Genomic DNA, 59,967 nt, shown 5'->3' on the forward strand with positions numbered 1-59,967 from the left:
ACAAGCCTGGCACATTTAAAGAACACCAAGAAGGCCAGGGTGGCTGTAGCTAAGGCAGCAAGTGGGAGTGAGCAAGGGGAGGTCCCGGGGTAGGCGTAGGTCCTGTTACACACAGCGAGCAAGTCTGCATCAGGGACTTGATTTTTGTTTTTAGTGTGCTTGGCTGCCACGGGAAGGTTCTCTTAGACTTCCTGTGACAGGGAACTGAAAGGGAAGAGTAGCATCCCAAGGACTATATCTAGCATGTTGTCTCTTTATGCTTATGGCAATGAGGTAAGTGTTGAGTCATTCACAACAAATCTTTGGGTTTTCTTCCGCAATGTCCAGCTGCCATGCACTGTCTCTGGGCTGGATGGAGCAAAATATTTTACCACTGAGATTCCTCTTGGTGCTTGCTACGGATGCAACTGGATAAGCAGCCTCCCTCCCTGAATGCTGTCCCATAAGCATCTTCCTTCTGGATGGGCCACATGGAGCACATGAGGTTAGGTATCGTTTTTCCTTTGCTTTAGATCAAGTCCAGTCTTTGGCTGTGAGTTGTTTATGAAGAAATGGAGGCTCAAAGATGCCGACTTGTGCAAACCTTGTCAGAAATGAATGGTGGTGTCTGTACTGGGGAGGGAGCAATGCACCAGAACAGGCATGTTCCTCATGTAGATGTAGGATTTAGAGTAATTCAGTGGACACCTAGATTGTGTGTGTGTGTGTGTGTGTGTGTGTGCGCGCGCGCGCACGTGTGTGTGTTGTAAGACTGAGATGGGTAGAAAGAACGCCATGGCAGGAAGTTTTCACATGGCCAAGTTTTAACAACAAACAAAGAGCAGTTTGTGGCCAAGCAGTCAGTCTAGAGGGAAAAACAAACAGATCAGGGGGCTGAGAAAGGCAGGGATGGGTTTCCCAAGCTGCTCATGGGGTGGGGGAAGAAACACAAAACGCTGGGATTTTTATTCTGGTTACCAACAGGTACTATGAGTAGCCAACTCCTCCTTCTTCTTGGTAAAGAGAACCCCAGTTCTGGTGGGATAGTCATCCTCCCTAAGGAAGGGATCTCCACTTCAGGGGTAAACCCTGATTCACCTAAGCCTGGTGTGGTCATCCGTTTTCAGAGATTAACTTGAGTTTGGGCAGGTGATGAAATGCCAGCCAATGAGAGTTGAAGGCAATTTCTGCTGGGGTTTGTGGGAAAGGTCTCCTCTCCCTTAAAAAGGGATGCAAGAAGAAACTGTTCCTCTTACGCTTCAGTAATTTACAGTATTGGCCTGCAGGACATGGATGTGTGGCAGCCACTTTGACACCATGAGGTGAGTTGGCAGGCACTTGGAGGGTAGGCAGGTGGAAAATTTTTTAAAAATCTAAGTTCTCAGTGAACCATTGAGTCCCTAAATTGACCAATCACAGAGCCTCCTTCCTCTGTCCCTCTTGCCATGTGAGATAAGTTTTCCTTGTTGTTTGAGCCATTTCAGGCAGGGCCCCCAGGTACTTCTATCCTAATCAATGTTGTCTTCCTCACTGGAAAACAATTTGAAAGTAAGGACCATGGCTTCCTCTCTTCTGGATCTCCAGCACCCAATGCAAAGCCTGGCTTATTGTGGGTGCTCAGCAGAGGGATGGATAGATAGACAGACAGATGGATAGAGCTCACCATCTCCCACAGCATCTTTGTTCTAGCATTTGCTCTTCTAGTTTGCATTTTATCCTTGATCAAGTTCAGAGGGCCCTGAAGCAGCATAAAGTCTCAAACTTGGGAGACCTGCATGAAGCCTCCACGTGAACACAGGCCTGAGCTGTGCCTGGCCCTGCCAGGAAAACCATGATCTTCCCAGCAAAGATCTCAGAAAGAGCCCCTTGCCCAGAACTGCCTCTCCCCTGGAGATAAGGCACTCATGTCTCCTTGGGGGTCCCCTCCCAGTGTGCAGAGCAGGAAATGCCCACCCCTACCACAAAGGAACCAGCTCTGGAATCTTGGAGCTGGTCTCTATGTGTCCCAAAGCCTCTGTTGCTACATTGGATAAAGGGGAACCACAGTGGTCCTAGTTAGATGACCTTCTTAGATAGCCTGCATCCCAGCATCCAAAGGTCCCCTGTGAAGATGATGCTTGGAATAACCCACCCCCAGCCGGAGTGGGCAGCAGCAGGAAGACACAGTTTTTTCTTTCTACTGAGTCATGAGCTGATCCCTTTTGGACATGTTACACGTGTGTGAGAGAGCAGGCTCTGGTGCAGGGTGACGTCTGTGACCATGGGAGAGAAGGAAATCCATGGTCCTATCTAAGGATTGACCCATGACCTTGACCCCTTGGGCAATGAACACTGACAGCTAAGCCATCACTCCCAACAGCCCATTTTGCATCCGGACAGTGGGGCCTTGCAGCCTGGGACAGCCCAGTGGAATGTCAAGCAGACGGCCAAGTCGACAACTGGTTGCTTCATCCCACAGCCCCGGGACTGTGCGTATGTGTGTGTGTGGCGAGTGGGGCATTGTGTGCCTGTGAGTGTGTGCCCAGCCCTGCAGACCAGGGTCCTCCAAGGGGCCTGCCCCAGTGTGAAGGAAAGACCCCGCCCAGCAATGACGAAGTGGCTAGGACATCTTTCCACAGCATCTGGGAGGAATGGGCAGGGCCGGATGTGGGCCACTGACCTTCTCCCTTCCTCCTGGAGAGGAAGCTCCTCCTGCAGCCACCTTTGTGCTGACCACTGGGCGGTTACCAGTGTGTCCCCTGCCTGACGGTCTCTTCCTGAGCCGTGAGAAGCAGCTTGTCTAGCCCAGCCCAGCCCCCACTCGCGAGAAAGGCAGCGCAGGGAAGGAGCTGCAGGCCCTGGCTTCTGACCAGTGCTCATGGGTGGGGTGGGAGGCAAGGACCAGTGGCCAAGCCAAGGCGTTCACCCGGCCTCTTCTGGAGCTCTACTCACTCCCCATCCTATAAAAAAATAGATACAGGGTCAGAAGGGACTTCCCTGAACAGGACAGTTTCTGCAAAAGGCCTGCACGGGGGCCAACAGATGGATGGTGAGCATCTCTGGGCAGGGAAGCTGGTCAATAAATTTCATTTGACAAAACATTGCTGCAGCTTGTATCATGTGCCCTTTATAATTCTTACCTTATTTAAACCCCACAACAACCCTAGGAGGAAGGTGCCATCATTATGCCCATTTTACAAATGAGGAGCCTGAGGCACAGAGAAGTTAAGCAACTGGCCTGAGATTGCCCAGCTAGTAAGTGGCAGAGACCGGATTTGAACTCAGGCTGCAGAGTTATGCTCTAAACTGATATGCAACCCTACCTCCCAAAGGTATAAAAATAAGAGCACTGCCTGAACACCATGTGTGTACTAGGCGCTATCACGGGGTCCTGCCTGGAGCCCACCACTCAGGAGCCCAGCATATAACTATGCCACAGTTACACTGAAGTTAGCGGCAATTAGTGTGATTGGAGCTATATTGTGAAGGTATCAAGGGAAGTAGGAGGGTGGGAGACAGAAGGATGAATTCCACCTGATGGCAGCACCCACTATGTATTGTGCCAGGTACTTTCAAATACGTGATTTCATTGAATCCTTGCAAAAACTTCATAAGGAAAATGAAGGTCAGAGGAGTCAAGTGACATATTCAAAGATGCATAGCTAGCCACTGGCCCAAGCCACATCTCTCTGATAGCGAGGCCAGATGTCTTTCCACTATACTAGGAGTATACTAGGAGCACACCAATTAAGGAAATGGAGCTCAGAGAATTCAAGTAGCCTGCCAAGGTCAAAGGGCAGCAAGGGGCTGAGTCAGGATTCAAACACAGGCCTTTCTGATGCCTCAATGAGCAACTGCCAAGGCTTGGGGCTCTTCTTGGCCCTGCTGTAGTCAGGACTGCAGTCCCCCAGTCGGGGCTCCCTTGGGAAGGAAGGAGAGATGGGAAGTCCATGCTCTTATCCTACCTGGCGGGGAGGGCCTGGCCATGGACGTGAGCACTCAGCACATCTGAGGCCGGCTGACCCCTGGTGCTTCAGGAGGGCGAACCAGGTGCAGGTGTTAGACCGGGTGGGGAGGACAAGCGGTCCTCTGCTCTTATCTGAGGGACCCTTCCCACTCTCCAGCCCCAGCTCTTGGCATAAACAAGCCTTTGGAGACCCCCCCAGTGCAAGCCAACTCTCCTGATTTTAGAAAAAGAAAAGATAGTCAAGATTGCCTCTCAATTTGTGTGCTATTTTCTTAAAAGCAGGGGCAGACAAAAAGGCCCCACCAATTTCTATTTCGCCCTGGGCGCCTTAACCACAGCTCCAGCTGCTGGGTGGCGGGGTGGCGTATAGGAGATTTGTCCTTGCACAGTGAGTAAGCAGGACGGGGCGGGGCCGGGGGGGCGGCCCAGCCTGGGTTGCCGACCCCCTAATCCCCCACCAATGGAATGTGCTTGATTCCGGGAGGCTAAGGTTTGGGGGGTTGGGGGGTGCTGCAGAAGGCCCCTTTAAAAAGCCAAATGTTCAGGCAGGCCTGTGGCCCTACTGTTTGACGGTTCTTGATGGATGAGCCCACGACCCTCCTGTCGAGCCTCCTCGTCCCCCCTCCTCACGTGCCCCCCTCACTCTGTGAGGTCTGGCTTGTGCAAGGAAGCCTGTCAGTGTTGGGACACGTTGGCCGCATGGCCTGCAGCAGGACGGAGGCCTCTGAGGGACGCCTGCTGTCTGGCCCTCGTCTCAGAGGGCTCCTCTAGCCCCAGGCCTCAGGGTTTTGGGTGCTTCCCTTTCAAAGCTGCAAAATTATCGCCATTAATGCAGCTTGTCTCCTGGAACGCGCTGAAAGTAGGGCGAGGAGGCCTTGACTACTGAAGATCCGGGCTTGATCTGGCTCTTTGGGGCTGGCGTGGTGGCTGTTGGGTGGGGCTTTTGCCCATGCGAGGCGTGGGCTATTAGGACCACCCTGGGACGGCGGTGAGCTCAGCTGTGGACCTCTGTGGCGATGTGGCTCCTGCCCGGGTCCCACTGAAGGGACCGTATTGGAGCCTGACAGGGCTGGGAGCAGGGCGAGCAGCAAGCAAAGCACCCGGGCTCAGTCCCTGCGCCACCCTGAGAGTGAGTTCCTCCTTAAATTTTGTGCCCTGGGTACTTGGCTTGCCGCCTCCCGCCCTGAAGCCCCCTTCGCCTCCAACAGGAAGCCTGCCTTGACTGCCTTCATACCCTAACTCTGAGACTCTTTGGATCTAAGCGGACCTCAGAGGAGCGCACATGGAGGGGCTCTTCAGTCTGGAGAACTGGGGACACAATCTGTGCATCAGCATGTGCCAGGCCTGGGATGCCAGGCTGGGAAGGGGTGAGTTGGGTAGAGGAAGAACTACCCCAAGTCAGCTCTCTGCGCTCAGGAGCCTGCAGTCTCCTAAGGAAGCCAAAGGGTATCCCCTAGATCAGCACTGTCCGACAGAGACATAGCACAGGCTACAAATGTGGGCTACGTATTTAATTTTAAATAGTCTAGAAGTCGCAATAAAGAAGGAAAAAGAAACAGGTCAAGTTCGTTTTAATAATATATTTTAGGGACTTCCCTGGCAGTCCAGTGGTTGAGACTCCACGTTTCCACTGCAGGGGATGCGGGTTTGATCCCTGGTCAGGGAACTAAGATCCCGCATGCTGCGTGGTGTGGCGCAGCCAAAAAAAAAAAAAAAAAAAAAGGAATAATATATTTTATTTAACCCAAGACATCCAAAAATGTATCGTTTCAACATGAATCAATGTAAAAAAGTATTGAGGTATTTGATGTTATTTTGTACTAAGCTGTTGAAAGCCGGTGGATATCTTACACTTACAACACAAGCCGATTTGCACTGGCCACACTTCAAGTGCCCAATAGCCACGTGTGGCTAACAGCTAGCGAGTGTATTGGACAGGGCAGCCCTGGACCAGGTGGCTTAGGCTATGGTGACAGCACCTTCATTTCAAGGGAAGAAAAAACCAGACAGGCCGCACCAAGGTATGGCAGGTTTAGGGGCTTTGGAGAGGGGCTTAGAGATTCCTTCTTGGAAACTTTTCAGTCTGGGTGGGCCTACTCCACCTCCTGGCAGATTAAAGGCTATTTCAATGGGGGAGGCTGGTTCCCAGGCCTGTACTTACGGAATCCTTGCCTGCGGACCTTGACCTGTGTGTGTCACCCAAGAGATAGTGTGAGGTAGGGAGCTGAGCCCTGCACTGGAGTCAGGACATGCAGGTTCCAACCCCAGCTGGGCTTTGAACTCTGTGCGATATGGACAGGTCACACCCCTCTTGGGGCCCCAGTTTCTCTCTAGGAAGATGAGCAGCTGAATGGTCATCAGTTCATTGGTTATCAAGGGCATGGAAGGAAAATTCCTCAATACTCCTGCTTCCCACCAGAATCCCTGAGGACTTATTGAATGGTGGAGATGAAAGGGGATGACACAGAGGCTCCTGTATGCTCAGGGCAAGCCCTATGGGCTGTAGAATAGAGGGCTTCTAGGTTGGTACTCTTGGCCAGGTCCCACAAAGTTGCCACCAGCCAAAAACAATCCCCGCCTCCATATTGGCCTGCCATGGCTCAAATCAACTCATGGATGTACAATGATCCCTCCAGTAAGCCAGATCCTCAAAGCAGCACTGCTCAAGGGGCTCACGTGGCAGGTTAGCCACTCTCCTGACTTGTAGATGGATGGAGTCCTGAGGACATCCCTTTAAGCTCACTGCCTCTCTAGCCTAGATTTTGAGCAGATTCTTTGAAAGACACAGACAGGTCTTTGTCCTCAAGAAGCTGATGATCTAATGTGGAGACTGGTTATGCATGGAAAGCCAACATGCCTAGGAAGTGAATGCTAAGGAACAGAGAATGATAAAGACAAGAGGGTGGAGAGGGTGCGACAGGACGGGTGGTAAGGAAGCCAGCTGGAGGAGGGGTTGGGATCCGAGCCAACTTGGAAGAGGGGACAAATCTCTACAAGGAGCCAGCCCAGGCCCACAGGTGTGAGAACACACAGTGTGTTTAGACACCTCAAGTAGGATCCGTGACTCAAGCCCATGGTGGGGCAGGGGAGCAGAGGCTCCAGCTTTGGGAGTGGGAAGTGAGCCAATTCTGGAAAGGTGAGTTTCAGGTCAAGGAAGCAGTAGCAGGGAGACACTGATGGTTCTGGAGCAGGAGACATGCATAAGGTGGTATGTTATGCATGTGAATCTGAAGGCAATATTCCTGGAGAGGCAGGTGGGTGAGGAGGTGAAAACTAGAGGCAACAAATTCACTCAGGAGGTCCCATGACAATCACTGTGAAATTAACACTCAAATCACTTGCAAAGCCCTTCTCATTTAATCCTCCTTCAACCTGGTGAAATACTGAGAGTGGATATTAGTGTCCCCATCTGACAGAAAAAGAAACTGAGGCTCAGAGGAATTGATTGATTTGGCCAAAGGGACCAAGTTGGAAAATCAAACTCAGGCTCCCTGTATCAAACTCTGAACTCTTTCTATCCCATGCTCAGGGGTCCAGGAAAATGGGGGCCCAAAAGGAGGAGACAGAGATGACCAAGGAAGGCTCCCTGGAGGGGTGAAGTATATTCAGAGGAAAGCTGAACTCACTTGATCTAAGCATCCCTTGAAGTCTTCACACTTAAACACGGATGTGGTGCATCTGGTCCAACTGGCACTGCAGTGCCCAGACTGGGAGTCAGCAAGGCCTGAGTTCAGGTCTCAGCTGGTCACTCACCCAGTGTTTACTGTGGACACTTAACCTCTCTGGACCTCAGTTTTCTCATCTATAGATTAAGACACCTGCCACACAGGGGGTTGTAAGGAATGAATGAGATCATTAGAGCCCAGAGAGACGGAGCTCTCAGTCAGTCCCTCAAGTCTAAATTAAGCCAACCCATTGCTCCATGTGTTGACACCCAAGCCTCCTTCTCCCCTACAATTAAGAGGAGAGCACCATTCTCCCCTACAACCGCCCCAGCCTCCTGCTACCTCTGCCTTCCTCAGACGACCTCTCTTTCCACAGATGCCTCCACATATGCCCTGCTCCAGGTGGCCCCTGGGGGAGGCTCCGAAGGCATTTCTCCAATCTGGCAGAGGGCTTCCTAGAAACTGTGCCGGGTCCCACAAATGCCTAATGACCATGGAAATCACTTAGCAGGGGGAAAGGCAGACCTCTGCCCTGGCTCCGCTCACAGGTGATGGGGTTAATCGGGAATTCTCTTTCCCTCCCTCAGGGCTGCTGGTGGGGGTCCAGCTCCCCGATGACCTGGGGACACATTAGTCAGTGCTAAGTGGGGCTTTCCAGCCCCTTTTATCCTGTTTACAATACACTGGCTCTCCTCGGACCAAACCCTGCTCCCCCGACCTTGCTCCTGGCTGTTCTGGCTACATGAGACGATTTGCTGATGGACTCTCTGTGGAGGGCGGCTTCCCTGGAGACCTCTCCCCACCTCCCCCAGCACCCGGGGCAACATCTCCTCCACCTGGTGGGTCCTGGAAGGGGCCCCCGATGCTTGTTGTGCTCAGCTCATTGCAGCCTCTGAATTCAGAACTGTCATCCTTTCTGTCTGCTCAGCTTTAATCGAAGGGGTTAGGGAGAAAACCCAGAGGCGGTGAGATTATGTTTCTCTGGCTTTGGGGGCGGGGGTGACTAGGGTTTTGTTGCTGTCCAAAGCAGAAGCCATCAGAGGTGTTTTATTTATCTGTGCAAGGCCCTCGGAGTCAAAAAGGCAGGATGACGGAGCAGCTACCTGGAGGGCGGTGTGTGACTGCAGCCTGGACCTAGTTCCCCTCTCCCACGGTCAGTTTAGGCAGGCAAGTTAATCTCTGAAGCTCAGGATGCTTGTCTAGAAAACCAGGATGGTGATGCCTGTCCTGCCTCTGACCGGGTGGTTATGAGCACAGGACGAGAAACTGTTGTGAAGTCGCTTAAAGAGGAGACATTTTGTTTAGCACTCTGCACTGATTCCAAGTGACAAGGCTTTCAACAAGAACGGCACTTCTGGGCTTCCCTGGTGGCTCAGTGGTTAAGAATCCACCTGCCAATGCAGGGGACACGGGTTCGAGCCCTGGTCCGGGAAGATCCCACATGCCGTGGAGCAACTAAGCCCGTGCGCCACAACTACTGAGCCTGCGCTCTATAGCCCGCAAGCCACAACTACTGAGCCCGCAAGCCACGACTACTGAAGCCCGCGCGCCTAGAGCCTGTGCTCTGCAACAAGAGAAGCCACCGCAATAAGAAGCCCTCGCGCTGCAACGAAGAGTAGCCCCTGCTCTCCGCAACTAGAGAAAGCCCACACGCAGCAACGAAGACCCAACAGAGCCAATCAATCAATCAATAAATAAAAGATTCTGTAAAAAAAAAAAGAATGGCACTTCTGATGCAGGCAGTTTATAATTGTCTAAAAGTCAACTTTCAAATAATTCTGGGCTTCTGAAATGGCAGGCAGGTGGAATACTTAGGAGAGTGAGTTGATTAAATGGAGTCCATTTCAAGGCAACAAGATATTTAACAAGCACCTACCTTACGCCAGTCACTGAGCTGGATGCTAGGAAGATACAGGGATGAAAGACACACCTCCTGCCCTTGGGCTGGTGGACAGAGAATTGGGATCCTTGTGATAAGTGCTGAGAAGGAGCACCAGGTGCCAGAGGAGCACAGGGGAGGAGTTCAGATCCAGCCTAGGTGTCAGAGGCCCTCCCCAAGGGAGGTGAAAGCAGAGCTGAGACTTGAATGAGTTCATCAGGCTTGAGGCAGAGGGAAGGGTGTTTGAAGCACAGGGAACAGTGCATGCAAAGGCCAGAGGACACAAAGGCCCTTGAGAGAAGAACTACAATTACTCTAGTTAGGATGGGGAAAGTGGCCAGAGATGTGGCCAGTAAGGAGAGCTCTGTCTGCCAAGATAAGAATTTGTTACTGTGTTCTTTAGGCACCAGGGAGCTATCAAAAGGCTCAACATTGAAGAGAATGATTGGAAAGGGGAGGGAGTGGTTGAGCAATGATGAGGGCCTCTCAACAGGCTCTTAGGTTTGGTAGGGGAAGTGGGACATATTCAGAGCTGGCACCAATTGTGCAAGGTGCTGCACGAGCATTGACACAGGTGGGATAGACAATGGGGGCAGGGGGCTTAGGAGGCAACAGGACAGAAGGTGCAGTGGGAAGGGGGTAGACACCAGGGCAGGGGCAGTATAGGGAGCAGGGATGGTTTGGTAGAAGGGATAACAGAATTGTTCTATTCCATCTGATTGAGTTGACCAGAGAGACCCAACAGATTAATAGCTTCAGAGAGAAGAATTAAATTCCTCAAATTGGACACATCAAAAATACTCTTCAGGGACTTCCCTGGTGGCGCAGTGGTTGAGAGTCTACCTGCCAATGTGGGGGACATGGGTTCGAGCCCTGGTCCGGGAGGATCCCACATGCCGCGGAGCGGCTGGGCCTGTGTGCCACGGCTACTGAGCCTGTGCTCTGGAGCCCGCGAGCCACAGCTGCTGAGCCCGCGTGCCACGGCTGCTGAAGCCTGCCTGCCTGGAGCCCGTGTTCCACAGCAGGAGAGGCCAACACAATGAGAGGCCTGTGCACCACAGCGAGGAGTAGCCCCCGCTCGCCACAACTAGAGAAAGCCTGTGTGCAGCAACGAAGACCCAACGTAGCCAAAAATAAAAATAAATAAATTTAAAAAAATACTCTTCAGAGTATTGAAGTTTATCATACCACAAGGGGAAGAAACAGGTGGAATATGGATTAGTTTACCAAATCCTGGAACAGTAGAGCTTTGGGACACCTCTTAAAGTTCAGATAAAAGGAGAAGGCATAAAGTCATCAAATTGATTTTCCTGAAATCACTGGAAACTTGATTCTATTACCCAAGGCTCAAAGCCCTCCAGATGTTCCACAAGGTGGAGGCAAAGCATCTTTCCTGTTTGTGTATATTCCTCTACTGCAGAAACCCTCTGCTCTAGCCAAGAGGAACCACACAGACTGCCTGGGACTACCTACAGCTTCTGAAAATTCCTCTCTCTGCTTGCCAAGAACTCCCTGTGCCTGCATCTCCATACATCTTAATCCTTCTTGTACTTCAAGGTTTAGCTGAAATCTCATCTCTTCTGGAAAGACTTCCTTCATCACCAGATTGAAAGGGATCTCTTCCTTCCCTACGTTATGACAGAAACTAATTGTCTTTACTACTCATTACACATTCATACATTGTCTTGCACTGTTACCTTTTCCTAATCCCTGTGCCCTGTCTCTCTAACTCGCTAATAAGCTTTCTGAGGTCAGATATCTATTGCTGCAAAATGAACTACCCCAAAATTTAGTGGCTTAAAATATCACCCACTTTACTATATCTCTTGATTTCCTGGACAGGATTCAGGCACAGTCTCAGTTGGGCAATTCTTTTGCTCCATGTGGAGTCTACAGAGGTCACTTGGTGGGAGTCAGCTGACGGATAGACTAGTATTGAGGGTACAAGATGGCTTCACTTACAAGTCTGGTGCTTGGCTGGAAGAGTGGGCTCAGCTGGGCATGTTGACTAGAACACATATAGACATGGCCTTTCCAGCATGATGGCTTCAAGGTAGTCAAACTTCTTCCAAGGTGGCTCAGGATAACCAGAGTGAGTGCTCCTTTAGAGGGCTGAGTAGAAGCTGCAAGGCTTCTTATGACTTGGCCTTGGAAATCCTAGAATTTCACTTTTGCTACATTCTGTTGCTCAAGCAAGTCACTAAGGCCAGCTCAGATTAAAAAAGAATGGAATTAGACTCCACCTTTTAATCGGAACAGTAGCAAAGAATACGAAACCATCTTTATTCTACCACACAAGATTGTCCTAAGACCTAGGCAAGCAAAGTCCCTGGCCCAGGTCCCAGGCCTCAGGGTGTCCCATGCTCTGGAGTGCTATTTTAAATTTTTTCTAAGTCCTCCTTAAGTGGCTGGGATCATTCTAGTCTGTTTCTCTAGGGCTGTGTCTTACTTGTATTCCTCCCCCCCAGTATCTGTGCCTGGTAATAGTAGGTACTCATTAATAAATATTAGAATAAGTGTGAAAATAATGTTAGGGAAAGAAGGTACATGGGTGGACAGTCCCTTGGGGCACAAAACTGGGTGGGATCCAGGATACAGGAAAATAGAAGCATCAACTTGTCAAAGGAAGAGGAACATCTCCTCCCTTGGGAGGAACAGTAGATAAGCCTGGGAGGATGGAAACGGATTAGGTCTACGTGGAGATCTACGTGGAGAGGCCGAAGTGTCCAAATCCTTCAAGTCCTAACTCAAATGCCACCTCCTACATTGTCTTTCCTGAATCTCTCACCGGAGCCGACTCCAGCTCGCTCAACCTCTTCAGACTTTCTACCTTGTAGATGTTTATTTGTACACACATCTTATTTCCTTTCCTATACCAAGACCTCTTTGAGGGCAAGAAGAACCCGTTTCCCCCACAGCACACGTGATACATGGTAACCACTCATTCACTCTGGGTTTATTAGATGGATAAATGGGGTGGGGGACAAGACAGGAGATGCCTGCACCAGAGACTCCAGCGAAGAGCGAAATCTTCAGACCCACAACTAAACAGTTTGAGGCGAAGCCAAGCAGGAATCCTCCCAGACTTCCTCCCGCAAAGATGAACTGCTGTCCTCTGGCCTCCAAACTTGCTCTGAGGACCCCACGTCGGTACCTTGCGACTGCCCTTACCAATGCCTGACTCAATACTGGAGACAGCCTCCGGCCAAAACCTATACTTCCTCGTCCCCCATCTGAGGCAGATGCTCTGACTACACTTAGCCTTCTTCTCCAGGCCCCTCTACTCGTTTCCCTTCTCCTTTCTCGCAGTCACCACCAGTAGGGCGTGCGTTGGGGCAGCCCTAGCCGGCAGGGAAGGGAGGGTCCTGAGACCGGAAGCCGGAAGCCGGAAGCCGGAAGGGGGCTGTGAGGACGTGTTCTGTGGAAGCCAGCGCGGGACCCGGCGGGGCCGGCGACATGGAGCCGCTGTACCAGCAAACGCACAAGTGAGGGACGAGTCGGGCACGGGCTGGGACAAAGCCAGGCTGGGCGAGGCCTGCCCCCGGGCTGGGGCCTCGGGCGTCCGCCAGTATGGAGGCCGAGTCCTTCCGCCCGGGCGCTGCAGGGGGGAGCAGCTCGGAAGTGCTCAGTCTTTGACGGGATGCCCAGGTAGCGGCGGCCGGAGGGTCCGACCTGGTGCCCGAGGACATTGGGCCGAATGCCTCCGGGGATCTTGGAGGCCATGACTGCCCGCTGGGTAGACTAGGTGAAGGGAAAGTCGCACTTTGTCCAGCACCTGCCAACTCTATGGTCCGATTTGGTAGAGCTGGTGGGGACTCAGGGCCCCGGCACAGAGGAGTTTACTGGTTAGTTGGAGAGTCAGGACGTGTACGAAAAAAGGTCTAACGTGTGGCACAATGAGGTGGAAGGTAAATGAGCAGTACCAACAGGATCTCCTTAAGTAATTTAGAAGGATCCATCACTGGGATAAGGTCGTCAGAAAAAGTTTAATTAATAGCTCACAGCTCCTAAATGATGTTAGTCCCTAGTCTTTATTGACTCAAAACTTGTTGCTTCTACACTGTGATTTTTTTTCTTTTATTCTGATTTTGGTTTATACTAAAGACCGTGTTTTTATGATACAAAGAAATTGCTCAGATAGCATTCAGTATTATTACGGTACTTGCTATTCATATCTGGTTACAGGTCACCTTTAAGGAAATTGAGTTTTGGTTTAGCTTCTCATAACTTAAATTCCTTGGTAGTGTCCTTTATTCATATTGTCCTGCATTTTTGGAACTTGCTGAAATGTGTAATTGAATATGAAAATAAGATCATACCTATCGTATTTGGGGGGATGATTTATCTTTTATGATTTATCTTTTATTGTGGTCAAACATGCATAACATAAAAATTTACCATTTTAAAGTTAACCATTTAATTTTTAATTGTTACCAGTACCATTTAGTTTGCCATTTAAAATTATAATCATTTCTTTTTTTATATTTTATTTATTTATGTATGTATGTATGGCTGCATTGGGGCCTCATTGCTGCGCGCGGGCTTTCTCTAGTTGCGGTGAGTGGGGGCTACTCTTCGTTGTGGTGTGCGGGCTTCTCCTTGCGGTGGCTTCTTTTTGTTGCAGAGCTCGGGCTTTAGGTGCACGGGCTTCAGTAGTTGTGGCACACGGGCTCAGTAGTTGTGGCTCGGGGGCTCTAGAGCGCAGGCTCAGTAGTTGTGGCACATGGGCTTAGTTGCTCCGCAGCATGTGGGATCTTCCCCAACCAAGGCTCAAACCCATGTCCCCTGCATTGGCAGGCAGATTCTTAACCACCGCGCCACCAGGGAAGTCCCTATAATCATTTCTAAGTGTACAGTTCAGTGACATCAAGTACATTCACAGTGTCGTGTAACCATCAACATTATCCATTTCAAGAACTTTTTCATTATCCCAATCAGAAACTCATGTACCCATTAAGCAGTACCTGCCCATTCTTCCCCAAGTCCCTGGTAACCTGTTCTGCTTTGTGTTTCTGAATTTGCTGATTCTATATGTCTTATATAAGTCGAATAATATATTTGTCCTTTTGTGTCTGGCTTATTTCACTTAGCACAATGTTTCCAAGGTTCATATATGTCATAGCGTGTATCAGAACATCGTTCCTTTTTATGGCTAAATAATATTCTTTTGTGGATACACACACGCGCACACACACACACCACGTTTCGTTATCCGTTCATCTATTGATGGACACTTGGGTTGTTTCCACCTTCTGGCTGTTGTGAATAATACTGCTGAGAACATTGGTGTACAAATATCTGTTTGAGTCTCTGTTTTCAATTTTTTTGGAGTGTATGCCTATATCTATCCTATTCTAACAACTTCCAAATTTATGCTGTAGTTTTGTGCTGATGAAAACACTTAAAATCACACCTCCAGGGCCTGGGAAAGAAAGAAAATGGGGACCCACCTCTCTAATGAATTCACAACAAAAGCAATACTTTGGAGCATTAGAATAAGAGGAAGATGATCCAATTATTGTTTCATTTTCTAAGTTTATGTTTCATTTTCATTTATGTTTCATTAAGTTACTCTTTCATTTTCTACTTTTCTTTCTTTTTACTTTATTGATTATGTGTTTGGTTTGGGTGGGTGAAAATGTAGAGCCTACTTTGTAATAGTATTGAAATGACAGAATTGGTCTTACACTGGGGAGCCCTAGTCTCATATAATAATTATAGGAAGGAACTTTAAAAACTAGATCTGTGAGTCAGTTGGAAAAGGAATGAAACAGGAAATTATACTCATGTTACTAAGAAAGGGCAGATCTTTTACAATAATAAGGCTCAATGGACTGAGTAGTGCTTTGAAGTTGATCTGTGATGTACAGTCTCATCTGGTTAGTTAATTTGGTTAAAGGATGTTGCTAAGGAGGCCGTGACCCAGTTTATTTTTAAGAATAATTTTGTTCACAGAGTCTCAGACTACCTGTTATCATTGCAGCAGGTAGCTGATCACATAGTAGACTAGGAAGCTCAATTCTACGTGAACTTAGAGGAGCAGTACTCAACGGTGTCCCAAACAAGATTTGTGGAGTGTAGATGAACTACTTACCTCTGCAGGCCTCCAATGATTTACCCTCAAACTCTGGAGACCCTTAGAGTCTATAGCAGAGCTCGCCAACTTTTTCTGTCAAGAGCCAGATAGTAAATATTTCAGGCCTTACAGGCAGTACGGTCTCTGTAGCAGCTGTTCAACTCTGCTATTATAGTGGGCAAGCAGCTATAAGACAATATGTAAACAAATGAATGTGACTGTATTCCAATAAAACTTTATTACAAAAACAGACAAGGGGCAAGATCTGGCCAACCACTGCTAGGCCTTCTACTATGCAGTCGTTCATTCATTCAGCGAATATTTATTGAGCACCTGCTCTGTGTCAGGCACCATTCCCAGTGCTAACTGTACAGCCCTGCCCTCAGGGAGTTTACCTTGTTTCACGCTGCAGTATATTCTGATCTGCCTCCTTTCCCCTCAAGGACTGAACCAGGACTGGGGATTGTGGTTCTAGACCTCTTCACCTTGTTTTCCTCATCTGTAAAATGAAGGTTTTGGGCTGATTAAACTGTGAGTCTCCTTTCAGCTCCATAATACTGGTGATTGGGTGTCTTTAAAAGGAAACACACAGAATCCTGTGCGCATCAGCAGTTAACTTTTGCAATTGCAGAAATTAATGATTGCAGCTGAATTGACACAACAGTAACTGAACGTATTAATTTTACTGGAACTTTGAACCCAATTTGTAGTTATCTCTTGCCACGTCCCTGAAAGTACATTTCAATTAGATCAACATTTTAAAGTGTGTATCTTGAAAACGCCTGAACTACCTGAACAATGAATGAAAAGAAAAAAAGATGAAAAACAGGTTAAACATTTTGCACTTAAATAATACTGTGTTAGGATGAACTTTATAGAGGAGCTAATAGCCAGGCTTCTATTTTTGAGATCCCAGTGCTTGGAAAGGTGCCCATATTTGTCCAGGATCATTCAGTGCCCTGGACCTTATTATCACTAGAGATTCTGATTCAATAGGTTTGGAGCACAAGAAGCTCTATTTTTAACAAGCTCTCCAGGTGATTTTGATGAACAGCTGGGTTTAAAGACTGCTACCTTATCTCAAAACCAGCTTTTCCTTTTTTTGATTTTCCCTTCTGATGAGAGGCTAAATATAGTAGAGGCAAAGTGGGTGAGTGAAAATGCCCAGATGGTTCCCACTACTTTTAAGCAAAGCTAAGTAAAAACAACAAACTTCTGTATGGGTTACACAGCAGTTTCGTATTGCATTTGGATCTACACTTTAAATAATTATGATTATCAGTACCCCGTTTTACAGTTGAGAACACCGAGGCACCAAGGAATTAAGTGACTTGTTCAGTGTCCCTCAGCTACTGCACAGTGGCACTAGAACTTCAACTCAGATCTTTTAACTCCAAAACCCTGTTTCCTGCTCAGGTTGGTCAGAGGCAGCATGGTTGCAAAGTGGATGTATATGATGGGGCTGGGGTAGTTCCATGGACTTTTAAAAAACAATTCTGTTTTAAAGTTCTTCCTAGATCTTCTACAGACTGTTTTTTATTTTAATCAGCAACAGTGACCCTTGCTTATTTGCTACTAGGTCTCTGCTTGGTTATGTCTTCACCCAAGCCCACCATGGACCCCATGCTAGGCAGGGCTAGGACTTCTGATTTCTAGTGTCCACACCCCCAAGTCACGCTTGTGTAGCAGCTGTTCCGTATTGGCTTCAAATGTGTGTCCGAATTCCCAGTTCAGTATAAAACAGATCTGCCGCTCGGCACAGCAGTTCCCACCATGCCATTCATGCTTGCTTTGTTGTTTTGCATTTATTTCCTCTCTGGCCTGACATGTAGAGATTGTATCGCTTTATTGGCTCTAACTTTTTCAGTTCATTCAAAGCAAATAGAGATTGGATGGAAAAAGTCAGTAACGTTTCCCTGCAATTTAAAGTTTATCCATTGTAGCTTAGAAAACAGTAAAAGCCAGCTGAAGAGTGGTTATAGGGTTTTGTGGGTATGGGCATCATCTCTCCTGCTGTCATCATAGAATTTCAGAAATGAAAGTGACTGGCAAGATCTTCCATTCCAACTCACTTTGGTCGGGAAGACCCTTTATAAAACTCAAGGTAGTTCATGTACTCTGTGTTTAAACATGCTGGAGCTCTTCTTTTTTCCCTCTTCTTGAAGAGAAAGTTTGTAATTGTTCTCATTTTTCCCGGGGTTGAGCTGAAATCTGTCATCTTGAAATTTGTACCTTTTGGTTCTGGGTCTCCCTTAAGGAGCAGCAACAGAGAACAAGCCCACTCCTCTTTTCTGTATGTCATCTCCAGATACTTGAAGAGCCCCAGCTGCCCCATTTTAGTTGAGTTTTTTCTTTTCTTTTCTCAGAGGATCATTATCACTAGCTCTTTTGACCATTCCTCTTCATAACTTGACTTCTAAACTCTTTTCCAGCCGTCCTGTTCATCTTCCATTGGGAGAAACCTTTAATTGGTAGGGTTCCTTTAGCAGATGGCTCCCAAAGTTGAATGCCATTCTATATTGTGCATTTGACTTTTTTTTTTAACCGCAAGTCAAAATGTGTGGGGGTTTTTTAAACATCTTTATTGGAGTATAATTGCTTTACAGTGATGTGTTAGTTTCTGCTTTATAACAAAGTGAATCAGCTATACATATATATATATATCCCCATGTCTCCTCCCTCTTGCGTCTGCCTCCCACCCTCCCTATCCCACCCCTCTAGGTGGTCACAAAGCACCGAGCTGATCTCCCTGTGCTATGTGGCTGCTTCCCAATAGCTATCTGTTTTACACAAAATGTGTTTTATCCCTGACAAATTCATCTTACTACTTTAGCCTAAATGAAAAATGTTAATATATGTTTTGTGGTACAATATCCTAAGCACTCACTAGAGCACAGAATCATGTGCAAATTTCATAATCAAACGTTGATTTTTTTTAAAAATATTTATCTATTTATTTATTTATTTTTGGCTGTGTTGGGTCTTCGTTTCTGTGCGAGGGCTTTCTCTAGTTGCGGCGAGCGGGGGCCCCTCTTCATCGCGGTGCGCGGGCCGCTCACTGTCGTGGCCTCTCTTGTTGCGGAGCACAGGCTCCAGACGCGCAGGCTCAGCAATTGTGGCTCACGGGCCCAGTTACTCCGCGGCATGTGGGATCCCCCCAGACCAGGGCCCGAACCCGCGTCCCCTGCAGTGGCAGGCAGACTCTCAACCACTGCGCCACCAGGGAAGCCCTCAAACGTTGATTTTTAAAAAACACTGAGCAAAACACAGAGCCAAAGGCAGTCCTTTGGTGGAACCTGGAAGTCTTCCCAGGATCCCTTGGGGACCATGGTTTTGCCTGCCATGAGTCCCTCATCCTTAAAGTTTAAAATATTTGTCAATCTAATGGGAGAAATATGATGTCATTATTTATTATTTTTTTAAATAAATTTATTTATTTTGTTTATTTTTGATGGCGTTGGGTCTTTGTTGCTGTGCGCGGGCTTTTCTCTAGTTGCGCGAGGGCTACTCTTCGTTGCGGTGCGTGGGTTTCTCATTGCAGTGGCTTCTCTTGTTGCAGAGCGTGGGCTTCAGTAGTTGTGGCACACGGGCTTAGTTGCTCTGTGGCATGTGGGATCTTCCTGGACCAGGGCTCGAACCCGTGTCCCCCGCATTGGCACGCGGATTCTTAACCACTGCACCACCATGATGTCATTGTTTTTAATTTGCATTTTCCTGATTACTAGAAGAGTGTCTCTTCATATATTTATTGGCCATTTGGGTTTCCTTTTCTGTCAGTTGCCCTTTGCCCATTTTAAAAATTGCTTTGTTTGACTTTTCCTATTGATTTGTAGCAGTTCCTTATACATTCTGAATACTATTCCCTTGTTATCTGCTGCAGGTATCTTCCAGTCTCTGCCTGTCTTTTTTTTTTTTTTTTTGTAAATTGTGCCTTTGGTGTAAAAAGGTTTTTGTTTTAATGTAGCCAGATCCATCAGTCTTTTCTTTTGTGGTTTGTGGTGTTTTGGGGGTAGTTTTGGTTTTTGTCTTGTTTAGGAAATCCTTCTTTAACCTGAAGTCATAATATGCACGCCTATATTTTCTTCAGAAAGTTCTAAAGCCTCACTTTTTACATTTAGGCTTTAAACCATCTTGAGTTTATCTCTGTGTACTGTTACGTGAGGTGTCTTTTTTCCATATGGATAACGAGCTGAGCCATCAGCACTTATTGTAGTCCGTTCTTGTCCCACTGCCGTTAGAAATTCACCTCACTGCCCACATCCAGGCCTTCAGGGAAGTCCTAGTTCTCTTTTCCATCTCAGCATTGCCATCCAGTCCTCTCTGGCTGTTTTCACGGTGGCCCTGATCCAGATGTTGGTTTCTTCAAGCTGCCTTTCTACATCTGCCTCCATATCTCCACGTGCCTCCATTCTGAAGCATCCGGACTTGCCTTCCTGAAGTAGCAGGCTCTAGGAGTGATTTCCTGCTGCCTCTCAGGACCATGGGTCTTGCCCAGGAGCGCTCTGAGAGTCGTTAGAGAGCTGCTCTTGCTTCTGGGGCCATGGGTCGTGTTTAGAGGCCACGGGGACACCCTGGAAAAGACTAGAGGCAAGTTCAAATGAAATTTGGGCTCCTGGCTCGCATTGGTAAATTCGGGGTCACAGTTTGTGGTGCTCATGGTGGAGGATGGTTGCCGACCTTTCCCTCAAGGGTTGGTGATGATGGAAGAGCTCACAGGCCCCTCTCATGTGGCTCTCACGTGGGGAGACCAGAAGCACCAGGAGGCGGTTGTTGGGGTAGGATAAACAGTATCCCCAGGACTGATCACAGAGGACGGCTCGGAAGGGCTCAGCGGGTAGGTGACCTTGCCCAATCCCCGGGGAGCCTCCAAAAGATGCTCTGGGGCCTGATGTCTGGGACCATGCCAGAGGTTCTGGGTGCAGTGTTGGCGTTTCCAAATGAGATGGCAGTCGCCTCGTATTGCCAGGGAAAGATGTTGACCGAACAGGAGATCCGTATCTTTCAGGGCCTTCCTCTGATGGTTTCCTCCAACTAATCACCTCATCCCCTTCTCCCCTCTGACCCCAACCCTCAGGCAGGCCAGCCTGCTGGTAACCCACGTGACGTGCCTTGCAGGCCTTTGTATTTTTTTTAATTTTTTTTTATTATTATTTTTTTTAAATTAATTTATTTATTTATGGCTGTGTTGGGTCTTCGTTTCTGTGCTAAGGCTTCCTCTAGTTGCGGCGAGCGGGGGCCACTCTTCATCACGGTGCGCGGGCCTCTCACTATCGCGGCCTCTCTTGTTGCGGAGCACAGGCTCCAGACGCGCAGGCTCAGTAGTTGTGGCTCACGGGCCCAGCTGCTCCGCGGCATGTGGGATCTTCCCAGACCAGGGCTCGAACCCATGTCCCCTGCATTGGCAGGCAGATTCTCAACCACTGCGCCAGCAGGGAAGCCCTTGCAGGCCTTTTTGCACGTCTTTTTCTCCACATCTTCCTTCACCAAATCATGTCTGTCTTCTTCAAAATGATGTTGAGAACTCCCTTCACCCACAAAGCTTTCCCCAGCTCACTCTTCTGTTCATTGCCTTTGCTTAGCACTGCTGCCCGTAGCTCCTCAGCTTTCTTTTTGTTTACACTTCTGTGTGTTCGTGTTCTCTTAAATCTTCTTGGGACTTTACATGTCTATCTGGCCTGTCCTTCCTAATTACACTGTTTCTCAAGGACAAGGATTATATCTCTCTTGCCCTTTGACTCTCCCTAGTACAGACCAGTGCTCAGCACATTGGGTCAAAGAACAGAGAGTGGGATTGGCTGGGTCCAGATCGAGGTTTATCACTTGGTGTGTGACCTTGAACAAGTTACATAACCTTTCTGGGCTTCGGTTGTCTTATTTACAAAATGAGGATGATAATAGTACTTTCCTCATAGGGTTATTGACTTTGCAGAACGTCTCAGATGCAGTAAGCACTCACTAGATGCTGCCTGTCAGTATTATTATTAATATTAATGTTAAAATATTAGAAACCGTGCCAAAACATGTGACCTGAAGTGCCACATACAAATTTTACAGTTCAGCGATACTGTCAATTTAAATCAGTTAGATGTTGGCATTAGAAAAATTGTCTTTCCTGACCGAAGCGCTGTTGATTACTCCTGTCTCACTCATTTCCTCCCTCTTCCTTTGATAGGCAGGTCCACGAGATCCAGTCTCACATGGGACGCCTGGAGACAGCCGACAAGCAGTCTCTGCACTGTGAGTAATTAACTATGGAGACCAGAGTCCTTTCTCTGATGACACGGTGCTAATGGGCTGGGTTTCCTGACTGCGTTTCTGCCTCAGGGTCTTAATGATTCAGCGTGGAATGAGTTCTGTTGTTAGGGTGGACAGAAGAACCCTATGGCAAAGTCACTGATTTCCCTGATTGTGCCCTTTGGAATCCCACAAGTCTTATCCCCCATTACCCCTCCACTCAACCTGACATGGCCCTATGGGAATGGAAGTCCTTTCCTCCATCTGTCTTAATCTCATTACCTAGTCTGTAGAGGAATGTGGTCCATAAAAATTCAGAGATGTTTAACTGGAATTGGCCATTTCTTCTGAGCTGAGAACTGTGGCTTTTTAGGCGGATTATTGAGAAACTACGAGCAGTATTAATTGGTTTAGTTCCCACACCGTGATTTCCTTTGAGGAGAGTGCTGCTTTCTGTGTTTTCGTTTCTTCTCTGTTGTAAGAAAAGGTCATTTTTCTGAGTCGGTCACACAGGCATTGCTGATCCCCCACCCACTGCAGATGCGGTCCCCTCCTCTCGCTCCTCGGCTGGCGCCGTGCCCGTTTCTCCTGTTTTCTCACGTCCGCTTTCTGCAGCTCCAAAAGCACCTCTTCTCTTGGTCCTGTGCCCCACCTTGTTCTGAGCCGTGCTTGTTAGCTGTGGGCTACCCTAGGAAGGTGACATTTCTGTCTCTACTATCGTTTCTTTTTTGGGCAAGAGGCAATCTGGATGCCTTTTTCTGCACACAGTTTAGCTGCTTCTGTCCGTTGACTTTGTTTGCCTTCCCAGCAATCTCATTGGTATATGATTAGAAATGGAAAAGTGGTCATTTTGACTGTTTATCGAAAGGGATAAGGTAAATGACTGTATTTATCATATCGTTACCTCTGTGGATTCTTTCCTGTTGATATGCGGTCTATTCTGGGGACTCCAACATCAGTCTGCCCATTCTTAAGGGAAATCTTCCCTATGTTTCACATACTAAATCTTTCCCTTTGCGCTTTTTTTTTTTTTTTTTAACCTCATTATGTTCTGTAGGGAGTTCAGTTGGCAGTCTTTCTACTAGATATTTATAACCCATATCTGAAAATAATCTCAAATGAAAAGAGGCCTCACTTTGTATCAGAAAATACTACATTTTGCTAAAAATATTTATTTGGACAATCTTTAAATGTTCATTTTATTTTCTAAAGGCAGGAAATTTATTTCTACAGATTTATCTTCAGCTTTTAAAAAAATTGGCATTGTTATGGCATTAACAGCTATATATATATATATATATATATATTTTGAAACAACGTTTACAGTCACTTAGTATAATTTGAATTTTTTCCCCATCATCATTAGTGTATGCATTTTTCTCCTTTTGAAATACATATTTTTTAGTTCATTTGATATAGAAAAAAGATATGTTTGATTTATTCCAATTTAAGTTCACTATTATTATTATTATTCCAGCAATTATTCTTTGACTTTGTTTGCCTTCCCAGCAATCTCATTGGTATACGATTAGAAATTGAAAAGAGGTCATTTTGACTGTTTATCGAAAGGGATAAGGTAAATGACTGTATTTATTATTTTTCCAGTAATTATTCTTCTTTCTCTTTTGTGCAGTAGTAGAAAACGAAATCCAAGCAAGCATAGACCAGATATTCAGCCATCTAGAGCGTCTGGAGATCTTGTCCAGCAAGGAGCCTCCTAACAAAAGACAGAATGCCAAACTGTGAGTACTCTGACACCCCAGGCCTATCACGGCAGGCCTTTCTCCCAAGGGAGGCCATCACATATTCTGAAAATCCCATTTATACATTGAAAAACTGAGACTATGCAAAGATAAAGTCCCATAAAGAACACAATTCTGTTTGAGTGATACCCCCTCGGAATAAAAAGCCTGTGTTGTACAACACAGGGAATAGAGCCAATGTTTTATGATAACTGTGAATGGAGTATAACCTTTAAAACTTGTGAATCACCATATTGTACACCTGTAACTTATATCATATTGTATATCAACTATACTTCAATTAAAAAAAAAAAAAAAAGGAATAAAAAGCCTGTCAGGTTAGTGGCTCAGAAGCCTCATGTCTCCTTTTCTCGTTGGTGTCATTTAGAAATTTTGCCCCCAGTACTGTTTTTCTGACCAGACCCATGGCCACTTGAAACCTGATGCTACCGGGGAGTTTCACTCTGCTCTTTGGTTCCCGCTACATTCTTGGGTTGAAGTATCTTGCTCTTAATCACTCCAATCAGTGTATTTATAATGAAATACTGATCTAATGTTTGATACAGCCCCATGAAATTAAAGTGAAACCACCCTCACCATCTCTACCCCAACCCCTGCTCCCAAAAGTTTTATGAAACTTCATTGATGCTTTACTCCAAAGATGCCCTTGGGCTTCTTCCAGGAGAGCGATATAATCCCTGGAAGGTCAGGAAGAGGTCATCAAACCTGCTTCCTGTCACCTGTTCCCTGTCATGCATCCAGAATCAGAGACCAGCAGATATTTAAGTAAAGCTGCTGGAATCTCATGTGCTACCACCCTGCTCTAACCACAAGCTCTTTCTTTACTTTCAACATCATTGATCAAAATCAGATTATTTGAGGGGGGTGGATGGCATGGAGTGGTGTAGGGGGAGGTAAGGAAATGTCTTCTTTCCTGAAGGCAAAGCCTGGCTACCTCCAATCATGCTGCTCTTGACTCCTGGAATTTAATCTCTCTGTCAATTCTAGTCGTGTCGACCAGTTAAAGTATGATGTCCAGCACCTGCAGACTGCTCTCCAAAACTTCCAGCATCGGCGGTACGCAAGGGAGCAGCAGGAAAGACAGCGAGAAGAGCTTCTGTCCCGCACCTTCACCACTAATGTAAGCCAGGCGCCTGGGTGGGATCTGCAGGAACTCGACAGCTTGTGGGAGCTGCAGCTCAGGGCTCTGAGCGGCGGTCTTTTAGGGGGTGTCTGAAGCAGACTGATCGGACAGGAGGAGAGCAACCGGAAGTGACGGCAGACTTTGTGCGTTGCCACAGAGACTAGACCTAAGCAGGGAATCTTTCTCTGTCACAAAAACCTGAAGAGGAAGCAGTTAAATTGAGGGAACGAGCAGAGGTGAAAATTACCTGGTTTGACTGGTCCGATGCAGAGAGGTGGACGTTCACATGGTGGAAATGTTTTCCTGATCAGATCGAGACAGATGATTAGAACTTAGGCTATTTGCAGTGAGGGCAGCGTTTCAAAGCTGCCTTCAGGCAGTTGCCGTTGTGGGGGGGTTGTGGTGTGTGGTGTGTGTGTGTGTATATGTGTGTGTGTGTGTGTGGTTCCAGTGTCAGATGCATTAAAATGTTTTTGCCCCTAGTTTGAGCGGCAGTTTGGAGGGATTTGTTAACAGATATTTCGTTTTAGCAGGATTGCTTGACTCGAGCCTGTTTGAAAGTGGCCTGTTGGTTTGCATGTTTGATTTCTTAGAACACCCTTGTCCCTGTCCTTTGGTCTCAAGAGGATCATTTCCCACACATGGCTGTAGAACATACTGGCCTTTGTCGTGTCCTGCATAATGTATTCCACCAAATTAGGTGGGCCTTGGCGGGGGGAGAGTTGTTTGTCTGTTTTGTTTGTTTTTACAGAGAGTTTCATTTTCTAAAGAGATCGTATTAGCTTTCTAAGCCTATCATCAGAATTCAGATCAGCTCCCACTTTGCAGATGTTTAACTCTCTTTGCTGTGTCCACACTTGGAGTAATGTCCCCAGGTGCTTCAGAATGTGCCTATGTAGTTTGGTTTCTCTAGCGCAAGCAGTCAGGTAACTGTGCTTAACACTTCAGAAGTTCAATGAACATGTGTTGGTGGTATAATGGTAAGCAGAGCCGCCTTTCAAAAGAGTAGAGAACTGTACGACACACGAAAAGGTGGTGTATGGGCTTTTGCTAGCTGTGGCATTGGTTATTCCAGCCTTTTTAGGCCATGGATGATGGCTCAGAATTATTTTGTTTCTTACCAGCCTAGTGTGATGCTGTGCGTACAGTGGGCCCTTAATAAAAACTGACCGAATGAACTTCTTCCTGGTCTGTCTACGATCGGGAGGTATAATACATTTTTCTGAGAGATAACAGTCCATCAGCTGTACCTTTTCAGATGGGAGGGTAAGAAAGATTTGTATATAAAAGGCATTCAATAAATATTTGTCAAATAAATGAAAAGAAGTCTCTAATTGATTCAAACACTGGAGTCTTGACCCACCGAGCATCAGCTTATGCAGACTGCTATTTAAGGTACCGAGAGTAAAGCGTGTTTAAATTTAAAACCATGACTCCTACCTCTGAGAAACTCCCGTGTTAGCAGGGTGGGGGGACATATACCTGAATGAAAAATGATTGTGAACTTGAGCAGCCAAGAAAAGGTGCTTTAACCTCTTCATGATGATGGAAAGTGGTAAAAGTGGCACTGCTTGGCAGAAGAGTTTCTAATGGTCAGGAGGCGGGAGAGAAGACAGTGCTGTGGCTGGTCGTGCCCTGCTTCTGTGTCCTTCCCACTTGCTGTGTAAAAGTGGAGCCCTGGGATTGGTCTTGCTGTTTCTCCCTACAGGATGGTTAAGAGGGCAGGCTCTGCACCCAGCACTGGGATTCGTGCCCCGCTGGACGTCTTAACCAGCTCTGCGTACTCTTGAACAAGTCATTCCACCTCTCTGGGTTTCCGTTTCTTCATCTAAAACAGGGGTAATATCATAACTACTGCGTACGGATAGAGTGAGGATTAAGTGAGCTTAGGGTAAAGAGCATGCACAGTGGAAAGCACTGGATCAGTATTAGTTTTTTCTCCCTTCATTTCTTTATAGAATTTTCTTCCCTGCTCCGGTGGATAGACCCATCCTGAACACCGTTAGGCCTTTAATAGAAAGCAGTCTCTTCTCTCCTTAGCCAGTCTGTCTAATTGGAGGGATAAGCTGTAGATAAAATAGCCGGAGGACAAAAGCAAACCTTTAACACTGTGCTGAGGGAAAGCCAAGTAAAGGAACATTTGGAATAAGGTAGGTTAACAAGGAGTCAGAGAAAGCCTTTAGGAGAAGCCCAGCAAGGTCTTAAAAGAATAGAGTTTTTCCTAAGCTGGGGGAATGATATGGAGGCAGGGGTGAACAAGATTTGTGTGGTGGAACCCACTTGCAGAGTGATAAGTCTGAGAATTCCTTTTCCTCTGAGTGGACAGAGGCCACCCCAGATCTTTGCTTTTTCTTCTCTGTTAAGTTCCTCTGATTCTCGCACCATGCCCTCTGGCTGTTTTTCCGGCTTGACCTTGGCCAAGAGGCAGAGCGGTCAGATGTGGTGGGACCCCAGGAGCTGACCAGCAAGCAAAGTAATCAGGTGCCTGCGTTTCTTTCACAGGACTCTGACACCACCATACCAATGGATGAGCCACTGCAGTTTAACTCCTCCCTCCAGAAAATTCACCACGGCATGGATGACCTCATTGGAGGCGGGCACAGTATTCTGGCGGGACTGAGGGCCCAGAGACTGACCTTGAAGGTGGGGGCCCTTTTCGGGGACAGGGAGAAGGCCTTTTGTTTTGGCTTTATCCAAAAGTGTGGGACCTGCGTTTACCTTTTGATCGCATACCCCTAAATTGTGATACTGTGATAGTGAGACAGAGCCTTTGAGTTTGGGTTCCTTTCTGTTGGAATTGAATTATTATGAGTCCAAAAGGAGCCAAATTCCCTTTGCCAGTAGGTGTTTCTTGTGTTTGCAATGAAGCATAATGTGGCATCTCTTGGTATCCAGGTCTTTTTCCATTTCCTGAACTTAATGTAAAGTGACTGCTGCTATGAGAGGAAGCAGTAATGGACTGGGAAATTCTGTTACAGAATCCGCTCTCACAAGAAGGAAGACGCAGCTGTACTTGGCCTCTCGCTCTCTCTCGGTTTTCCTGTGTGGCGCCGCCCCCCCCCCCCCCCCCCGCCGCCCCCACCGGTGGATGGCCTTATAGCCGAGACCTCTGTACTGAGGTCTGAAAGGGGTCTTAGGGCTGAAGGGGGACTGAAGCAGCAACTGAAGGGGGTCTTAGGGCTGCCTTGGTTGACTAGCAGCGGGTGCCTTCCAGAGCACAGGCTGGTGATCCCCGGTGACTCTTCACTTGCTCTTTAGCAACAGGTATTCCTAGAAGCCCTGCCCCATTGGCTGAGACTCAAAGCCCCTGGGAGTGGTTTACAGAAACATTACACAGCCTCTGATGTCAGTCATGATGTTTCAGCCTCAGCCCTTTTCCTGTATCAACCCTGATGGATAATGGGGTGTGGGCTGTGTCTGTTATCAGGGTGTGGTCCCCTGTGAACGAAGCCCTCCCAGCCACTGAGCTGTGAGAAGCAGTCACTCGGAAGCGTGAGCTTTATCTTAGTTTTTGTTGGACCGCGTTGAGCCTGTCAGCTCCACGGGACTTCTGTACATTTCTGAGCAGCGCCTGCCACCTTTACCCAGGAGAAGGTCAGGCGAGCTGCGAGTGACACTTATCTCTTGCTGATGGCCGCAGCGCTTCAAATGGTCTGGGAGCGTGGTCTCCGACAGCTCCATGGGTGCCCCCCTTTCAGAACAGCCACCTGCAGTAATCTAAACTGATACATGATGGTTAATCCTCCCTTTCTTTAGAAAACTGCTGGCCTCCTTCCCATATCTCAGAAAAACAGTAAAACCCTTTTTAGGACGAGACTCACCATGTCACACTCAAGTTGACCCACTGGGGGTCAGAGCTTATTGTTAAAGCACATGTCAGCTTCCTCCCAAAGTCTGGTGTCACTGAGGAGTCCAAGCAACTTCTGCCCCAACACTGCCCCCAGAGGTGAAGCGCCGGGAAGCCTGGTGGGCAATCAGGGGCTGGAATGAGAGGTTCCTAATTCCGTTTCCTCTGCACACCTACTATACCTGTCTTTTGCCTCTTGGTTCCCTCCACCTGCCTCCTACCCCACTTCTGTCAGGGAAGTTTCTGCCCAAACCATTTGAAAGGAACATAGGAGGGAGCGTGAAGGAGCCGGGCCTTGATTTGGTGAAATTTGGGGTGGAAAATGAATAACATTTTTGAAATTTATGTTAATTTTCAAGTGATTTTCGAAGCTTGGTACTTGAACTTCATAGCGTGATGACATAATCTGCTCTTTCAGAGCTAAGCGGAATCTTTAGTGACAGTCTAGTTTATACCATCATTGTTATGGGAAAAACATGTCTCTGGTCTCTGGCAGAGATAAAGTTTGACCTCAGAGATCTCACTCCATGAGGCTTGTATATCATTGTCTGGGCAGAACGTGGGTCTTGATCTCCTGTCCGTGATGCCTTGTGTTGTTCTCACCTCTCTTGCATCTTCTCTCAGTTGCTCATTACTGTGTTCACTTAATAAATGGATGCAGGACATTAGGTTAGATGCCGTCATACAGATGCAGTTGGTGATGTGTGTAAGTTAAGTTGGGGTCTGCCCAGCTTTCATTTATATTTGTTACTTCATACGAAATTGAATGTGCTTAAAAATGAAAATTAGAAAGCAGAGAGGAAGGGTGGCCTGGGTGGTTTGGGCTGTTGGTTTAGGAATAAAATACCCTTTTGTTTTGGGTGGTGGGTGGTGACATTTATATAAGGAGTTTTAGGTCCTTGGGTTGGTGTCTGCCAGTTGTGTTTCTGTGGTTCCATCTTGCCCACTTCAAACTCTCTTATAAACGTGGACACAGACCCATACGTTGTACTCAGCAGAATCCCTGAGGTTTCTACTCTACAGAGTACACAGGCTGAGAGCAAGCATTTTAGAGCCAGGGAGCAGAGAGAAGTTTTTTGATGTTGCCTTTTTTTCAATATAAAATATTCTAATTTAAAACTTTTTTTATGGAGGTATAATGTGCATACAGTGAGGTATACAGATCTTATTTGTACAGATCATTGAATTTTGACAAATACATACATCCGTCTTTGTAACTCACACTGCTGTCAAGGCAGAGGCCATTTTCACCACCCCTGAAAGATCCGTTGTGCCCTTTCCCAGTCAGTCTACCCCTGCTCCCTCCCCCCGCCCCAGGCAACCACTGTTCTAATTTATTTCACCATCTATTAGTTTTGACTGTTATTGAACTTAATGTTAATGTATTCACATTACGATTTTGTGTGTGACTTCTTCCTCTCAGGAATGCTTTCCAGGCTCATTCATATTGTTACATGGTGTAATCAGGTCCTTTTTATTGCCCAACAGTATCCCATTGTGCACAGAACATAAATTGTTAATCCGTCCTCTGGTTGATATACACCTGGATTGTTTCCAGTTTGGGGACATTCTTCTGTTTTCTTCTAGAAGCTTTATTACAGTTTTAGCGTTTTTGTTTAATTCTACGAGCAAATTAATTTTTATGTATAATATGAATCAAAGGTCTTTTTTAACACATATATATTATATACAGACATATATGTACATGTGTGTATATGATACATACACGTGATACTCATTATACAGCCATTTGTTCCAGCACATTTGTGGAAGACTTTCCTTTCCCCCTTGCTTTGCTCTGCAACCTTGACCAAAAGTCATTTGGCCATAGGAGCGTGATCTGTGTCTGGTGGCTGCTGCTTCTTGTATGCTTGAGGCATGACCAAGAGACTGTCTGTTGGTAAAGCCCCATCTCATGATGACATTCACCCATCCTTGGCAGAAGGAGTTGATCTTTGTTTTTCTTCCTCTTCTTGTCTGTCCCAGGGGACCCAGAAGAAGATCCTCGACATCGCCAACATGCTCGGCTTGTCCAACACAGTGATGCGGCTCATCGAGAAGCGAGCTTTCCAGGACAAGTACTTCATGATCGCCGGGATGCTGCTCACCTGTGTGGTCATGTTCCTCGTGGTGCAGTACCTGACCTGAGCCAGCCAGGCCCTGTGGCTGAACAGTGGTCCCGCGGCGTGGCAGTGTGTGTGAGTGTGAGTGTGCAGAGAGAGGGAGCCCCAGAGGCTGCCTTCTGAAATGTGTGCCCATCTTAACTGTGAAGACCACTCGCAAGTAATTGTGACCTGTAACCTGGTGGGAGTTTCAAACCTCTGTCTTTTGTGACATCTTGGAGGGGAAACTCGTGCTACCAAGATGTGGTGCTTAGGAAATGAACGAAGTGTCTGTTCTCTCTCATGCTCACTCTCACTCTCACTCTCACTCTCACTGGGGGAGGAAGTGATGCAAGGGTGAGGGAGGGCCAGGGAGAGGGGAGGAAGAGAATGGCCTTGGTGGTTTTTGTCCTCATAGCTGATGTGCACCCGGGAAGGCTTTCACGGTGAGCTTGCAGACAGGACTGTCCACTCTTTGCCATCCACTGGCCTTTCTGGCTCCTAGTAGGTAGTCTAGAGCAGAAGCAAAGAGAGGAGGGGAAAGAGGCCTTCTTTTCCTGCACCCACTACAGTAGGTGGGTTCACATGCTCTTGCTACTAGCCACCTTCCCCCACACCCCTCCAAAAAATAATGACATGCCAATGACTGACTGCTAATACTTGTCATCCTTCCCCGGAAGCAGCTACCTAGAGGAAACGGAGGCATTGGCGCTGTTGCTGATAGCAAGATTTTCCACATCACAGTTGTTGGGTGTTTCTCCTTTCTAAAGTAAGGCCAGTGTTAACTCCCTGGGAGTGGTCAGTCTTGAAACTGAAGACCCTAGTCACCGATTTTTTTCCCACTAGTTAATGGTTGGCTTTTAAGACTGCAGCCTGGCACCCGTGCCCAGGCTTTGGTGGGTGTTTGCCCCTTATCAAGTAGCTGTGAGCAAAGGTTAGTGATTTGTCTTTTAAAGTCTCATCTCCAGTTTTAGTATCTCTAATTAATAATTGGCTCTCTTCCCTTCCTTGAAATATATTAGCAACTGCCAGCCAAGCCTCCATTCTGCCCAGCCAGTGTGGGCACATGCCACCCTAGAGGCGTCTCTGGTGTGTATGTCCTTGTAAGACTCTGTTTTCAGGGACCAGGACTTTTTTCCTTCTCGGACCAACCCTAGTTTAAGGCTGTACCGGTACCCGGCGTATTGTGGAATTTATTGTAAAGCCAGTCTGTTCAAAGAGACTAATCACTGAAAGTACCAGAAAGACCTGGTTAGCCTATTTTTTCATCTGTCACAGGCCCTACCAGCCCTAGGCTCAGTATGGCAAGACATAAATAACACTCACAGTTTCCCAGAGGAACTGTAAACCTGGTCAGTATTAACCCCACCTTTGACCGTCTTGCCCTACCTACTTCCTGTCTTTGTTTCTTGTCATTTGGACTATCTTCTGTCATCTTTCTCTTTTCTGTGTGTTTTCTCTTCCACCTCCCTTCTTTACCACCACCCCCCCCCCACCTGTTTCTATAGCAGTATTGATCTTTGTAGGTACATCTGTGGCATAGATCCCTTTTGGGGAAATGTTTCTTAATTGTCACAGATTTTTAACATGCGTTTCCTGGGTACTGATTTCACACTTTTGGTAGGATCTCTATTGCTCTTACTTGTCTGGGCTAAACAGGGGCCCTGGGTTTCCAAGGAAAGGGGAATCTTTGATCCCTTCATAAAAGGATTGAGGGCCCTGCCAGAGTGAAAACATTGGCCTGATGGATGGACAGAGGGGTGGAAGCATCTTCAGACCTAGCTCTGACTTTGGGGAGGCCCAGTTGGAAATTTCCATCATACGCAGCACCCCTGTCATCCCAGGGACACAACACAGGTCTCTTAGCAGTCCATGAAATGGGTTTTTAAACTGCACAGACTTGGCTCTGAGCCTGGGCACCTGAGGATCTCCCCAGACAGTGTGCTTTGGAAGAAGATGTACAAGGAGCAGCTAAGCCATTTGGACTTGAACTCTGGGGAGGCAGAAGCTCCCCCCACCCTCTGCCCTCTGTTGGCTGATGTGACACCTATTTGTAATGTACACCAGTCTGTTTCCACACTTGCCTTTCTAGTGATTGTTGGCCTCGACGAACCAGAAGTAAGGCCTTCCTTCGTGCTGCACCTTCAGAGCCATTCTCCCTACTTTGTAATAAAAATCGAGGGGGCAGTTTGTGGGTCTTCACCACCCGGAGCTAAGGAACAGCAGCCACAGTATGTCTGGAGACCCTGGGGCACCTCGTGTCATCGTGTGCTTGCCCTTCCCTGTCACACATTGGCTTTCAATGCTCTGTGAGAAACACACTTTGTCTCCACAGTCCTCAGAGTATCGGGCAGGGTCCCCAGGCCAGGGAAGGAGCACCCTCTGGTGGAGTTGGGGGGAATTATCAGGTGCAAGAATCTCCAGGAGCCGCCTCTGCGACCTTGTACAGGATTTTGGTGTACCTATTGTGGTTTAAGACAGGTGGGTTGTCAAGGAACTTGGAATGTCTTCATTCCGTGGATGTGTACTCCAGGTGTGATCACCTTAAGAAAAGCCGAACTCCACGACCAAGTAAGTCGGAGAGTCTTGATTTTATAGAAAGCTTTGCTGCTGGGATTTTTCCTGTCCTTTGCCCTGATTAACTTAAATGGGTTTGATTTGCAAATTTGGCTTTACACTCATTGTTTTTGAAACACATCAGTTGAATAAAGTTGCTGTTTATTTTATGTAGAAAATTACATTTTGTAAAGGAATTTGATGTTCATCGTCATGACTAATGACCCTTTTTTTCTCTCAGGCCAGAGATTCTGAAACACTGTTCCAAGACCAGGGGTGGGTTGGCTGCCTCAGCAGTAGCTGGGAAACTTTTTAAAAATTGTGGATTCCTCCGGCCTACCCCAGACCTTCTGAATTAGAATACTTTTTAAGTCTCTAAGGTAATTCTGATGTGTGTCTTTTTTAAATTTATTTATTTATTTTCCAAATTTATTTAGGTATTTTATTTTTGGCTGAGTTGGGTCTTTGTTGCTGCGCGCGGGCTTTCTCTAGTTGCTGCGAGTGGGGGCTACTCTTCGTTGCGGTGCGCGGGCTTCTCGTAGCGGTGGCTTCTCTTGTTGCGGAGCACGGGTTCTAGGCATGCGGACTTCAGTAGTTGTGGCTCGTGGGCTCAGTAGTTGTGGCTCGCGGGCTGTAGAGTGCAGGCTCAGTAGTTGTGGCGCATGGGCTTAGTTACTCCGTGGCATGTGGGATCTTCCCGGACCAGGGCTCGAACCCGTGTCCCCTGCGTTGGCAGGCAGATTCTTAACCACTGCGCCACCAGGGAAGCGGTAGACAGAGGCTTTTGTTTTAATCAAAGACTATAGCATTTGAAAACATGCTGAACTAAGCATATATGAGTGAAGAGCAAAACTTACCAAGTCCAAAATAAAGTCTTAATTTGTTTATATCTTATTCCAGGAAAGATTTGAGGAGACTTAGAGGAAATAACTAAGACAGTGAAATATAAAGAAGTGAGAACCAAGAACAAGTCAGCAGAATGTCAGTGCCAAGAAAAAGACACATGCAAGTCATGAAGCCCCACAAAAACACTCTGGGGAATCCCTGATTAGGCCTGGAGCCAAAGCAAAGAGAGAGAAGCATATGTCACTGTCTGTTGAAGGGTAGGATGTCATATTTGCTCAGAGAAGAGCCCAGACCTTGACTACTGCTAGCTTGCCTGTGGCCCTTACTGGAAGTCAGGCATGGTTAGTTTCACGGGTCTTCCCTCTAATCGTCACAAACCCTCTGAGTTAGGTTATGTGTCATTCCTTTGTGCAGATGAAGGGACGGAGCTTTAGTGACTTTTCTCAAGGCCCCACAGGGAGTCCTGGAGGAACCAACCCCTTCTCTGTCCGGCTTCATAGCCCAAGCTCATAAACACTGCACCCGTGCTCGGGACGAGATGCAGGAGACCAAGGCAGCTTTCTGGGATTGGGTAAAGGGCTGTAACGCATTTGGTGCACCTTACATGGCAGGTTCTCTGCTCTGAAGTATTTTCCTTATATGAAGGGGGAGAGAGAATTTGAGGAGGAGCTTCTGGAGTGGAGAATGGGAGGTGTACTCAGATCTTGCCACTAGGGAGCGACATAACCCTTTCTGGCTGGTCTGCCCAGAACTCGGCTCTGCCTTAGGCCTGGTGTACTTGGAAGAGGAGGAAACATCCTGATTTTAAGCAGATTTAGTTTGCTTCCTTTTAATAATATATGTATTTTTTCCCAAATTTATCTATTTATTTATTTTTGTCTGTGTTAGGTCTTCGTTTCTGTGCGAGGGCTTCCTCTAGTTGTGGCAAGCGGGGGCCACTCTTCATCGCGGTGCGCGAGCCTGTCACTGTCACGGCCTCTCCCGTTGCGGAGCACAGGCTCCAGTCGCGCAGGCTCAGTAGTTGTGGCTCACGGGCCCAATTGCTCCACGGCATGTGGGATCTTCCCAGACCAGGGCTCGAACCCGTGTCCCTGCATTGGCAGGCAGATTCTCAACCACTGCGCCACCAGGGAAGCCCCAGTTTGCTTCCTTTTAGATCCAGAAATTCCCTGCCGAGTAGCGGCTTCGGGCTGTCCCCTGGAGCTCTCAGGGTATGGCCCAAAATGCCTTCCGAAATCCTAGTTCGTTGTAGTGTCTAGGGCTCCCCTCCCCTTTCAGTCTTTCCCTCAGCACACGGGCATATTGCAGACAAGGGTGGAAAGTGGTCCCCGGTGTGGTGTCAGTTCCTTCTCCCCTTTTTGTGTCCTTTCATGTCATGTGACACATGGGAGAGGAGGGAAGTGGGATGGCGGTGAGGGGACTTTGCAGGTCCTTGGCCCGCTCAGGTGCAGTTGGTAAGCCCCCCACCATAGAACCACCTCGATGAGCAGGCCCCCCTCATCCCCACGTCCCGCTAGCAGAGGGCTCCCAACCTTGGCTCCACATCGGGATTCCCTCCAGAGCTTTTAAAGATACCTGTGTGTGGGTCTTACCCTGATCCATTCTGATTTAATTGGCTTGGGTTGCAGCCTGGCTATGGGGAGTTTTAAGGGTTGCCCAGGCAGTTGTAATGTGTAGACAGGGGTGAGAGAGACTGGTCTAGCACAGGAGGTTTCTACCCAAGGCAAGGTGGGGGACCGCTTCCCCAGACCAGCCGGGGATGGGGTAGAAGCTTACTTCTCCCATGTGGTTTGGGAAGGGGCCAGATCCCTCCCGGCCTGCGGACCCCCTCATTGACTGATTCCTCTGTGTCTGCTGAGGACAGTACCTTAGTGTGACAGGCCAGCCTGTCACTGCCCCCTCCAGTGTACCTCCTGGCCCTCCCTACCATCCCTGCCTGGTTCTCCATCCTCTCTGGACTGCTTGGCCTTCTGGGAACATGCCATGCCCTTTTGTACATCTGCATCTTTGTTTCCACCCCCAACATACCTCCAGCGCCACATAGTCCCTGGGGAATGGTAGTTGTTGAGGTGTCCTCACTGCAGGGACCTTTCTTGTGCATCCTGTGCACACAGTAGGCGCTCCACAGGTACTGGGTCATGGCCTGTAGGAGGGCACTTGAGGAGCCCGGCCCAGGCAGCTGACAGACTACTGAGAATGGAGGCCATGGACCAGCTGCGCTGCTGTGACTAGGCCAGGAGGGAGCCGGAAGGGTCAAGGCCACTGGTGGCACTGGCCTTGTGCTCGTAGGCCCTCAACAGCAGCGATGGTCAATGTGAAAGCAGGCGAGGCACGGGAGGGAAAATGTGCCAACCAGCACTGTTTGGAGAGAGACAAGGGGGCAACTAATTCGTTCTGGCTTCGAGGCTGAAAGTCCTGAATCCTGGTGACCTCCTCAGGCTGGAGTAAACCAGCATGGCTGGTCACCCTGTGGACACTAAAGTCTGTGACTGATTTAGGGCACCCAGGAAGAGGGGACTGTGGCTGTGGAGGCTGTCTCCCTGGCCTAGCAGTTCTGTTGGTGGCGTCTCCCCAGCCCCTCCTCCTGGAGAGCTGACATAGACTTGCCCAGGCCCAGCAGGGAAGCCTTCCACCTCCTCAGCCTTGGGTACCCAGCTACCAGAGCCCTGGCATATGCCCAGCACCGTGTTAGCTGTTTCAGGGCAGACAGAGGGGTTGGGAGCAGCCTCTGCCCTCTGCGGCGAGCAGTAATTAAAGAGGCACGAGGCAGCAGTAAAAGCCCTGAATCTAGGATGCAGACGCCTGGTCTCAAGTCGCAGCCCTGCTGGCAGCAGCCCCATGGCAGGCACCTCTCTGAACCTAAGCTCTCTCCTCTTAGAATGGGAGTAACACCTGTCTTTGTCGCTTCCCAGGGTGGACATGGGGCCCAAATAACCTAGTGTTTGTAGCAGACTCCAGAGGTCTGAAGCAGTGCTTCTCAGCCTAGGCCACTTACGGGGGAGCTTTAAAAAGTCTTGATTCTGGATCTTGCCCCCAGAGGATCTGAGCTACTTGATCAGGGGTGTGGCCTGGATTTCAGGATTTTTTTTTTTTTAACCTTCCAAGAGATTCTCACATGCAGCCAAGGTTGAGAACCTCTGCTCTAAATGCCTTCCAGATGTGATAGGTTATTCCTGTTTAACTGGAAAGGCAGGAACTGGTCGCATGAAACAAGCAGAGTTCAAAGTAACATGCAGAACCTCCCAAGGTGGAGGGACAGCAGTTCAGAGTGGCTGTCTCAGTGGGGCGTTAACTAGGAAGGGCTTTCTGGGAGAGAGCGAGGTGATGGCTGCGGGATGCCTGAAGGAGAGGAAGAGTCGTGGGAGAAGTTGAAGGGGAGGGGGCTGGCATGGCGGAGTTAACAAGCTCTAATCAGCCTCTAAGTGTCAAAGGCGGCGAGGGAGAGCCGCTGGGAGGGCTGACTGCCATCGTCTGCTTGGCTCCCAGCTTCCTCGCACCAGCTCACAGCCCATCCGAGAAGTGGTTGGTGCTCAGAGGCTCAAGAAGCCTGAAATGGAGCTGAAGCCTTGGTGGGCTGTCGCTCATCAGGGGCGAGCAGGTGTGGGCTGTGCAGGAGACGGTTCCACTCCCCCTTCCCCTTTCCAGCCTGGGCCATGGCCCCCCATTCTTTCAACCAAGACATCTGGGGCAGGGCCTAGCCTCTGGCTCTGCTCACCTCCTGGCACCTGTCGGCATGCTCTGCTAAGAGTGCCTCATGCTAGGGCCTGGGCAGGGACAGGGGCAAGGGGTCGGAGAGCTGGGACCTCTGTAGGAGCAGAGAATAATCATCGCTGTCCCTTGGACCTCTCCATGTTGTTGTGAATATCAGAAGCTAAAATTCTGAACGCTGCTGGGTGTTGTCTGAGTTCTCGTTGCTGTATGCACGAGTGGGCGCAAAGTCAGCGTCCAGGAAACCACTTCTTTCTTCTCCCTCCTTCAGCGCTGTGGCAGGGAGCAGCCTCTCTTACCTCGGCCCACAGGCCTTGGGAGACCCTTGGCAGGCAGCCCCCGGGGCAGAATTCCAGACTGGGAACCTTGGCCACCTCCTCGAATGAGAAAACATCTTGAAACAAATTTTCTGAGATCATCCATTGGGAGGGAACAGCGCTCAATTAAAGATGTAGAAGGGCTGGGATATTCACTTAAGGAAAAAAAAAGCTCACCCCTAGTATTGTACCCTTTTAACATAGGAAGTCGATTTAGTAATTACAGGAGATGTCACAGGGCAGGGTAGATACCCAAGATGAGAGCTAATCCAGATGGAGGCGGGAGTGGTGTTGGAATGCTTCCTGGGGGAGGGAGGACAGGGGCCGGGTGGAGAATAGGTCAGTGGCCGAGGATGGTACTGACTGACGTCCTCGGAGGGCATCCCTCCCTGGGGAGGGGTGCTGCTTTGAAGGGGAGGAGTGTGAGCTCAGTTCTCAGCTGGCCGGGTTTCAGAGCGACCTGTGGAAAGAGTGGGAAAGTATTGGGTAGGAAGCTGGAGCTGGGGGTGGAGGAAGGCCCTGCTGTGAACGCAGATGTAAGGATCCTTAGCTGTTGTCCTGAAACCGGAGCAGTGGGAAGGATCCCTGTGCACGCCCTGAGCTCTGTGGACTCAGGAAGGAGGAGGGGGGACGCTCCTAAGCCAGCCTCGCCATGAGGGTCTGGGTTAAAGCCTGCTCTCTGGTGTAAGTGTACAGGAGGGAGGGTTTGCTGGGGCTCCGGGTAGCCAGTCTTTCTCAGGAGCACCCGGGTCTGGACGCCTCATACATGGAGCAACCACCAAACGGGCACAGGTTGTGGAGGCAGCGGCTGGCACTGACGCATACCCTGAGAGCTCACCACAGCTCATTTGTGACATGCTGATGAGACTTGGTGGAGAAGCTGTTAGTCTAACGTGTGGTGTGGACAAGCTCAGCTCTCCTGGGAGGACCTGGCCACCAAGGACCTTGACGTGATCTTGTGAGATGCAGCTAGCACGACGAGGGTGGTGGGATGGTATTTGTGATGGGGTTGGCAGACATGGCTTAGAATCTTGACTTTACCACTTCTTAGCAAGATAACCTTGGGTTTAATTGTCCAAACCTGTTTCCTCATCTGTGTGATGGGAATAATAATAGCTACCTCATAAGGGTGGCTTATGTGCCCACATTTGAGGTCTTGGCAGTCAATGGAAGTGATTTGTTAAGAGGCAGAAGAGTTTAAGTGGTTGGAATCAAGCAGGCCTGGGTATGCAGCCCATCTCTGTCATTATTGTGTTACCTCAAGCAAGTCATATCACCTATCCCAAGACTCTGCTCTCTTATAGGGATAAATTACGCCCATCCCAAAGGGAGGCTGGGAGCCAGTGAACACTGCAGTGTATATAAAGTGCTTCTGCACAGCCTGGGACATAAGAAGATGGTAGCCGAAGGTTTTTTTTTCTTGTTAATTAGCACTGTATAAGACCTAGGTCTGGTCCATTCTTGTTCAGCTCATGTGGCTGTTAGTCAAGGACCCGATATCCCTAAAGAAACTACAGCAGACATTCACAGTGAGACTTCATTTGTGAACAGGTATGATGTCGTGGATATAATATTGCATTTGGCATCGGAAGATCTGAATTCAAATCCCTGCTTTATTACTTATTCTCACTTGCTTACTCTCTCTTTCTCTCAGCCTCAGTGTCCTCAGGTATGAAATGGGGATGGTAATAATGACCTACTTCACACAACTGTGGTGAGGACAAAGCGATCAATTGCGTGGACCAATGCTCTGGGCTGCAAGCACCAGCAACTCCAAGTAGCTTGAAGAACCGATGGAGCTGAAGTCGGCTGCAGGGTTGGTTGATTCAGGGCTCAGTGATGTCATCCAGGGCAGGCTTGGGACTGCCTAGGTTCCCTGAGAGCAGGGGAACTCTGGGGAGAGGATGTAGGAGAGGTGAGAGCGATGATTGAAAGGTTAGACTAGAATTGTCACCTGCTGAAGTTCATTCATTCAGTCATTCAGTAAATACTAATTGGGCACCCACTATATATCATCATGGGGCTGGGCCTTGTAGTACAAACGTGATTCACGAGGTCCCACCTGCATTAGTTTTGCATAACATGTCACCACAAAACATAGGGGCTTAAGATAGCAATACTCCACTGTTACATCTCACCGTTTTTAAAGATCTGGAACTAGGACAGGGCTGGGATGGCTCATCTCTGCTCCATAATGTCTGGGGCTTCAGCTGGAAGATTCCAGGGCTGGGGATGGAAGTCATCTGAAGGTTCACTCACATAGGTGCTTGATGTCCGCTGAGCTCCTTGGCTGGACCTGTCCGCTAGAACACCTGCACGAGGCATCTCCATGCAGCCAGGGCTTCCTCACAGCATGATGGCTAGGTTCCAAGAGCGAGCAACCCAAGGGAAAGAGCCTGGGGGGAGCTGTATCCTGTTTATGGCCAAGCCTCAGAAGTCACACGGCATCAGTTCTGCCATACTCCTTGGTCTGTGGCAGTCACAAGCCCCCCACTCCCTTTCGGAGGGAAGAATGTCAGTCACAGGAGCATGCGGGGGCAGCTGGGAGCTTCAGGAACGTCTGTCTGCGTGCTCAGACAACCCCAAGCTCAGGAGCAGGATGGCCCCGAGCAGCAAAGGCCAGCGGGGTTGGGGGCTGCCGCAGCATCTTACCTGTCTCAGAACCTGCTCAGCAGCAGCCTGAGAAGAGCCGGGACTGGTCTCTGTGGGGGGACACCCTGTGCCCTGGCGGGGTAGTGCAGTGGGCTGAGACATGGGGCTGATGAGATCAAAACTGTCAGGTTCCAAATCCCAGAAGAGAGGAAAAGTGGAGCTGGAAGGGGTCTTAGGGACCTTCTGGAAGAGTGACTTGCTAGGGATCACTCAGCCAGTTGGTAATAACAGATCTGAAATCAGAATGGAGGTCCCCTACTCCCAGTCCAGTGCTTCTGCCATTTCACCCCTGCCATGGGCGTTCTCACCTTGCCAGCTTGTCCTAATCCTAGTCTGTGGCCCTCGCGTGAGCTACAGTCCCATTGCCTGGCACTGTACCATACTCTTGCCTGGCACAGCTAACTCAGGGTGTCAGGAGCCATGCCAAGTCTTTTCTGATTAGGGGGTATCTCCCCAGGCCCCTCAGATATTGACGTGACCTGGCACGCACATTGCCAGATTGTGATGTCCCTAAGAGAATGCAGACAGAGGTGGACAGAGCCCACGAACATGGCTGAAACGGCGCTTCCAGAGGTGCCCGCTTGCTGCCCACAGTGAAAGCCTGGTGGTGGGTGGCATTCTCCCCTCGGGTTACGCATTGGACCATGTTTCATCCTCCCAGAGTCAGTCTCCATGGAAACAGCAAGTTCCTTTCCCATCATTTTCATCCTTAAAGATTCCCACCAGAGCTGTCTGCGCCTGGGCTCCTCGCCCAGCTGCTGCATCAGCCGGCTCCAGATCCCAGGTTTAATGGTGAATTGTCAAGCTGCCAGGTAGAGCCGCCTGGGATGTGTCTGATAACTGGCATAGCCCTTAAAAACGACCATATAATCACTTCTTAACTGGGTTAGGAACTTGCTCCCTGTGGCTCCCTCTTGCTCCCATGTCAGAGCCACCTCCCTTCTCTCCCCTGCAATTTGGCATTGGAGGTCTTCCCTGTACCCCTCTGCCCCACCTCCCAGGCCAAGATAATTCTTTTTTTTTTTTTTTTTTTAACTTATTTTTGGCTGCGTTAGGTCTTCGTTGCTGCACGCGGGCTTTCTCTAGTTGCGGCGAGCGGGAGCTACTCTTCGTTGCAGTGCCCGGGCTTCTCATTGCGGTGGCTTCTCTTGTTGCGGAGCATGGGCTGTAGGTGCGCGGGCTTCAGTAGTTGTGGCACACGGGCCCTAGAGCGCACGGCTTCAGTAGTTGCGGCACGTGAGCTCAGTGGTTGTAGCGCGCAGGCTTCAGTAGTTGTGGCTCGTGGGCTCTAGAGCGCAGGCTTAATAGTTGTGGCGCACGGGCTTAGTTGCTCCGCAGCATGTGGGATCTTCCCGGACCAGGGATCAAACCCGCGTCCCCTGCATTGGCAGGCGGATTCTCAACCACTGCTGCACCAAAGCCAGACACTGACCCAGGTGGGAAAGGGAAGCCTCCAGTTTTCTGGGGACCAGGTACACTCAGGGAGGAACCCCACCCTCACAGCCGCAGGGTGGGCTGTCCACTCCTCCTCCCCTCTCTCTCCCAGCCAGCCCTGTTCCTGGCCTCTGTGTAGCGCTTCTCCCTCTGGGCTTTTGCCTCCCTGCTCCTCCTCTCTAGCCATCACCTCTTTCACACTCCAACTCCAAGTTCACTCCCACCAGGATGTCTTCCTTTCTAAACCGTTTTTCTCAGTGCAGCTCTATTTGGTTCCTGCAGTATAACTTTGTATATATTGTGTCAGGGAGAGAAGGAGATTCCTGAAGCTATTTTTCTTCTTAAAGCTATTTTTTTTTTTCCGGTGTATTTTCTTTCTGTACTGGAGAATTCTTGTCATGGGCGTATGTTGTTTATCTGCCCAGCATCCCCTCTTTGGACTACAAGCCGTTATCCCCTTCTGCCGGTAACATAATCTCTCCTTCCTATGGAAAAATCTATTCCATGGGACTCAGCTAGGGCTGCCTTCTTCAACAGGGGGAAGCCCTTGAAGCAAACCTGGCCAATCAGAGGACTCTATCAGTAGGCCCTAGTGGTTGGTTCAGGGATGACCACATGACCATGCAGAGCCAATAAGAATCTTCCTTGGTATTCCTATAGACAGTGCTGGCTACCCCGCCAATGTCCTTTCTCCCTTTGGTTCTCACTAACAAAACCCTAATTTTATTGGAAGCCCAGTTGAAAATGCCTCTGCAGGCTTTCTTGCAGTGGGAGTAGTTATGTCACCCAGTTCTGGTCAACAGGATGTGGGGAGAAGTTGCTGGAAGGGACTTCTGGGAAAGTTTCAAAAGGAACAGACTCAGACTGGCATGGCCCCTTTAGTACTAATTCTAACTGATGACTGCCTCAGTGAGAGCAAGACATCTCAACCTGGAGCTTTCGTTCCAGCCATGTGGAGAAGCTGCCTGAGAATGAAGCCCTCTAAGAGGAAAACACAGCCAAGAGATGGAGAGGGAGGGAGGGAGAGAGGAGAAAAGAGAGGGGGGAGGGAGGGAGAGAGAGAGGGAACAATATCAGTTAAGCCCCTGGGTTGGGCCATGCCCTCAGAACTTCCCGATTTAGGGAGCCAGTAAATCCCTTTCCTACTTAAGCTGGTTTATACTGGGTTTCTGTGTCTTTCATTGAAGGCTCAGAAGGAAACCCTCTACAAGACCAAAGCCATGCCTTTGTCTGTCTCTGTTCTCTCCTCCCAAGCTATTTACATTATAAGATGCTAGATGCAAAGCTGGCACACAGTAAATATTAACTCAAATAGACCTTGAGCCCCCCAAATTTTTGTCTTGACAGGAGTCAAAGTAGAGCTTGGAAGGACTTGATTTCTGAACCAGACTCATTAAGGAATACACTCATAAATTCTCTGTGGACGTCTCAGGCCAAGCACACCTCCGATGCAGTGCATGGCTTGGAATCCCTTCTCTTCACCAAACCATTCCTTCAGCGCTCACCTCCTCCAGGTAGCCTTCCAAACCAGGTCTTAACTTCATCACCATTCCTCCCTTTGTGATTCCTTGCTTTTGCTAACACTTTGGTCCAGCTGTACTTGGTTAGATGTATTATTTGAGCGTAGCTGTGTGTGTCATCCCTCTCACCTCACCCCTGGCCAACTGACTAAAGAGCTTTTTGGAACAGGGGGTGTGTCTCCACCATCAGTCTAGGAACCTTCTGGGGGTGGGGACTCTAACTCCCCTATTAGATTGGGGATCCAGATGCTGCCTCTCTTCACATCAGACTAGGCACTGCGCAATCTAGAATCATCTCTCCATGCCTCATGAAGCCTCATCAGCAAGGCAAGAAAATACGGTCTGACCTACAACCCTGTAGAAATGGAGAGTGGGAGGAAGAGGGGTAAGAGTGACCCTCCTCACTCGCAGGAGGGTCCATCTTAACCTTCAGGGGAAAACTGATGAAAAGCCCATAAGATTAGTCCTGGATCAGAATGTTATTCAGCAGCTCCGGAAATATTCTAACTCAGCTCCTGTTCCCTCCTGTGTAGCAGCGTAAACAGAAACCTCCCCACACAAGGCCAGAATTCTGCCTTATAAGCCTTCTTGCTTCCCTTGTTCCTTGTCTGTTGGGTAACAATGAATCCTTTATTGGGAAGCTTGTCAAATCTGCGTAGACACCGAGGGGGTGGCCATATGTTTTGTGTCTCGTGGCTCCTGTTGGATGGCAGCCCTGGAGTAGCCTGTGTAGCTGACAGTGCTGGTGGGACACAATACCACCCTCCCGCTCTCGTCAACACGCTACCCTGTCTTTGTACCTCCTGCCCCCGTTGCAACACTCAAGCCTTTTCCACAGCAGCTGTGCCGTGAGCCATTGTGGAGGAAGGATGCTAATGTAAGTTCTCGAAGAAGGTGATGGATTCCCAGCAAGGGTCAGAGAAAGTCATTCGGGGAGGACAGAGCCTAAGTAAAGCCAGTCTGAGCAGGGTGGGTGAGGCTGCTCTCGGAGAGCTGACTTGGAAGTACAGAGGGCAGGGAGCCAAGGTGAGGAGGGGTAAGGTGGAGAGGGCATGAAGGGCTGGTTCGTTTGGTGGGAGAGGAAGGAATTGATGAAAGCCCTTGAATGCAAGTTGAGTCTGTATCTGGTAGAAAAAGCAATGGGGAGATGAGGCCAGATCTTGGATAGGAAAGAGATGTAATAAAAATAGTACGAGTGATCCAGTCATCTGCATGTGGGAGGCTGAGTGCTCGGGGAAACGGAGGCGAGGTGCTAAGCCTGGATTCTGCGGCAGGATTGGTGTGCCTGGTGATGATTATGGAAGTGGGTTGGAGCTGGGGTCTAGGTGAGTGACTCCTCATCTTTTAGACAGGCTCCATCTCTTGGAGGAAGGTTCTGGGAGCTCTGGCTTAATTCCCCAAGGGGATGATGGCTCCAGGAATGTGGGCTACTGCTTTGGGGATCTGTTGCTGCCAAAAGTCAGTGGATCTGGGTGATCCCATTCAACCCATGGAGAGCAGGTCTCCTTGTCCTCAGCTGCACCTGGCTGAGCTCTGCCAGAGGTGTGTGTAACCTTAGAAGTCACGAAGCATTCTGAAAGTGTTTCCATTCCCACGAGGGATAAACACATAGAACAAGAGGAATCATTCTTACTGAAGCCACTGAAGTATGTACTTAAGGATCAATAAGATTACTCTTACAGATCTATGCTTATTCAACATTCATGCAAGAAATAGTGATTAAGTGTCTGTTATATACAGGCACATTGCTAAATACTGTATATGTAACTATGAGTAAGACTGACATGGGCCCTCCCCTGTCAAGCATTTTGTAATTTATAGAAGTAGGTGTCTCTGAACTTGTCCAGGACCTTCTTTCCATTGGCAGCGACTGGTCAGAGACCTTGATGAAGACAGAAATGGGATGCAGGCTGCCAAGAAGCTTGGGCCCAGGTAAACCAACTTGCATGGCAAGGGCACGCCTTCAGCCTCCCCATTTTACCCGCATTCATATCACACACCAAATAAGGAGAAAGATGGGACACATTTGCACAATAACTCAAGACAGGGTCTCCATGGCAACAATTACCCAAAAATCTACTCCTGACAGTCGCAACAGCAGGAGCTAGCAAAGAAGACTCTGGGGGTGGGAGATGTGCGTGGGGACTCAGAGGATGGCTTCCTTTTATTCTTAAACTGAAGGAAGTGCTGGTGGCAGGAGCCAAGGCGTCTCAGAGCCTGACTAAGCCAAGAACCATTGGAAGGGGGAGCTGGAAGGAGACTTAAAGATGAGCTACTCTGAGGCCTAGCTGCAGAACACTCCAGGAGGATGTGCCAGCTCAGGGGCGAGGACTGGGCCATCAGGGCATCGTCCTTCCCACCACCCACTTCCGGTGCACAAGAGTTCTCCCTGCCTCCAGAGGTCGTGGGACGGGGACAAGGGGTGGACCCAACTTCCTGGGAAGTCAGGGGCTCTGGGGAGTTTGAGTCTGCCTGAAGACTGAGTCCAGTCCATGAAAACCCCACACGTGGACACGGGTTGAGAGAACATGGGCTCTAGTCCACTCCATCCCCCAACTTGCTGTATGACCTCTCAGTTTCCCCAACAGTGAAATGTACAACCTACCTACCTTGAAGAACTAGTACAAGGCTGAATGAGTAGTGTGAGATGGGAAATGCTTTACCAAAGTAAATTCCAATGCAAAGACAAGAGGTCTCCATGTGTCCAGGCAGGACAACTTGACAAAATTAGGTGTGCCCAAGGCTCTCCTCCACAGGCAGAACATCCTAGGACAAGTGAGTCAGTGTCAGGAGTGCAAGGGGAGACCTAAGTGTGGCCAGAGAGCAGTGCCAGGGAGCTGGTGGGAAGGTGGGGGCAGAGGGTGCCTTAGCAGCAGAAGCATCATCTGCTTCCTACCAGCAGACGGATGGACAGACTGACTGAGAGCAGTCAGCAAAGTGCATGACCTCCAGTCTTTAAATTTTTAAGAAGAGGTTTGGCTCAAAAGGAAAAGTACTCTGCTTTCTTTTTTGGAAAAACCTAAATCTACCACTACCACCCCACCCCGACTTCTAAGTTTACTTCTCTTTGTCTGGTAGTGCTCAAGAGCCACTGACTATTTTTCAGATCCTGTAGATCACGACCACACTTAGGTTCCCCATTGCATTCCTGACACTGCATTAAAAACCCTGGAGAAACGGGAAGTTCTCCATCTTTCTTTGGGGAACTAAGAAAAAAGGCAAGTTGACTCAATCTCTAGAGCAAAGAAGGCTCTGCTGCATTTGGAAATAAAACTTCTCTACCAACCCCCACAGATAGCAATCCCTTTACACTGAATTATGGTGAGAAGGGATTAAGCTAGAGTATTTCCTGAACACTTTTTTTGTTCCAGGCTCTCTCCTTTGCCCTCCCACTCTCCACCCCCAAAACTTTTCTCCTCCCTTTTTATCTCTCTAACCACGGAAAGTCCTTCCATCCCTGGGGCCCCCAGAAGCCAATCCTCCCACCCTGGAGCTGACTTCCCTCCCTCACCTTCTGGACTGAGCAGGGAAGAGAGAGATGCAAGAGAGGGGCCATCTGAGGAAGGTTGGCTGGGCCCTCAGGCAGGACCTCACAGGGTGGACTTCAGAGCGACCATCATGGTCCAGGCTTCAGTAGGGTCCAGAAGTTGGGCCAGGACCCTCAAAAGTGGCCAGCCTCTCTGGACTGACCAAACTCAATGACGAGCAACCAGAACACCACTTCCTAAACTCAGGATGGAAGGGATGGAGGCTGCCTTTTCAGTCACTGGACTACCCATGCTCACTATTCTGGGGACTCCTTTCTTGGAGTCAGGAGACCAGGGAAGCCAAAATAAAGATCAGAAAGCCACTTGGAGAACAGAGAGCCAGAGCAAGAAGGCAATAGACCTGAGTGATGCAAAACCCAGACCAGAGTGAGTCACCTCTTCATTCACTATTATATCATCCACTCAACAGACATCTGTGGCGTCCCTGCCATGCAGGTGCTAGCTAGGTACTGGGGACACAGTAGCGGTGGTGGGGGTGGCAGTGGTTGGGGGAGGTATGGAACTCTGTGAGAGACTCTGTTAAGAGAATGAAAAGACAAGGCATAGGCTGGGAAAAAATATTCACAAATCACAATCGGCCAAAAGACTTGTATCCAAACTATACAGAAGTCAACAATTAGAAACTAACAATCCAACTTTTTTTTTTTTAATATTCATTTATTTATTTTTGGCTGCGTTGTGTCTTTGTTGTGGTGCGCGGGCTTCTCATAGCGGTGGCTTCTCTTGTTGCGGAGCACGGGCTCTAGGTGTGCGGGCTTAGTAGCTGTGGCTCACGGGCTCTAGAGCGCAGGCTCAGTAGTTGTGGCTCACGGGCTTAGTTGCTCCGCGGCATGTGGGATCTTCCCTGACCAGGGCTCGAACCCTCCATGCATTGGCAGGTGGATTCTTAACCACTGCGCCACCAGGGAAGCCCAATCCAACTTTAAAAATGAGCAAAAGACACTTCACTCAAGAAGACATGCAGATGACAGATGAGCCCATGAAAAGATTTTCAACACCACCATTCATTAGAAAATACAAATTTAATTCAATGAGATATTGCTACACACATACTAGAAAGACACATGTACAAATAAATAAGATACAAAAAATAATAATAACCCTGACATTACCAAGTGCTGGTGAGGGTGCAGAGCAACTAAAACATTTACACATTGCTGACGGGAACGCAAAATGTGACATCCACTGTGGAAAACAGTTTAGCAGTTTCTTGCAGAGTTAAGTATATACTTTCTATATGATGCAACAATCCCCCTTCTAGGTATTTACCCAAGAGAAATGAAAAGTTTTCGTACACATACATACAAAACTACATGATTGTTTGTGATGGATTTTTCATAATCACCGAAAACTGATACAACCCAAATGTCCTTCAACTGGAGATAGATAAAAATCAAAAATTAATTTAAAAAATCTGTGATGCATTCATATGATGGAATACTACTCAACGATAAAAAAGAACAATTTTTTTTGGGGGGGGGAATTTCATTGATACTTCTCTTTATTTATTTATTTATTTATTTATTTATTTTTAATTTTTAGCTGTGTTAGGTCTTTGTTTCTGTGTGAGGGCTTTCTCTAGTTGCAGCAAGCGGGGGCCACTCTTCATCGCGGTGCACGGGCCTCTCTCACTATCGCGGCCTATCTTGTTGGGAGCACAGGCTCCAGACGCGCAGGCTCAGTAGTTGTGGCTCACGGGCCTAGTTGCTCCGGGGCATGTGGGATCTTCCCAGACCAGGGCTCGAACCCATGTCCCCTGCATTGGCAGGCAGATTCTCAACCACTGCACCACCAGGGAAGCCCAGAACGAACTATTGATACACGCAGCAATGTGAATGCATTAAGCTAAGTGTAAGAAGCCAAACTGAAAAGGCTATATATCTTATGGTTCCATTGATTTGACATTCTGGAAAAGAAAAACCATAAGGACAGAGAACAAGTCAGTGATTGTCAGGGGTTAAAGGAAGGAGGGAGGATTTGACTACAAAGTGGCAGCATGAGGAACTGTGTTTGTTTGTCTGGTAGAACTGTTGTGTATCTTGATTGTGTTGGTGATTACACACCTCGAAGCATTTGTCAAAACACCTAGTACCATACACCAGAAAAAAAATGAATTTCACTGTATGTAATTTTAAAAATAAAAAGACATTTATAACGACTACTTTGGGGAGAGTTAAAAAAAAAACAAGGTGGAAATAAAATACTAGACAAGAAAACTTGGTATATGGGTGAGGTAATCAGAGTTTAAACATTTGAAGTCTTTGTTTTATCCAGGATGAAGACAGAGATATTGATTAATTTCAGAATCTTTCATCAAGGATGCTGTTAAAAATTGAAGGTAACTGCCAGAAGAACAGAAATAAAATGCATAACTTCCAAACCAATAGAAGACATGAAAGAAGGGGGGGGGGGAAAGCAACAAATAAAAAGAGTAATAAAAACAGAACACTAGATAAGACGATAGAAATAAATCCAAATATATTGGTTATCACGATAAATGAAACCAGAGGAAATACACCACCAGTGAAAAGATTATATATGTTTTAATCCAGCTGTATTTTATGTACCCAAAATATATTGACAGAGAAATCCTGCAAGAAAAGGGTTGAAGAAAAGATATGCAAGGAAAATATTAACCCAAATAAAGTTGGTAAAGAAATATTAATATCCAACAAAGTGTGAAGCCTTTAGTTAATACCTACTGTATGCAGAGCCCTGTCCTAGGCCTGTGGGGTGATATGTGAGAAAAACATGACACCTATCCTAGGGGACTGTAGTTAGGGCGGTGACCACGTAACTCTAAATTACTCTATATAGTCAACAAAATACTTGTTCAGTAACTCTGTGCAAACCCAACAAGAGATGATATTTCTAAGAAAGGGATAAGGGAGTGGCATACTTGGAATTTCAAACATAAAAATTATTTATTGATCAGTGTAGTGGTTGGTTTCCAAAGACACTCCCCAATGAACCACGCCTCCTGATATTGATGCCCTTATATAGTCTCTCCTCCCACAGTGGATCTGGACTGGCCCTGGGACTCATATTAATAAATAGGATGTGGCAGAAAAGAAATATGCCAATTCTGAGCCTAAGGCTTATGAAGGCTTGGAAACTTCTGCTTTCACACTCCTGGGAAGAAAGCTGACATGTAGTAAGTCCTGCTGTAGAGACCATGGGAGAAGCACATGGAGAAGGAGATGCCAGAGACTACTAGGAAAAAAGAGAGGTCCAGCCATTCCAGCTGAGCCCTGACTTCCAGCTGTCCCCACCAAGGCATCAGACTTGGACACTAGCCAGATGACCTCTAGATGGCTGCAGTTCCTGCTGATGTCACGTGCAGCAGGGGAACTGCCCAGCTAACCCACGGTTGCCCAGTCAACCCACAGAACCACGAGAGATAATAAAATGGTTATCATTTTAAACCATAAAGTTATGGGGGTAGTTAGTTATGCAGCTATTAATAACCAAAGCGATCACTTTCAATGTGTGCTGACACTGTGCTTGCTAATCATTTTCATAAACGATGTTACTTAATCCCTTCAGCAAAATTAAGAGGTACGTGTCATTAACCCCCATTTTACAAACGAAGAAACTGAAGCTTGGAAAGCATGTCTTATAGCTAATAAGGAGCAGAAGCAGGGCTTGAATCAAGGGCCCTTCTTGATTATGGACTCCACACTCCCAACCATCCCATTATGTCGACAAATGGGGGAGTTGAAGGGTGAAAAACATGTTTCAGAGCGAATTGCGGTCTCTGTGTCCCTCCTAGTGTGAACTCCCTTTGAGCTTTCCTTTCTTTGTCTTTTTCATCCTGTGATACTGAGGAGTGAAGCAGATTCTGGAAAGATAATCAGATAAGTAGGCGGATGATATAAGTTGGAGATTTTATTATAGTTTTGACACATTTCATAACAAGCACTAATCATCCTCAGTGTTCAGTTGTCACTTGAGAAAATGTAAATGCTACATCTGCTCACGGCCTGTCTTTTCTTCCAGACAAAAGAACATATGTTCCTAACAAGGGAGTGTGCTTTGTTCATCATCCTCAGTCCTACTAGAGAAGCCTGAGCCTTGGGACAGGTGGGGATTGGCTGAATATGTATGGGCTCTCCTGCCCCCTGTAGCCCAGGCAAGCTTCTCGGGACTCTTCTGGCCCATCGGGTGTTAGGGATCATCTTAGTCCCCATCTTAGTCTCATTGATGAGAAAACAAAGGTCCACAGGGAAGGTGTGGCTTCATCAGAAACCCATTGAGAGCAAATGTCAGAGTCAGGCTGGGACCACATCTCCAGATTCCTCCTCCAGTGCTCTCTGAACTCCAAGACCCTCTGGAGTCTTCTCTCCAGCTGCAAGCAGGTCCCTAGACTCCTGATGGAGGTGGCCTGAGTCCGCCAGTCTCTGGGAGTGCTGAGAATAGCCATGATCTATTGAGAACAGGATGTGGCCCAGGAGCTCAACAGACAGATGTTCAGCACCACAGACAGCTCCACTGGCCTAATTTACTTGAGAGGCTGGTTGCCCCTCGAGGCAGAGTGTCATGGGAGAGAGAAAAAAGCACTGGAATGATCTTAGAGAACACCTAGTCCAGCTCCTTGCTTTGTATGGGAGGAAACCCATGAACAGATAGAATGACTTGTCCAAGGTCACACGGCAGGTCAATACAGAGCCAGAGAGGAGGGCCAGCAGCCCTCTTCCTCACACCTCTTCAGGGCCCTCAGATACCTGATTCCCATGACTTATTAACGACACAGCCAGAGCTTGAATCAAAGTCTTCAAAATTTAAATCCCTTGCCTTTGGGGATGGCAAGAAAAGAAAAGAAAAGAAAAAAAGAAGTAAAAAGAAACTGAAAGAGCACCCGGCCCTGATGGGAAGGTCTGTGATTTGGCCTCTAACTTCAAGTCTTTGACAGGAGCTTCCTACTTCCCCAAGGTGATGTGGCATTTTAGAAACAGTTTTTTTACCATGGCAACCTCATTCCAGGTTTCATCTCCATGGCAATTCATTGGAGTTTTTCACCCTTTTGGTAAGTACACATGTGACTGCCGATACATACATTGCAGAAAAGTTAATATAAAGCCACATTTTTAGAAGTGGAACATCTCATTATCTAAGTCTGCAGTCAGGAGCATAACAAGGCAGGTTCCAGGGTAGACAGGGCCCATGGCATCAAGGACCCAGAGCAGTCTTTGGGGCAGGTATGCCCTCTGACTGCCATTGCAAACCTCTTCTAATCTTTACAGATCAGTGTATCTTAAGCTCACCATGGCCATAAATAATTTCTCCTTTTCTGTATCATCCCTAGTGCCCTGCTCATGACAAAGCCTCAGAGTTGCCTCTGATGGCAAGAAGTGCTGCGACAAGGAGAGAGGAAGCTGATTCTTCTGACTACAACCTCTGCAGTACCCCGGGAGTGACTCCTCCTGCTTCCCTTGCCCATGCACCCCAGTTTGGCGCACCCTCGAACAGTTCCCACCTTTTGTGGCAGACCTTGCTTTCCTGATCTGTGAGCTGTGAGTACCCCTTCCAACCTGACCTAATCTGCCACCTATTTTCCAGGATATCTTCATGGTTTCTAGTCCAGTGAGGGCACCCCTTATGTTTTGCTGCAATGCTATAGATTTTCTTCAATATCTGTCCCAGTGTTTATAATGACACAGAGCTGGATGGAGTGAGTATATAGTCAACCATCTCGACATAACCCTCTCTTTCCCTCTCTACTTTTAGTGTTTTGGGTAACTTTTCTTGTCAACTTATAGTCTGTTTAGTGATGGTGGTGAGTCGTTAATTTCTCACCATCATCACCAACATCTTCATCGTCAGTAGCAGTACTATTTCATAACTAAGGAGTCACCATCACATTCTGCAACAAAGAAAAGTGAGAAGTGCTCCCCAAAATCTCCCCACATCCTGAACAATGAAACAGAAAAATCAAGGCATGGTTTAATTTCAAAATTTCAGTCAAAATCATAAAATGTACCAGCTCTTCACTTTCCAAATAGCTTTTGAACTCAGATAGACTTGAATGTGGACGCTGGTTCCATTGATTCTTTTTTTTCAAAGGTGATTTTTTTTTTTAAAGGTTATTTGAATTTATTTATTTATTTTTGGCTGTGTTGGGTCTTCGTTTCTGTGCGAGGGCTTTCTCCAGTTGTGGCGAGCCGGGGGCCACTCTTCATCGCGGTGCGCGGGCCTCTCACTGTCGTGGCCTCTCTTGTTGCGGAGCACAGGCTCCAGACGCGCAGGCTCAGTAGTTGTGGCTCACGGGCCCAGTTGCTCCGCGGCATGTGGGATCTTCCCAGACCAGGGCTCGAACCCGTGTCCCCTGCATTGGCAGGCAGATTCTCAACCACTGCACCACCAGGGAAGCCCGGTTCCATTGATTCTTAACTGTGGTTTCAGAGGAATGACCTAACAGTCTGAGCCTTGTTCTCTTAAGTGGAGATGACAACAATCTCTGCCTTACAGGAATTATTAGATCTGGGTTATGAAAAAAATAGAAAGGATTATGAGATAAAATGTGAAAAGTGCTTCACACCATTCCTGGCATGTGGAAGATCTTCTCTAAATGGCAATATTAGCACCTAAAAAGGGAATCATTACCATGGAATTTTATTTGTATCTGACTGAAGTGAACACTTACCCTCCTTGTGTTTTGTTTATTTGATTGCATGTCTTTGATCCCTATGATGCATGACACCCCTTGAAAGCAGAGGCTGTGTCTTCAATTCAACCAAGTTTTGTGATGTTCCTAAACAGAATAAAGCATCATGCTTGGCACCACAGAAAATACACACACAGAGAAGACAGTTCTGGTCCTCGAGGGTAGTGTAGTGATGGAGTTCTATCACACCATAGAGCTGCAGGGGTAAGCAGTTGCTGCCTCAGGGTAGGGACCCCACACCCCCGCCCCAGCTGCCATCTCAGAGACCTGGACACTTGCCTGGTTTGGCCTGCCCTGAGCCGGGTTCGGGGATCTGGCCATCCCATGTACCTGGTAAGATCTTGATTGACAAGAGAGGATCGTGAGCTGCACTCAAGGAATGCTACTCAGAGATCCCACCAAATTCCTTGGTATAAAATGTGTGACACACACATACCCACACACCCACCCCCCGACACACACCCCTTTCCCCCAACATTGGAATGCTGGATGTGGCCATTTTTTGTCTGCGCCCACCACTTCTCAGGCTTCACTGTCCCATCTAAACCTCCCCTAACACTCCAGGCTGCTCTTGGTCTGCTGCTGAGTTGGGGTCTGGGGAGAGTTTGGGCAGAGCGACTCCCAGAAGCCAGCCCAGCATGGCTCTGTGTGAACTGGATTCAGACAAACAAGTGGGAAAGTAAGTGGATGTTGTGATGTAAGCCCTTCCTACTGTCCCCCATTCCAGAGGACCTCTTGCTAGTGAGAGCACAACTGACCCCAGATATTCCATCCCTGACTCAGAGGAAGGGAAGTAGAGGGTTTGACCTAGTCCCTGAGACCCTCAATACCCTAGGGCTGGTGGCCCTGAGGAGCAGTGCAAGTACCCGGGGCTGCAGGCCGGGCTAGACTCCAGTTCTGCTATCCCCTTGCTCACCCCAGTGCCTGCACGGTATCTGGCCCACAGGAGATTCCCAGTAGACACTGGTTGAAAGAATGAACAGGGGCAAGTCCGTTAAATGGAAACTTAGTTTCCTCTCCTATAAACAGGCTCATGGGAGAGTGTGTGCTCTTACTCACCGAGCTGTTGTGGACAGCAAACAAGAGCATGTGGAGGGAAGGCTGGAGTCACAGGCAGGGCTGAATCCTAGCTCTGCCCCTTCCTGGCTGGGTGACCTCAGACAACCTTTTAGAGCCTCAGTTACCTCACCTGTGAAATGGGAGCAGTAACGAAACCTTCCTCAGCAAGGTGGGAGCTCAGTGCTCAGCTCATTAGACACGCGATACATTATTTTTGTCCTGATTATGAGAGTGCTTTGAAACCTACAAAGTGCTTTGCAAATACGAGTTACTATTTTTCTGTCCAAGATCCCCTTTCAGAGAACCAAATATATCTTGCTGGGGAAGAGTTCACACCCTAAACAAAAATAATGATAATCATAATAATTATCTTTATTGGCTGTTTATCACATGCCAGGCACTATGTCGGCTACTTTATACTCATCATCTCATGGGAGCTATGGGTACTATGGCTTCCATTCTATAGATGAGGAAACTAAGGCTCAGAGAGATTGAGTTACTTCCCCAGAGTCACAGAGCTAGGAAGCAGGGCGGCTAGGATTTCAAAGACCAGCGTCCAGGACTTCTCTTCTGAACCCAGGACCTCCAGAGATTTGGCCCCTGAATCTTGGGCAGCCCTTGTTGGAAGATCTCTCCCTGCACGGGGGTGGGGAGTGAGGAGAGGGCATTGGAGAACCAGGCTCTTTCTCTGTCCAGTGCCCGATGCCCCAGGCTCAGGATTCTGATCTAGTCCTGCCTTTCCCCTGAAGCACTATGCTTCATGCGCTCGCTCTTTCGTAACTAAGTGTGCCCACCCCTGAGGTTTATATAAGAGAGCTCTGTAAACACATTACAGGACATCAGGGCTTCGAAAGAACTAAGATGGACCGCAAATGAGATCTCACCCTCCACCCCTTCCCTGGACCCCACTCACACTTGCTATTTTCCTCTTTGGGGCTTGAGCCTGGCTTTGTGTGCACCTGCCTGTGTGTGCATACTTGTACACATGGGTGTGCCGGTCATGGGATGGAGTGCACAAACACGCATGTTAGTACATGTCTTCATTGTCCTTCTTCTTCTTTACAGTGAGAAAATCCTGCAAAGTTTCCCCATTAAGGCTTTCCTTTTTCAGCAAATTCAGGAAACTGAACCCTTGAATCCCCTTCTCTTGCCCCAGTCGCAGATCCATTTTATTAGAGGGAAGTTCTCGTAGTGTTCGCTCCAACTTGGTCAGCCAGAACGCAGGGTCTAAGCTGTGTCCCTGCCAAAACTCCCATTTTTCCTGTCATTTGGGTTTTACGTGAACGCCTGCAGCTCTCTGAACTCCATTCTTCAGGCCATCGGGTCAGCCGGGCTCCAGGCAGCTGTGCTACAGAGCCAGGTCCCCAGGTTGCCCCAGTTGTTCGAGGCTGCTCTCACCAGGTCAAGCTGGGCTACTTGCAAGTCACCCCAAACCATCAACAGAACATTCTCCACATTGTGGGTTTAACTCTGCAAGTAGTTTCTGGCCCCTATCCTTTACTGGACTGACCTAACTGGATGAACTCTCCCAGGTCTGAGATTGGGGTGGTGGGGTGGGTGTGGGTGGGAAGATGACACATCCTAATGATGATGATTCTTTTTTTTTTTATATTTATTTATTATTTATTAATTTATTTGGCTGCGCCGGGTCTTAGTCGCCGCACGCGGCCTCTTTTAGTTGCAGCATGCATGTGGGATCTAGTTCCCCGACCAGGGAGGGAACCCGGGCCCCCCCCACCCCTGCATCAGCAGCGCGGAGTCTTAACCACTGGACCACCAGGGAAGTCCCTAATGATGACGATTCTGGTTACACAGGAGGGCTCAGGAGCCAGGAGGATTCCGAATCCTTCATAATCAGTGACCATCTATGCTTTTGTTGAGATGCTGTGCCCCCCACCAACCTCGTGGGGAACTAGTGCTGGAGACATGAGTTGGTGCTCCCTATATTTCTCTTGCCAAAGCCAAGTAAGGCTTCAGCCACCTTCCTTCTCATTCACCTTCACTTCCACCCATGGCAAAAGAGAGAAGAGGGGGAGAAATCCACTAGAGCCCTCCCCACAAATCTTCCAAGCACCAGGGTGCCTGAGTGGGGTTGGCACTAGGGCTAAGGGCGATATACACAAGCTACAAAGCCCAGCTTTCTCTCCTCCTGTCCCCCACCCCCCAGTTTCAGTTCTTCCCCAGACCGGACACTTGCAGACAGCAGAGCCACTCACACTCCCCCTTGGCTGTGAGTGCCAAGGTTCTACCTGCTTAACACGGCTTTAAGGAAATTCTGCACCTATAAGAGGTGCCAGGGTTCTGGGCAGCAGGGGGCATCTCATAATGGGAGGTTCCAAATTCCCTGAACACAGCTACATTGGAGGTCATTTGCTCCATTTTAAACATCCTGGGGCCGTCAAACCACAAAGCCCTCTCCCAAGCATACATTCCCCCCACCCAAACTCTCCTCCCCATGCTGCAAGGGCACATCTTCAGAATCTGCTCACCTACCCTCTACAAGGGTAGCGTCAAGCAAGCCCTTACATGGGGTTTTGGCCCTATAATTAAAATTTCCCTCGATCTAGACCTCTGCCCACACATTAATTAAATTTTATTTGCCCACTGTCCTGATGTATTATTTTTGCTATTTTCTCCCTTTTGGACTCAAGTAACTGATTTTTTTTTTTTCCATCTCACGGAATAGATTCAAATTTTCCAGTGATTTAACTGATCTCACCAGCTGTCCCGCCAGCCTGCAGGACCTGCCTCCCTGGCTGTCCGCGTAGAAAACAGGACCTTTTTGCCTCCCCGGCTGCGGCTTCCGAGTGGGGTCTCAGGAGCCTGTGACCAGCCCCGACAGCTGCCCAGTCCTGAGGCCCGGCGTCCTATGACCTGCCTAAAGTACTCGCTAGTAGGCTACACACCGCCCACCCCCGCCAACACACCCCCCCAACATACACACACATCCCACAGGAGTGCGGGCGGAAGCCGCGGGAAGCCCGACGGCTGTAGCTTTATTGCAAGATTTCTTCTCAAATGCGAAATCAAACCAACAAGCTCAGTGACTCGGATTCGTCAACAGCGGCGCCCCCCCGCACGCTGCTCGGAACTCGCCCCCACTCCACCCCACCTACATACACACAAAGTTCCCACGCCAGTGACCTCAGCCTCAAGTGCATCCCACAACCTCTCCCACCCGGCCCAGAACTTCCTTTCAAAGTAACAGTTAAGAAGCCCCATCCTCTACCCTCCCATCCCCCAACGCTGGACCGCACGCAGGACCGAGTCGGGTGTGGAAGTCCCTTCCCGCGCCGCCGCCGCAGTGGCCCGGGCCCGGGCGCCCAGAGGCACGTCGCTGCCCCTCGCGCTGCCCGCCGACAGGCGGCGGCAGAGCCCGGGGAGGGGGAACCAGGGTCCTGGGCTCCCTTCTCCGTCTTCTTCCAGCCAAGCCGCCGAGGGCGGGCCGAGGCGGCGCTCAGTACAGCCCCAGGATGGCAGCGCCCACGTCCTTGGAGGGCCGGCGCTCCTGCATCAGAAAGTTAATCATGCTCTCCGACTTGATGAGCAGGTTGCAGCCCAGGAAGAAAACGCCGAAGACCACGGTGAGCGACAACACGCAGAGCACGGCAATCTGCGCCACGCGCGTCACCCACAGGCTGCGCTCATCCGGAGCCAGCCCCGCGGGGACCCCGTCACTGGCGGACAGCGGCGCGCCCCCGGGGCAGCAGCCCAGCCACGTGCCCAGCCCGTGGCTGCGGTTCCCCACGCCGGCCCCGCCGCCGCCGCCGCCGCCGCCGCCCAAGCCACCCGCCGCCTCCAGGCCGCTGTGGTTCAGGAAGCTCGCGTTCATCGCCGCTCGGCGCCCGGGGTCTTGGCGCGCGGTCCGGGGTACACCGGGAGGCTCTCCGGCGTCCGCGCTCTCGGAGACGCTCGGGTCCACCTGTGTGCGTGGAGAGCAAGAGGGCGGGGGGCTGCCCGCGCGCCGCACCCCTCGGGCCGCCGGCCCCTGGGCACCTGGCGGGAAGCGGCGGCCGGGAGAAGGCAGCAACAGGCTTCGCGGGAGCTGGAGCCGCAGAGCCGAGCGCGCCCCGCGGCACCGACTGCGCTCCTCTCACTCCCCGCCGCCCCTCCCCTAGCAACGGCCCCGCCCCCTCTCCTTCCTTCCCCATCCCCCCCCCCTCCCGAGGCCCTGCAGCGTCCGTGGGGGGCGGGAATCCCGCAGCGATCGCAGCTCCCCCAGTGTCCCAAGGCTGGAAGGGGTCGGGAGATCAGGGCAGCCCCGCCCTCGGTCGGCGAAGCTCGACACCCTCGGGGCAGCCTTGGTTCCAGCCGGGAAAAATCTCCCAAGGAGCCCCTTCTGGGATTTGGTGCTCTTAGCAGTTAAGTTCTTCCTGAAGTCTGCCCTAAGTCTCTTCTCCGCTCTTTACTGAAGTCGCAGGAAGCCTTCCCAGATGTCAGAGGAGTCGCAGAGACCCCTCCCCTCGCCCCAGCGTTGCCTTCCCTTTCCTCTCTCCCCTCGTCACTGGGCAGTGGCCCTGGGTGGCCGGCCGTGCCCCGCCGCTCTCACCCAGGTCCTCTCAGCCTCGCTCCCACCATGAAGGTAAGGAGTACTCTCTGCCCCCTTCCCACCTCGCCCCCAGCCCTCCCCGTTTGACATTTTCTTAATTTAAAAATGTTATTGCATTTTCCCCTTCCCCATTCCTTTTTACAAATACACGTCACTGTAAACTTGTTAGAAATTACCGATTAGCAAAACGCAAAAAAATCTAAAAGCTCATAATCCTACTACCCAGAGCGTGTCCATGTCACCCCCTTGGTACAAAATCTTCCTGCCCTTTTTCTATGTGTGTCTTTATATATGTATTCAGAATAGGGACGCACTGTTCATACATGCTGTTTTGTACATGCTGTTTTGTAACCCTTTGTCATTTAACAGTTTATCCTTTGGTAGTGATAAATATTCACCTACAACAGTGCTTCTGAATTGCCCAGGGGGCTTGTTAAAACCCAGATTCCCGGGCTCAGCCCAGAGTTTCTGAATCAGTAAGCCTGTGCATTTCAAATAAA

General features: G+C 48.7%; 2 protein-coding genes across 2 annotated transcripts; one reads left to right on the forward strand and one right to left on the reverse strand.

The window, feature by feature from the left end:
• Positions 1 to 12,865: 12,865 nt before the first annotated feature.
• On the forward strand, positions 12,866 to 33,554 carry GOSR2 (golgi SNAP receptor complex member 2). The gene is made up of 6 exons (XM_068530857.1): positions 12,866 to 12,954; positions 21,718 to 21,782; positions 23,413 to 23,521; positions 24,530 to 24,662; positions 27,168 to 27,308; positions 30,499 to 33,554. Exons 1-6 carry the CDS (start codon positions 12,926 to 12,928, stop codon positions 30,658 to 30,660), a joined length of 639 nt encoding a protein of 212 aa, XP_068386958.1. The 5' UTR covers positions 12,866 to 12,925; the 3' UTR covers positions 30,661 to 33,554.
• A 24,821-nt stretch (positions 33,555 to 58,375) lies between these two features.
• RPRML (reprimo like) lies at positions 58,376 to 58,750 on the reverse strand. Its single transcript, XM_068529469.1, has one exon. The coding sequence runs from the start codon at positions 58,748 to 58,750 to the stop codon at positions 58,376 to 58,378; it is 375 nt and encodes a 124-aa protein (XP_068385570.1).
• Between the last annotated feature and the right edge of the window lie 1,217 nt (positions 58,751 to 59,967).

Source organism: Eschrichtius robustus, chromosome 20 (assembly GCF_028021215.1).
Source record: "Eschrichtius robustus isolate mEscRob2 chromosome 20, mEscRob2.pri, whole genome shotgun sequence".
In the NCBI taxonomy this organism is placed as follows: Eukaryota; Metazoa; Chordata; class Mammalia; order Artiodactyla; family Eschrichtiidae; genus Eschrichtius; species Eschrichtius robustus.

Excerpts from the sequence above, each read along its gene's own strand:
- RPRML (XM_068529469.1), bottom strand. The coding sequence starts at position 58,750 with ATGAACGCGAGCTTCCTGAACCACAGCGGCCTGGAGGCGGCGGGTGGC.
- GOSR2 (XM_068530857.1), top strand. The coding sequence starts at position 12,926 with ATGGAGCCGCTGTACCAGCAAACGCACAA. Across the intron at positions 21,783-23,412 it reads CGACAAGCAGTCTCTGCACT|TAGTAGAAAACGAAATCCAA; the intron begins GTGAGTAATTAA and ends TCTTTTGTGCAG. Across the intron at positions 23,522-24,529 it reads AAAAGACAGAATGCCAAACT|TCGTGTCGACCAGTTAAAGT; the intron begins GTGAGTACTCTG and ends TGTCAATTCTAG.